At 36.4% G+C, this 72089-nt stretch overlaps 1 long non-coding RNA gene across 1 annotated transcript; it reads right to left on the bottom strand.

Annotated features, from left to right (window-relative positions):
- Nucleotides 1–41431: 41431 nt before the first annotated feature.
- LOC138338299 (uncharacterized) lies at nt 41432–48857 on the bottom strand. The gene is made up of 3 exons (XR_011211738.1): nt 48807–48857; nt 48008–48085; nt 41432–41652 (listed from the first exon to the last, which is right to left on the bottom strand). It is a non-coding gene; the product is annotated as an uncharacterized lncRNA (long non-coding RNA).
- Between the last annotated feature and the right edge of the window lie 23232 nt (nt 48858–72089).

Below are 72089 nucleotides of genomic sequence, written 5' to 3'. Positions count from 1 at the left end.
TGTAGTCCGTAAATTAGCCTAAAATAGCATCTCCTAGCTCGGCTTGATTGTTTTTACCAACACGAAGTGGGCCCCAAATGCCATCACAATTTTTCTATGTTGATCGCTTATGATTTTTTCTGCTCGAACCCTGCAAGAGTTATCAATTGCACTTCCACCTGTGTTGATTTTAATTCACTTATCTACTGTTTTTTTTTTCAATCTACCATCTTCACTTTAGTTTCATGAGTGCAAGCTTCCCCTAGTTGATATGGACCTTTCAACGTTGAAGGCCATTTTATTAGAGGAAATGTTATAGTCAACATTCGGTATGCATCCATCTAAATGGAATATTTTACTCTACTCATGTTTGGTGCTCTTCCTTCAAATTTGATTGCAAACCTATTCTTCCACAAGTTCCAACAAATATTGGTAGGTGTGTCCTGTAAGAGTAGTTTGTGTGCCCCATTATTGTGTTTTGTGTTCCAACACTGTATGAGAAGATGTTACAAGGAACTTTGATTTGGTGTAATTGCAGCTATTGCTGCCAAGCTTTTCCAAACAAAAGTTGCAAAATACCCCTTGTTAAATATGTGCTCTAATGTGTCCAATCTTACCTATTAGAATAAAAAAATCAATTAGAAAATTCTTTTGATAAATATTAAGTTTTTCATTGGTTTGGAGTTTTCCTTTCAAAGCTCTCCAAACAAGGAAAGATGCTTTGAAAGGAATGCTCTTCTGCCAAAGAAAAGAATTGAGTAGAGTTTTTTGTTTTTATCCCACATTTCATTCCATGATGATCAGAATATTAATTTTCCATCACAATTGGTTGTCCATATTGCTTGTGTAACAACCCAAAAATAACTATGTCAAATAATATCTAAACGTACCTAGAATGCCTAGATTAGATCATGTAACCCGACTTTATGCACGTGGAACGAGACCACAAAATCCATGTACCATCCAATCCAACAAACTTGGTAAGTTATTTGAGCTAAGAAAGGTTGGGTCCAGCCATGCATGGCACCGAAATATTAAGATTCACCTGGATGAGTCTTAACCAGACTTAAAGAGGGTAATCTTAGGTTTGGACGGTGTGAGGGTAAAACGGTCTTTTCTAGGATAAGTAGAGTATTGTAATTACCCTAAATATTTAATTAATTAATTAATTAATTAATTAATATGAATAATGGACAATTTGGGTAGGGTTGATCCTCATATGACCCTTTTTGCGAGTGGAGCTTCAACTGGGTTCGATCATTGGTCGAAGCAATATTAAATTGAATTAATTAGTATTAATTATATGATTATAAGTAAGGGAATGATTATTCATTTCACCTAAGCCTTATGATAATAAATTTTTTAATTAAAAAGAAACAAGCAATCCTTGTTTGACTAGATCTACAACTAAAACTCCTACACTTACTATTATTTTTCTCCACTCTCATTCTCACGACTTTCTCCACTCTCTTCTCAGGTTATTTATCAACAAAAAGAAAAGAAAAATAAAAGTCCACCACTAGAAGAACTTGCACACAAAAACTCAAAAGAAAAACAAAACTAAAAATAAAAAACGAAAGTATCTTTCAAACGGTTTGATCGTGAATTTTGTTGTTGAAGCATTTGTTTTCCAAGGGAGTTGGCAGCACTTGAGTCAGATTCAATGGTGTCAAACGACGATAAAAGATATGAGTTTTATTCCTCTTGGTCCCTTTCATAAGAGACCCCTAAGTTTTATTCTAATTCTAATCTAAAAACTAGGAATGTTACCCTTTGCATGTCCCTATCACTAGCTCCAATCGAATTTGTAGGTTGGGTATTTTTTTTAAGGTAGAATTTAGAGATGTGATGTATTTTCGTAATAATTATTTTCAATTATCTATGTTTGGTTTTATTTGAGTAATAAGCTTGCTCTACGAAAATATGTGTTAATCGTGTGTGTGCGCATTGTGTATGCCATTGCTTTGGTCATGGGTTGAAGTGTGTAATATGCATGGTAAATTCTTGTGTTTTTTATGCAATTATTGGAAGTAAATCGTTATGTTCTTAAGTGGAGTAATATTGCTGAATTGAGTGAAAATCTTGAACAAATGTAACCATGAAAATTCACAAAATAAACGTATGAAATGTCCTATGAGTTGTCAAAAAATCTAATGGTTAAAATATTGAGAAATGGACAAGAAACTGTGACCATATTTCTAGATTTGCTGGAAATTTAGTTTTGCCAAGTTACTAGAAAAAAATTTAAGTTTTAAATTTTTTTAAATTCACGAGGTCATTGGGAATTGAACCCAAGACCTCACCATATTAAAGCTATAAAAAAATACAATAATAAAAATGAGGTAAGGGGGATTTGAAATTGTGTAAGTCTCAAGTGAAGAGTTAGAAGAAAAATAAAAGAAATATAAAATGAGTGATGTGAGGATCGAACCCACAACCACTCAGATTGGTGAGAGTGAGAGGAATATAAATGAAAAACAAAAGGGGTAAGTGTGGATCGAACCCAAAATCTCTCGGAAAGGTGAGGAAATTAGGATAAAAACTAAAGGAAAATAAAATGAGGTTGTAGGGGATGTATCCCACATAATCTCGGCCTACAACAGAAAAGTCAAGAAGGGAAAAGTAAAAAAAGCAATGTAGGCGTAGGGATTCGAACTTGGGTTGCCAAGATGAAATTTTAAATCAAAATTTCACATCAGTATATTGATGCATAAGTGTTACGTGAATATATAGGTTATAAAAGCTGCCTATATGATTAAAAATCGAAGCATTGGCATATCCACAAGATGCATACGTCTTGTACCATATAATCATGGGTAAGTATGAATCACTTAGACTAGTTATGTAAAAAGTGTCATGTCTTGTACGTATGTATTACAAGTTTAGCGTAAATTTAAAAATAAGTGAACCTAAGATGTATGTGATAAAATGATGTGACCCAGGACGGTAAAGTAAGAATGTCAAAACACAGTAAAAGGCCAAGTGCATTGGCATATGATGAAATGAACAGTCACGTAATAATGTGAGTAATTATGTTATACTATGATGCTAATGAAAATAGTGACAACATGATTATAGGTTAGTGCAAGTGAGACAAGTTGCATCTACGCCTAAAAATCAATGTCACTAAATAAAATTTCTAAGAGAGTATATTTACGCTAAATGATGAACAAGAAAAGAAAGAGTTTCTACTTAAGGATATGCTACTACAAGTGAATCAAGTTGCATCTACGCCTAGAATTAATGAACCCTCAATGTTAATTCCGATAGAGCATATGTATGTTATATGATGAACAAATAATGAAAGGTTAGTAAAGATAAAAAGAAAAGATGTTAAGAAAGAACAGGGTGAAACCATAATATAGGGCTAGTGAAAGTTAGAAAAGATGTATCTACGCCAAAATAAGGTCACCAAAAGTACTCACCTAGGAGAGTGTTTAATATTAAGAGAAAAGTCTCAATCACTCTCGATATGTAAGTGTTAGCACAATTGACACATAATACATAAAGAAGAGATTATAAATCATATAATGAGATATCACTACCACAAGCTAGAACAAAGCTTTGACGATGTATGGTTAGAATATAAATAGGATCTTTAAATGGAGCAACGATAGGCTAGATATGAGTGGTGATGGCATTATTCACCAAGAGCAGAGGTTCACGTAATTCTCGTGAGATGAGACTGTCAATGAAGGTAGGTATGAGTCTCCTAAATCTCCTAGTCTTTGAACTATGCTGCCAACATAGGGAAGTAGCCAGTGGTTTTCCACCAAAGCGAGCTAGGGATGTTTTGGTTTCACCTCCGCAAGTGAGTCCAAGACTTTTCGATGTGGAGAAGACAACAGATTTCAATATGCTCACATGATCTATATCAGTTAAAGTTGAAGTTCCTCAAAGTATGAAAGATAATAAAATGAATGATGTTAAAGGTATTTGTATAGGACAATCAAGAGGTTAACTAGACTCAAGTAATAACACTAGGTCATTCTTTGTCATTGGACAGTGAACCCAATGAGAGTCTTAAACAACATCCAATGTGTAGTTGGTGTTCACACCGGCCTATGAACGAATAAAAGTGAAAAACGTATGAATGAATGATGCAGACTTTGTGTTTACTCAAGAAAGCTCCCAAGTTGAGGTTGAGACCTCATTTCGTGAAGTCCTAATGTTAAGTGTGTCATTCCAAGGTCTCACCGAATATGAATGAATGATATGTAATATATCTATGTGCTATATGAAATATGTTATGTGTTGTGTTCAATATAAAATGAATAATGATGCATGTTACTCTCATAGTATAACTTTCCTAATCTGATTTGGCAAGTCCAACTGACCTGACTTTCCATAATTAATATCATTACGAGAGAGCTCTTTTTAATCATGCATGTCCTTGATGTGTACTTGCATAAACAAATACATAGAACAAGTGTGTACTAATCATATAAATTATACTATTTTAGGTGCAGTTTCAGGAGGATGTTGAAGACATTCATTGCAGTTGTTGGGACATCAGAGATTTTCATCCTAACTTGGTAGGTCCTCATACATTCGAGGTTTCCTGTTTTTATTTTTGTAAATTATTAAAAAGTCTAGGCTATTGAAGCATGTTCCACTAGTATATCTTTCCTACTTTGTTAAGAATTATGTAATTGTGCAATTTTTGCATTTCTTACCTATGCTATTAGACTATTTATTTCAAGATTGAATGTGTCTTTATTAAACGGTTGATACACATGAGCAATTAAAATTTTAATATTCATATGAATGTTATAACTATGAAGTTTATGTACACTTCAAACAAAACAACAACGATTCAAAATTTTCCGCTAAAATTAACCTACAAATGTAATGACGACATAAGTAGGGTTGTACGTGACTTATGATAGGTCAACGACGCCAGTTTCTGATAGTGTCTAGACCCCAGTCATGAGAACCTTGGTATCAGAGCATTAGGTTAACTATCAAACATATCACACTCATATCAACCAAGTTAAGTAGTTTCTATGTCATGGTAGTGAATCGCACCATTATCATGAATTAGAGACTACATAATACTTCAGAAAATTCCATTTTTATGATCTTATCCTGCCTTCTCTAATATCTGATTACTTTGTTTTATAGGCGTATCTAACATCAATTCTTATCTTTCAGAAAATGAATACAACGAGGAACGCTAGGGGGGAGAGGAGCAGCAGCTGGGTGCAACCATGTTCAACCCGTACTAGCTACTGGAATGGAGATGCGTGTTAACCCCACTGATTAACAGATGGAGAAGTGAGGATGGCCTTGGCACACAGGGACCAAGCAGTCAGTTTAAAAGCTCAGGTTATGACAGCCTAGGCGGAGCAGCGAGGTGTTCCCAGAAGGAACCCACCTGCCAGCACCATGGGTAGCAGGTTAAGAAACATCACTAGGATTAATCCTCCCGTATATATTGGATCTAAGAATGCGGAGGATCCCCAAGAGATTAATGATGAAATCCACAAGATACTGTATGCAATAGGTTTGAGTGATGTGGAGAAGGTTGAGCTGACATCCCACCAGCAAAAGGATGTAGCTCAATTCTGGTATAAAATGTGGCAGGATAAAAGGGACTTAGGAGGACGTTCTATGACTTGGGATCTTTTCAAGATGTCTTTTGTGGAACGTTTCTTTCCCAGAGAAATGAAGGATGCTAAGGTTGCGTTGGAAAAATCCGTAGCCCAGGTGACTCACAGCCTCCGTCTCGCCCAAATAAATGAAATGGGATGAATAAGTAAGGATCGATGTCAGTCGGGGATTACTCCTTGAAGTTCGTAAAACATTCAAGGAATGCACCTTCTCTTGTGTAATACAGTAGAGACGAGATGAGTAAATTCTTGACAGGGATTGCTGGGGATCTCTAGGAAGAGTGTAGGGAAGCTATGAGCAGGAAAAGGCAGTACACTAGGGTAGGGAACATGTCATGTCAAGCTGAGGACATTTTTTCAAGGAAGAGTAGTATTGAAATCAAGTATAATCCCATGTTTTAGAAGGAAATCTCCCACTAAGAGAGCAAAGTTCATCCAAGGGTCACTACGATAGGCATTTCGAGTCTAGAGTTAAGAAAAAGAATGCAGTAGATACACCTCAGGAGAGGCCACCTTATAGAATGTGTGGAAAATTTTATGGAGGAGAGTGTATGATGGGCTCTAACGCTTTTTCCAGTTTTGGAAAAACTGGATCACATAATAAAAGATTGTTCGAATAGGAGAGGTCAATAAAAAGGGAAGGAGATATTTCATCTAAATGGTGCAAGTAAGAGGCTCCAAGGAGGCAATGGTTCATCGAATTCAAGTATAGGGGTGCCGGGAAGAAACTCCTGGGGATGTCTCAGGTGCGTAGCCTTAGTTAGTCTTTCATGTGCATTGAATGTGTATGGCTTTTTACACTACTTTGAAGTTAATATGTTTGATCATCATGTTAGTTGCTTATTTTTGTGAATTATATGTTAACTTATGTTGTATGATTTTATGAGACTAGTTAGGAAAGAGTTCCTTAGTCTATTAATGTGAAGCTTCTAGTAGGTTTCAAGGATCTGCACCATCATGTTAATATGTGAATCATATATTCACCAATGAAGAGTATTAAATATTCAATGTATGTATATGTTCTATAGATGACTTACTTGTTGCTAGTAAAGAGTAGTATCATTCGGGGATGAATGTTCCTAAGAGAGGGATAATGTTAAAACTGAAGATAGCTATACGAATTAAAGACTTAACGTACCTAGAAATCCTACATTAGACCAGGTTCACCCAGCTTGATACTCGTGGAACTAGACCTCAGAACCCATGTACCAGCCAAGACAATCAACTTGGGGTGTTTTTTGAGCTAGGAAAGGTTGGTCCATCCTTGTTTCATCGAAGGGTTCCATCAAATTGATTCAAAAGTTGTATTTTCAAGTAATATTTTCATCCAATAAGAAATTGATGTTGTGAATTGATGAATTGGTCTAGTTTGTAAAAGATGACCTTTACCCCTAACCTTAGGTTGTGATCTTGATGTGAATTGAGTAATATTGGTTCAATTGAATTGTTTTTTGTTTGAATTACTATCCTATAATGTTGGGTTATCAATCATGATTAAGTTAAGATAATTATAGTCCTATGATGCTAGTTCTTGAGTAATTGATTAGATTATGACTTTGATCTATGTCTTTTTTCTTAAGCAATGAACTAGTGTTGGATTATGATATAGTGATTTAATTATTCATGTTATCATGTTGGTTGTGCTTATATGATGATACTTCACCCTAATTGGGTTGAATTAAAGGGTTGACGGTAAGACCTTTATGATGAATTATAAAGGAGAATTGGTAAATCTTGTGATCCCTATTCTTTATTTCAATTATGGTAAATTTTGATTTAGTCATGATGTTGTATTGGAGTATGCCTTGAATTAGGATTTATGGGATTGGTATGATGTTGAATTTAAATGTCTTGACTATGGTATGTGAGGTGTTGGGTAAGATATATATGTTAAAAGGATGGTGATGATTTACCAATGTGCCTTATTATGAAGTGATATGTTAATGTGCTGACCTCACTTATATGAATTGTAATGAAAGTACTATACTCATGCAATTCTTATTGAGATATATGATGATGATGTTTATACAAGGGTCAGACCGTATGACCTACATTAAGTTATGATAATAAATAAAGGCATTTAAGGACATTTCAAAAGGGACTCTAGCTTAGCACTGAGTGAACTAGAGTGAGAAGTGTCCCTTCCAACATAGGTATGGTAGGATCACCAATGTACTCTTGAGATTGGCGATTACAATGCATGTAGCATAAAGAGGGTCCCAGCTATATCTCCTAGTTTTTGCACTATGTTGCCCCCATAGAAATACTAGCTAGTGGATCCACCTAGTTTCTATGTGCATGTTTTAGTACTACCTTGGAATGTAGTTTGCCTTCTTTCGGTGTAGGGTTATGTCAGTTAAGGAAAGATGTTCCCAAAAGGTAAAATAAATTAAAGGAATTAACTTTAACTAAGATAACATAAGGGGTTTACCTTAGTCTAGGTACGATTATGGAACTCTACCTAAACATTACACTAGTTAGCCTTGAATGAAGTCTTAGAAGGATGTTCTTACATATGAATATGTTTGTAAATGATATGTATATGATGAACTTGCGCATTGTTGATACTATTGGTGTGTTTGGTATGAAAAAAATATTTTCCATGGGAAATGTTTTCCTAAATGATATTTTCATGTAAAACAAGTAGATTTTGGACTTATTTTCTCATGTTTTGTTGGTGAGTAGAAAATATTTTTCAGAAATGATTTTTAGTGTTTGATTTATGAATGAATTTTTTTAAAAGACATCTTTTACGTTTACTAGAGTAGAAAATAATTTATGAAATTGAAAATATTTTTCAATAACAATATTTAATGGGGTGGTGGTGGGGGTGGGGTGGGGAGGGGGCAGGGGGAGTGGTAGGAATGAAAAAATAAAAATTTAAACTTAAGGGGGGAGGCTGGCCGGTGGTGGGTGGAGGTCAGTGATCGGGTAAAAAAATAAAATTTTAAAATTTATTTTTTTAAAATCATTTTTTTCCCAAAAAAATGTAATTTAAAATCGGAGGAGACTTTTGGAAAATGTTTTCCTTAATTTTTGAAGGGAAGTCATTTTTTTTTAATTTTGAGGGAAATGAGTTGATATGGAAAACATTTTCCAAAACTTTTGTCCCAACCAAACATAAGAAAATTTGAAAACATTTTCCAGAAAATATTTTCCTTCATACCAAACACACTCAATATGTTGACTAATTTCACTTATTAATATGTGTTGGTCTGCATTGTTAAAGTATGATTATATGTACTTTTAAATGCCATGCTATGTGAAGTGGGAGGTTGGACATGATTCTTGTTGAGTTACTTGATTGAGTAAGGTTATGGGGCTTTTCTTGGTCATTGCACTTATTGACTTGATAGGGGTTGTGGGTAATTGCCTTACTTTGGTTATGTTATATTATTCTCCTACTCATGCTTGTGGTTATTTATGACTTGATAATAGAATACTTGACTATGTATTCAATTGCATGATATGCATGTTGACTTGACTAGATTTGATGTTGTTGGTCTTGTGATGTACATGCTTATGAATTAATTAACATGTTCTATTAATTTGGTATGGTCGTGTTGGATGTGCATAAAGGTTTTCAAAGTAAATTGCATACTTAATTAAGTGTCCTATTTTATCATGGTTTCATGATATGTGTGCATATGATCTCATACTTAGTACAAGTGATGTACTAACCCCATTTCTTCCTTTTCCCAAACTTTTTAGGTTCCGGTCATTGAAGGGATTTTGGAGACGACTTTGAAGAAGACTTGAAATTCTTGATCATCCAAGTTGGGTAGGTCCTCACTTTTTAAGGGCAATGCCACTATCAAGCCTAATGTTGCATTAGTATGCAGACTCTTATGTTCTTCCCTTTCATAAATACTAAACATTGTATGACCTATATGTGGTCTTATATATATATATATATATATATATTTGTATATGCAGAGGTCTATGTTTTCCTCAAGTAGAAGTGGTCAAATGTTTTAAATTTTAGCTAAATTTGACCTAAGAATGTACTCAAAGAGTACAACGACGCCTGTACATCTAGAGGTATTCCTGGATGTGACAATAACCAAAAGATTGAAGTCGTGAACATTTGTCCATGACCTACAATGCCTACAGAGATTTGTAGTTTTCTTGGATTGGCTGGTTATTACAAAAGGTTTGTTGAAGGCTTCTGTTCCATTTCTACACCCTTAACAAAGCTTACACAACAAAAAAAGTTTCAGTGGAGTGATGAGTGTGAAAGAAGCTTCCATGAGCTGAAGAGTAGATTAACTTCTACACCTGCATATGTACTTCCAGAAGGCACAGAAGAATATGCTATGTACTGTGATGCTTTTGGAGTTGGCTCACATTGTTTATTGATGAAGCATGGCAAAGTAACAGCGTATGGCTCAAGGCAGCTTCAGCCACATGACAAAAAAAATAAGTTCCATGATCTAGAGCTTTGAAAACTATATAAACCAGTTGTTTTTGCTTTGAAAATTTGGTGCCACTACTTGTATGGAGTTCATGTTGACATATACACTGATCACAAGATCTTTAAGCAATAGGACCGAAATCTGAAGCAGTGAAGGTGGCTATAGCTATTAAAAGATTATGACATTGATATCTTGTATATCTTGGTAAAGCAAATGTAGTAGCTGCTACTGTAAAATACTGACAAGAACTTATGGCCAGTATGTGGAAAGACAAAGAATAACTAAGGATCAGTGCCAACTGGCGAACTTGGGCGGTCGCCTTCTTGTATCTCCAAACGAAGGGGTTATTGTGCAAAATGCGGTAGAATCGTCATTAGTGTGGAAGTGAAAGAAAAACATTACATTGATCCTATTCTTTTACAGCATAAGGATAATGTACAACATGGTATGACAAAGTTATTTGAGCTTAGCAAGCGGGAGTACTTCGCTGTCAACAGTTTGTGTGTACCCAATGTAGATGAACTAAGAAAGAGGATCATGATGGAAGAACATCATGCAAGATACTCTATACATCCGGGGTCAACTAAAATGTATCATGAATTGAAAGAGATGTATTGGTGGGAGACATGAAGAATAACATTGTAGAATTGGTGGCTCAATGTACAAATTGTCAACAAGTAAAAGTAGAATACCAGAAACCCTGAGGTTATATGCATCGTATGGAACTTCCAATTTGGAAATGCTATATGATCAACATGGATTTTGCCAGTGGTTTTCCTCGCTTATTGCGGAAGTTTGACTCTGTGTAAGTTAGTTGGCAGGCTCCCCAAAGCAGCGCACATCTTGCCGGTGACGACTACTTATACATCTGAGGGGTATGCAAGGTTGTATATTACATAGGAGGTAGTTTGACTACATGGAGTGCCAATATTGTAATATCTTATAAAGGATTTTAATTCACTCCAAATTTTTGGAAGTCATTTCAGAAGAGTTTGGAAACAGAAGAGAAGTTAAGTACATCATTTTACCCTCAAATGGATGGCCAAAAAGAATGTACAATTCAAGCACTTCAGGATATGGTGCGAGCCTGTACATTAGATTTCAAGGGTAGCAGGAATGATCACCTACGACTTATTCAATTTGCTTATGACAATAGCTACCATTCAATATGAAAATGGCACCTTATGAAGCTTTATACGGTAGAAAGTGTAGATCACGAATTGGCTGGTTCGAAACAGCTAAAACTGCCTTATTTGGGCCAGATCTTGTTCATCAAGCTATGGGAAAAGTCAAAGTGATACAACAGAAACAACTCAAAGTCGACATGAATCATATGTCAATGTTAGAATGAGAGAAATAGAATTTTCTACATGGGATTAGGTATTATTGAAGGTGTCTACAATAAAAGTTGTAATGAGGTTTGTGGCAAAAAGGGAAAGTTGAGTCAATGCTATATGGGACATATAAGATTATTTGAAAAGTCTGCCAAGTAGACTATGAGTTAGAGCTACAACAAGAGCTCTCGGCAGTTTATCTAGTGCTTTATGTCTCAATGCTTCGAAAATGTGTAGGTGACCCATCTCGTGTTGCTCCTACTGAAGATGTACAAGATACAGGAGATATCACTTATGAAGAATTACCCATTGCTATTTTTGGATCGACATGTTAGTAAGTTAAGAAATAATGAAGTAGCTTCTATAAAAATACTATCGAGAAACCAACAAGTAGAAGAAGTTACATGGGAAGCGGAAGAATAAATGAAATTTAAGTATCCTCACCTCTTCCAGTTTGAGGAGAAAGATTAAAATGTTGAGCGGAGGAGTTGACAAGTAAGTATAAGTCTATATGTTCAATATGATCAAAAGTAGACTAACTTAGTCTTGAACTTGTTTGGGCTGGATAACCTTGCTAACATTCTAGGAAGAATGTTTTAAGGGGAGAAGCATGTAACAACATGTATTATATATATGTTTGTTCTATTAAGGTGATACTTGACATAGACTTATAGTATAGGTGAAGGATCATGTTTCTTATATGATTAGTATTGGTTTAAACTAGCTCAGAAGGTGATGTAATACCTTGTACGTTTCAACATGTGTATCACAAGTTATCTCCGACATAAAGTATTTCAGATAGATATAGTAGGTGGTAACTGATCTTAAAGTTGAAAGTTAAGTGCTAAGTTGAAGAAAAAGGGATTAATATTGAGAAATGGGAATGAAATAATTGAGCTGCTTGCTTGGCTTAATTAAGCTACCAGCTGCATCACCTACTTGAGCTATATGGATATAGTTAAAGGGCCCAAGTGATGGATCAATTATCGACTTTTATATGAATCGACTCACTTGAGGCCCAAATTTGTTAAAAGAAAATAAAAATGAAAGAAATCCCAGCAGCCAACTCTTCCAATGCTCAATATAGTTAAAGCTCAAGTGAAACCATGTAGGTGAATCACCTAGTTTGACCTTTTGAGCTGCTTGATGCATATAAGCAGGTGCATCACCTGCTTGACCAATTAGCAGCTTAAAATGGACCAAAAAAGGAGAGGTTTTAGAGGATATTTTGTGGTCAATAAAGCTCCATATAAATCTAAAATGAATTGATCTTTTCACCTAGTTTAACACATAAAATGGAGAATTAACTTCAGTTCTCTCTCTTTCTCTCTCTTTTCTTTTAAAGATTAAGCTTGTAGCCTTAAAGTTCTTTTAGTATTATTAAAGAAACCCTCATATCTGAAAACCAAGATAAATGAAAACACATGGATTTAGCCTAATTCTCCAATTGATAATTAGGAAAACATGTTATTCATGCTTTAGTAGAAGAAGTACAAATGCAAAAAATTTCCAGAAGCTACTGCTCACTTCCTTAGTTATTAAGATACCCTTTTCTTCTTCTTTGGTTTAAGTGTGAAGGGAAGCTGATGTTCTAGAAGAATTCAAGTTTTAAGGAGAAGTTGCATAAATTGAGGTAAGCTGACGGCTCCATTTTTGTCTTCCTTATGTATGAGTTTCGGTGAGGAATTTAGGTGTGATGTCATGAAGAACTAAAGGGGTTGGTTAGTTCAATAGTTTATTGTATGATAAAGAATATTTGGGATGTTCTATGTGTATTATTGTTTGTGCAGCTTGATTAATCTTGGAAAAAATATATATTGTATGTTTGGACAAAGAATGGGGGTGTGGTGATAGCATTAATTTAAGGGTTGTATGGGCTCATTATCTGTCAAGGTTAGCTCGGTATGATAGCTACTAATTTTAGTTTATCATGACTTAAATCGTAGATTTAAAATTGAAAAAGGGAGGCTGAAGGTGATAGTTATATCGATGAAAGGATAAGGTATGCAAGGCTATTCGATTCCATATTCCTTTGAATGAAATCTGACACCTGCGATTAATATCGATGAAGTGAAACTCCTAAGTTATGTTTCTAGTAAAGGAAACATAGCGGCAGCGTACTATCCCCAAATAGTTAACAACATTTGCCCCCTCTCCTTAGTGCATAGAACTAGTTCACTATTCTATGCTTGTGCAATTACCCCCCCCCTTGTGCCGCTATAGAAATGGTATTTGCAAAAGAAAATTCGTTAAATCCTCCTCTTAGTTAGTTGAAGTCAATTGTGTCACTAAATTCACAAGTAATATGTTGATGCTACATAGCTCCTTATGTCATTGTTACTGCCTTGAAGTATCATTCTCATGTCTTCTACTACTGATATGTATTTCCACGTCTCCAAAATGATTGTGACCACCAAAAAACAATCTCCATAGATTTATGATTATCCAAATATCAATCTCAAAAGAGTTACAAGCTGATATATAACAATCTCAAAGATTAAAGAATCTAAGTAAAGCATTATGTATAATTACGGGTGGCAGCCCAGGGCAAATGCGTAGCATGGGGGCGATAACAACTAGTACATAAGGGTGGTAGCTTAGGGGGGAAAGCCTAGAATTGGATGATCCCTATTGATATAGAATGGTGGCAGCTCAGGGCGAAAGCATAGAATGGGCCTATCCCAAATTGTGCAATTATGAGGACCGCATCCCATTGGTTAAAATGTCTAGCATGGGTCATCCTCTTCTACCACTGATCAGCTGGTCACTTGTTTCACATGACCTACAAAGATTATAACGTATAGAAAAGTAAAGAAAAGAATGTAATATACAAGATTTCACACGTATGAGCAAAGGTGGTCTTCTCTCCTGATCAATGCACTCATATGTTGATACTTGATTTCATTTCAGACATTACATATTCATTACATTTTTTTTACAAACGTCCCTCGCGGGGGACGCTGCATTTCATGTTGCAGGCCTATGAAGTCTAGCTAGTATACCTCCCCAGTAGGAGCACATGACACTCAACTACTTTTGCTGAGCTCCAGGTTGATTCAGAGATTTACTGAGTCCTTGGTAAATTCATTTTTGCATTGAATCGTAGTTAAGGGTAAGGCAGGATCTATCCCGACCTACTCTAAGGTTTTCTATGTTTAGAGGCTTTATAGATGTATGTACATGGTTCAGTGGTGTCCTAAAAACTTGTGGCCTCAAAGGTCAAGTCTTGTATCTAGTTGTGTTGGTTCATATAGTTGCATGCTATCTGAACTTCTCACACAATTTTGATACTTATATGCATAGTAAGCATAGGTTACAAGTTGGTTCTCTCGGGCCTTTAGGACATCGGGTGTCTTCTGTCTTAATGGGATTTGGGTGTGATAGAAGTCCTAGGAGGGTGTTCTTATGCTCTTATGACTTAAACGATGTACATATGTTGACTTTACATGTTGATGATCCTATATAATGTTAGTTTCACTTACAAACATGTTAGTGGTCTATATTTCTATAAATGATGATGACTACTCATGATGCAATTTTGTATGGACTTAGACATTATTTATGATCTCTTTCGTTGTTTACTTGATTATGTGAGGTAATGGGACTTCACATAAGCATTGCACTTATAGGTACATGAATTGTTGTTATAATGCTATAATGGAATTAGTCATGCCTATATGATCGTAATCGATGTTATTCATATTAGTATGACCTGTATTGACATTATACATGATTAACTTAACTTTATCGATGATGTTGGTCTTGTGTTGCATATGGTCTTGTCTTAATGAATATGTGATCATTGGCTCATAGTATTTGTAATGCCTCGTATTTTATACGTAGTGCGCTAGTAGATGTTTGTCCGGGGAATGAGATTTTATTTTAAGTTCCAAGTGATTAAAGAAATATTAGGCAAGGATGTTAATTCAAAATGTGATATTAAGTATGATTTGGCTATTGTAAGTGCCATTAACTTTAAGTGAGGAATTAATTAGTGGCTGGATAGGATTAAATTAATCTAGTGGGCCCCACCACTCAAGGCAAATTAAAAGGAATCAGATTGGGAGTTGGCCTTAGTGGGGAACGTGTAGAGGGGGGCTGCCTCCACTTCATACTATAAATGAGGTGGTGAAATTCATTGCAAACATATCATCTTCTTCACCACTTGGCTTAGGCAGCCATGGAAATGGAGAAAACCAACCATGCAACTTTTGGGCAGCTGTTGCAAAGAATTTGGTTAGTGATTTCTTTTCTTAGTGTGTTAATTCCTTAGAATGCCTTTGTTAATTAGCCATTAATGTTAAGAAGGGGGGATGACCAGTAGCATAGGAAATTCGTTTTAGTTATTGAATATGCTATGTATGAACGAAAACCATAATCGGATTATTAGTGGTGTCGTGTTAGTGTTTGGGCTGTTTTGATTAAAGCAAACTACAGGAAATTCTTTTTTAGCGTTATGTATAAGTTAATGTGACAATGGGTATATACTCCAAAGGATGAATACAATATGGTAGATGTGTTGCGAATTATAAAATTTGTTATCGCTCGGTGTGTCGTTGCTTCGTTACTATAGTTGTCGGGACAGAACTATTTTTTTTGGGGGGGGGCTTTTTAATATGATTCGTTGGGTTATATCTGTTATTGGTATTGCTGTGGATAATTTGGGTTGTTGTCAGATTGGGACGAAGTAAGAAAAATAGGGGAAGTGCTGCCGGATTTTCATTTGATTATTAGCTAGCTTACAATAAGTAGTAAAGCGGGACGTTTATCTAATTGTGACACGATTGTTGCTTGTTATAGATTAATAGCTTGAGAAGTAAATATTGGACGTGAGGCTCGACTATACGGTATGTAACACTATCCTTTCTTTCTTTGTTTTGCATGACTTTTAAAAATGAGCGAATAACGGACATGTTTGATACTTACTTCTAGAGCATCTAGGTGACCTATATTCTTGCTTCCACAACTATTCCTGTATATATCGGCTATGTCTAAGGCTATGGTGATTTCTCATATCTATGATAGTGCTTCTTAGAGTCATTGATATTTTACGTTTCCATATCGTATTAAATGTTCATAATATTGATAAAACGTTAATCTTTGGTAATACTCCTTGCTGGTTCACGTTGATTGTTCTATAGAGTTATAAGAAATGATTTTAATTGCATATGGTTGCTCATAATATTCTGCTCGTGCATAGTCATTTATCATTTCACCGAGTCCCGAGCCGGATCATGTTCGTGTTGAGTTTTTTTCATATGTCACCGAGTCCCTCACTAGAGGGCCGGGTATGTATATTATATATATGGTTGGTGATGAGGATGGTTATGATGATGATGATGACGGAGATGATGTGATTACTATTTCCCCGAGTCCCTTACTAGAGGGTCGGGTCCGTATGATGTATATATATATGATGATTATTTTGCCGAGTCCCTTACTAGGGAAGCTGGGCACCTTATATGTTAAAGATATGCATGGTTTCTCACTTAAAAGGTACTTGTGTAGCGATATCTTGTTTCGACTTATCATGTTGGTGTCATATCATCTTTATAAGCTTTACATACTTAGTACATTGTCCGTACTGACCCCCTTTCCTCGGGGGGCTGCGTTTATGCCCGCGGGTGTAGACATACAGTTCGGTGATCCTCCCTCCTAGGATATCTACTCTACACATTGGGAGAGCTCCAATGTTGTGGAGCCCAGTCGTTTCTGTACGTAACTTTTTGTGTAGTCTTTTGCTTGTCTATGGGTATGGCGAGGCCCTATCCCGTCGAGTTTCACTACTATACACTTAGAGGTCTGTAGACATTATGTGGGTTGCATATATATGTTTTGGATAATGTTCTTGACATGGTTTGTTTAGGATGTCTGCTTGTACAGGGGCAACCTTGTCGGCTGCGTACATCATTGTGTATTGTGTAGTGGCAGCCTTGTCAGCTTGCGTATGCTATTATGCTTTGGATAGTGGCAGCCTTGTCGGCTCGCGTATGTTTTTACGGTTGAGTGGTTATGACTACTTATGAGACAGGTCCACTTTATATATATATGGTGTTGGGGTTGTCTTGATTTGATTAAATTCCATATTGTCTTAGTTTCAGTTGGTTATACTTAGAAGGTTTGTATGTGAGTGTCCAAAACGGGCACTAGTCACGACCCAGCGGGTTGGGTCGTGACAAAGAGTTGTATCAGAGCGGTTCTTCCTCGGAAGTGTCTACACACCGTGTCTAGTAGAGTCTTGTTTATCGGTGTGTTGTGCACCACATCTATAAACAGGAAGCTACATGACATTTTGGATGTCATCCTTTTTTCTTATTCTAGATCGTGCGATAGACCTATATTAACAAGATAGCCCCTCTCTAACGGATCACTGTGTTTTCAGCTATGCCTTCAAAGAAAGCGACAGCCGCCCAGAAAGGCAAATCAGTAGCAGAAGGTTAGTCAAACCCGGAGAGTTATAGGGCCCGTTCCCAGTCTATGCGTGGTATTGTGCTCCAGTCGGAGAGCTCTGCTACACCGCCACCGCTAGAGTAGCTTAGAGCAGCAGCAACTCTAGTTCGGGTGACACCACCACTAGCCCCAGAGGCCCCAGCTCCTCAGCCAGGGGCGGAGGATAGGGCCATGAGAGATGCGGTTCAATTGCTGACCAGATTAGTGGCAGGTCAGGCTCGCAGTCATGGACTAGGAGTTGGTCATGCGGACAGATCTGAGAGCTTAAGGGCTCGTGACTTCTTAAGTTGTAATACTCTAGAGTTCTTTGAATCAAGGCCCCAGATGATCCGCAAGAGTTTATTCGTCAGATGCAGCGTACATTGAGGATAATCAAGGCTTCAGAGACCGAGTCTATTGAGTTGGCTACGTATCGTTTGCGGGATGTAGCTATTAATTAATTGGTATGAGTCTTGGTAGTTATCTAGGAGTGAGGGTGCTCCTCCAGTAGTATGGGAAGAATTTGCGGAGGTTTTCCAGGGACACTTCCTGCCTCCATAGATGAAGCGAGCTAGAGTCGATAGATTCTTGCATTTGAGGCAGAATGGCAGGAGCGTTCAAGAGTATAGCCTCGAGTTTGATTCATTGGAAAGGCATGCGACTACTATTGTGGCTAATTTGGCAGACAGGGTACATCGTTATGTGATGGGATTGGATCGTTATCTGATTGACGGTTGTATGGCAGTTACTCTTGAGCTAGGTATGGACATTGGTCGGGTGCAAGCATATGGACAGGGGGTACAGGATCGGCACAAGGGACATCAGCCAGATAGAGATTATAATAGAGGCTAGTATAAGAGGGCTAGATCAGCAGGTTATCTTGACGAGTTTCGAGGTAGGCAGTCTTAGCAGCATGTTAGATTTTCTTTCCAGCTAGCACAGAGTGCACCCTCATGTTCCATGGGTAGGGGGTTCGATCGTACGGGATATTCGGAAGCTGGTCAGAGCTCTAGGGCGTCAGGGTCACATATGGGTAGGGGTTTGAGCCAGCAAGGCCACCTTTGCCTCGGTGTTCTCGCTGTGGTAGGTCCCATCCTGGGGAATGTCGTTGGGCTACAAGTGCGTGTTTTTCTTCTGACTGTCAAGGTTATACTATGAGGGAGTGTCACCTTAGAGGTAGTGCAGGTGGTATGGCACAGTCTACTGGGTCCGCTGTTGGTTCATCTTCTTCTGTGTCTATGGGCCCTACGGGGCAGTGTATTCAGGCGCCAGCAGGCCGTGGTAGAGGACGTGGTGGAGCTTTAAGTTCTAGCGGTCCCTCAAACCATATATATTCTTTGACTAGTAGGCAGGATCAGGAGGCGTCACCTAATGTGATCACATGTATATTATCACTATTCTCCCGAAGTGTGTGTGCATTGATAGACCCAGGTTCAACCTTATCATTTATATCTCCCTTCGCTGCTAGTAGGATCAGAATACAGTCTGAGTTGATAGAGACATTTTAGGCAGCTAAACCCGTAGGAGATTCTGTCATAGCTACGCGAGTATATAAGAATTGTTCAGTGGTTATACATAGTCGTCGTACCGTAGCAGATCTAATAGAGTTAAATATGATTGAGTTTGATATTATCATGGGCATGGATTGGTTGTCTGCTTGTTATGCTAAAATTTTGATTGCAGAGGAAAGATAGTTCGATTTTAATTTCCAAGGGAACCAATTATAGAGTGTAAGAGGAGTACAGTATCACCGAAAGGTAAGTTCATTTCATACCTTAAGGCCAGGAAGATGGTTAGAAAAGGCTATATTTATCATCTAGTTCGGGTGCATGACATAAAGGAAGAGGCACTGACTCTTCAATCAGTCCCGGTAGTTAATATAATTAACGATGTATTCCCAGAGGAACTTCCAGGCTACGAGAGATAGTATTTACCATAGATGTACTGCCAGATACCCAGCCTATATCTATAACTCCTTATAGAATGGCACCTGCTGAGTTTAAAGAATTGAAAGAGCAATTGATAGATTTGATACAAAAGGGCTTCATCAGACCTAGTACGTCACCTTTGGGCGCACCGGTACTGTTTGTGAGGGAGAAGGATGGGTCGCTGCGGATGTGTATTAAATATAGACAGCTGAACAAAGTAACAGTAAAGAATAGGCATCCCCTCCCAAGGATTGACGATCTATTTGACCAGTCGCAGGGTGCTAAGTGTTTTTCAAAGGTAGACTTGCGGTCAGGTTATCATTTGGTGTGGGTAAGGGAGGCAGATATTCCAAAGACGGCATTCCGGACCCGATACGGGCATTATTGTAATGACCCGAAATATAATTTTTAGAAATTTAAATTATTCGATAACTATGGGTATTTAGTTAGTGGAGATTTATTAAATAATTAAATTTTATTAGTTATTGGTTAATGGATCAAGTCATTAACTTATTTGATATTAAAATAAGTAGATAGGGTTTCTTTTAGAAAGGAAACATAATAAAAAATAAGAGAATACACATAACTCAAAAGAATTTACCTGCGGCGAACTTACAATTTGAAGAGTAATCACGGGAGCTTCAGGTAAAAAAAAATTCTTATAATCATTACCTTACTAATACTTGGATAATTTTGTTGCAATTGGTAAATTGAGGCTAACATCAAAAGCAATTATGTAAAAGTTAATAAATATATAAATAATTAGAAGATATGTTAGATGACAATGTTGGATTTGTTTTACAGATAGACACTATAGGATCTTGTGGTAGGTACTTTAATATTTAATTGTATTATAATAATTTCTATATACTAAGGGATGTAGATATTTTATAATTTTGAGAAAATGCATGGCTGATTCGTTCATCTTACTTGTGACTATTTTTTAATAATAAATTATAATATATTCCTTATTAAATGGGTTAAAGATATGATCTGGAAATCTCCATGCTTAACGTCTGTATGTTTTCAATTATATGGTCAATCAATTTGCTCATATAATTTTTGTACGTGTTATGAATTTGGGATCTTTGATATGAGTAAAATAGTTTTAATAAAAATTTCTGTTATGTCCTTGTGGGCATAGGTTCAATCTTGAAATTAACCTAGGGATCATAATAATGGGTGTTGTTAATTTTGAAATCTTATTATGATAAGTTATTTGAATAGATTGCTTTGAGTTGGGAGTTCAATGAAAGGGGAAAGATCATGTTTTGGAGTAATTCTTTACTGATTGAGGCAAGTGGATTTCTTAACTCTTTTTAAGTGTATGAAATGCGTGTATGTATTTGTGGTATATGTTGGGAGTAACGGGATTGGTGATGGGTTGACTTGTCCATACTGATTAATTCTAATGATGAAAAGAAAGGGGATAACAAAAGGCAATGTGATTAATTGTTTATGTGTGTTGTGTCGAGAAAGGGTTGAAGGCTTGTTGAATCATTGTTGATGTAACTTCATGTTTGTGTGGTTGTGAACTATGCGATGTTATGTAAATGGTCATCTCCTCATTATTTGTGTGAACTTGTCATCTACATTATTGTGAGGCATTGGTTGTGACAAGTGTTATGTGCATTGAGAAAGAATGGGTACATAAGAGGATGTACCATTTCGAGAGATGTATCGCGCGCCGCGATGAATACTGTATATCGAGGGATGTATCGCGCGCCGCGGTAGTTACTATTTTCGAGGGTCGTGTCGTGCGCCGCGACAGATGGATGGACCGATATGTCCCCCATGGGTCCCGAACTGAGAGACAGTGAGTGTGTATCACTAGATCAGACATGCATCATTATACTTGACATTGCATTCCATTGCATTGCATATACTTATCATTAGTGAACTTGATATCGTATTTTGCTGATCTTCTGATTGCCTTTCTGCGGATCATGTGATTGATCAATATTGAGCTTGTTATTACGGATATGTAATTTTTTAAAGTATTGTTTTTGAGGATATGTAATTTGTTGAAGTGTTGTTGTTGAGGATATGAAATTTGTATAAGTGTTGTGGTTGAGCTACATGCTATGAAAACTGTGAGTTGTTAGGTTGGGTTGATTTTAATGCTTGTTATAGTTGTGGAGGTTTGGTTAGGGGTAGTAGGAGTACCCGTATTTTATCCCCTTAGCTTGTGTTTAGACGTTTTACTTGCTGGGTACCGTGTGGTTTGGTACTCAACCCTTGGCACTACAAATTTTTTTGTAGGTTACTAGCCCGGACATTGTGATTTTTAACTTCTGATTGTCTGAGGTTTCTTGGAGATTTGTTAGGTAGCTGTTTCCATCCCAGAAGACTTTCTTCTCCTTAATTATGATCTTGTTCTATTCTAGAAACAAGTTCATTTGAGACTTGAGTTTTCATTTGAATCAATTGTAATATTTAGAGGCTTGTACACGTGATTTCCAGGTTTTGGTGTTTTTATTAAGTTACTTATATTTTATTTCTGCACTTTATTGTAATGGTTGAGTTTTAAGCTGACTTGTCTTGGTTGGATAAGACGAGTGCCATCACGTCTATTTTTGGGTCATGACAAAATGGTATCAAAGCCCCAGGTTCATAGGTCTTACGTGTACACAAGCCGCGTCTACGTAGAGTCTCAAGGATCAATACGGAGACGTCTGTACTCATCTCTGAGAGGCTATAAAAATTACTAGGAAACTTCCTTTTGTTCACTCTTTCTCTTCGTGCGTAGTTACCTTCGTTAGTACTGAGTTATTGTATACTCTTTTGACAGATGACGAGGACTAGAAATAATGTTACTGGTGGTAGAGGGGAGGCACTTCGGGAGGCAGTTGTTGAGGCCATAGCTAGAGGTAGGGGTAGATCTCAAGCAAGAGGTTGTGCTAGTAGTACGACAATAGCCAGAGGTCGTGGACATGGAGCAGCACCAGTAAGAGGTCGTGCTAGAGAGGTCTCTACAGAACCTCAAATTGATGGCAGAGAGGACCAGGTTTCTCAAGATCTTGTAGTCACACCTTTGCTTTAGGATACATTATTGAGGGTGTTAAGTGTGCTAAAGGTCTTTTCTCAGGGTGGTGGGCGACTACCACACCACATGACTCTCGTACTAGAGAGGGGGCTCAGACCCAAGAGAAGCAACAAGCTCCAGTTGTTCAGGATGCGGTGGGGCAACTACCAGTAGATCCCGCGGCTCAGAATAACGCTACACCAGCATTGGGGGTCAAGTTGCATCGATGGTTGTTCTGAAAGATGATGAGCAGTGCAGGTATGAGAGATTTTGGAAGATGGACCCACCAAGTTTCAGGGTGGGAAGAGCGAGGACGCTCATGAGTTTCTAACTACCTGCCGATAGTTACTAGAGGTGGTTGGATTAGCTGAGTCACATGGGGTTCGATATGCTACAATCCAGCTTCATGGACCAGCGAGAGACTGGTGGAGGACTTATTCGGGATGTTTGCCAGTTGGATCTTCTCCAGTGACTTGGGAGCAGTTTCTAGTGCATTCCAAGATCGTTTTACCCCATGGAGCGTGAGAGAGGAGAGTCGCTTGAGGTTTGAGAGTCTGAGCCAGGATGGTTTATCGGTTACAGAGTATGAGGCACATTTTTGCCAGTTGTCTAGGCATGCGTTGGCCATTATTCCCAATGAGATAGAGAGGATCCGCAGATTTGTGTGGGGATTGACTTTCTCTATCAGGTCAGCTATGTTTCGGGCATCTAGGGAGGGGGCTTCTTTCCAGTCCATTGTGAGCGCCGCCAAAGAGCTAGAATTGATGGAGATAGAGGAGTTTGGGGACCCAAAAAGGGCTCGTATATCAGGCCAGTTTCATGGTGCCTCATCTGGAGGTAGGGGATCACAGAGAGTGAGTAGTTGTTTTCAGCAGCGGGGACCTATTCATGGATCTATGCCAACATTTGAGGGTGGCCAGACATCTAGGAGTTCTTATTGCCCGTGTCAGAGCTCGTACGGTTCATAGCAGCGACCTACAGGGCGAGGTAATTATAGTGGGTTTTCAGGGTCCACACAACAGTTCCCAGGTGAGAGATTTTTTTTAACTTGTGGAGATCCTGATCATCTAATGCGGCAGTGTACTTTACAAAGGGGTCGTGGTGGGCCCCGACCTAATTCTATATTCCAGACTAGACCACCAGCACCACAGGGTAGAGGTCGTGGCAGAGTTTAGTCAGGTAGAGGTTATAGAGTTTCTAGTAGTGGTGTTGCAGCTCAGCAGACTGAGGGTAGAGATACCACCCAGGATGGAGGTGGACGAGGAGGCCACTGCTATGCTTTACCCGAAAGACCTAAGGCGGAGACCTCTGATGCTGTTATTACAAGTATCATCCCAGTATGCCATCGACCTGCGTCTGTGTTGTTTGATCCAGGTTCTACATTCTCTTATGTCTCTATGTATTTTACTACTATATCAGATATGATATGTGATAGCATGACTGTACCTATTCGTGTTTCTATACCCGTGGGTAAGCCCTTAGTGGCGGATCGAGTATATCAATCATGTCTTATTTCTTTGGCTGGGTATTACACTTGGGTAGACTTAATCATTTTTGGGATGGTGGACTTTGATGTTATCTTGGGTATGGATTGGCTTTTGTTGTTATCATGATGTCCTTGATTGTAATGCTATGATTGTGACTTTAGCAATGCCTGGTGTTCCGAGGGTTGAGTGGAAAAGTGTTAGTGCTTCTTATCCTAGCAAGGTGATCTCTTTTATCCGTGCTCAGAGACTGGTGGAAAGGGGGTTTTTGTGTTACTTAGCTTTTATCGGGATACTAGTGTTGAACCACCTCCCATGGAGTCTGTTCCTGTGGTTTAAGTGTTTCCCGATGTATTTCCTTCTATTCTTCCAAGTGTTCCTCCCGATAGGGATATCGATTTTTCTATTGATTTGGAGCCGGGCTATAAGCCTTTTTCTATCCCTCCATACCATATGGCTCCAGCAGAGTTAAAAGAATTGAAGGAGAAGTTGCAGGATTTATTGAGTAAGGGTTTTATTCACCGTAGTGTGTCACCTTGGGGTGCCCCTGTATTGTTTGTGAAGAAAAAGGATGGAACTATGAGGATGTGTATTGATTACAGACAGTTGAACAAAGTAACAGTGAATAATAAGTATCCTCTTCTACATATAGATGACTTATTTGATAAATTACAGGGAGCATCATTGTTCTCTAATATTGATTTGAGGTATGGGTATCATCAGTTGAAATTAGGGCATCAGATATCCCTAAGACAGCTTTTCGGACTCGGTATTGGCATTAAGAATTCCTAGTGATGTCTTTCAGATTGACTAATGCCCCTGCAGCATTCATGGAGTTGATGAATGGGGTGTTTAGACCACACCTTGATTCTTTTGTGATTGTTTTCATCGATGACATCTTGGTTTACTCCAAGACTGAGGAGGACCATGTTCGACACTTGAGGATTGTACTTCAGAGGTTGAGAGAAGAGAAGTTGTATGCCAAGTTCTCAAAGTGTGAGTTCTAGCTTACTTCTGTGACATTTTTAGGACACGTGGTGTCTAAGGAGGGTATTAGAGTAGATCCGGCCAAGATTGAGACAGTTAGAGGCTGGACGCGACCTACTTCACCTACTCAGATTTGAAGTTTGGTGGGATTAGCAATCTATTATCGATGATTTGTTCAGAGTTTCTCTACCATTGCAGCTCCATTAACTTGATTGACTCGACAGGATGTGCGTTTTCAGTGGTCTGATGAGTGCGAGCAGAGCTTTCAAAAGCTCAAGACATTGTTGACTTTTGCTCGTGTGTTTACTCTACCTGAGGAGGGTGTAGACTTTACTGTGTATTCTGATGCTTCAGGATTTGGATTGGGTGGTGTGTTCATGCAGAAGGGGAAAGTGATTGCTTATGCTTCTAGGCAATTGAAGTCCCATCAGAAGAACTACCCTACTCATGATCTTGAGTTGGAGGCTGTGGTACTTTTACTTAAGTTATAGCGTCATTATTTGTATGGAGTGCATTGTGAGATCTTCACTGATCATCGGAGTCTTCACTATATCTTTAGCCAGAGGGATTTGAACTTGAGGCAACAGAGATGGCTTGAGTTGCTGAAGGACTATGATGTGACCATTCTGTATCATCCGGGGAATGTCAATGTTTTGGCCGATGCTTTGGCTAGAGATATTCAATTATTAGCTAACAGTCTTGTCCGATTGCAGATCTCAGAGGAGAGTGATGGGATGATTGCTTTTATTGAGGCTCGATCTTCTTTAGTCGAGCAGATTCGTGCACACCAGTTTGATGATGAAAAATATGTCTCATTCGAGACAAAGTACTGAGAGGGGAAGCTAAGGAGGTTGTCCTTGATTCTGATTGTGTCTTGAGGATCGGACGCATGATTTGTGTGCCCAAGACAGGCGATTTGATTAGATTGATCCTTTAGGAGGCCCACTGTTCTCGATATTCCACCCATCCGAGAGCGGCGAAGATGTATCATGATTTGAGTCAGCATTACTGGTGGTGTGGGATGAAGAGAGATATTACAGACATTGTTTTGAGGTGTTTGACTTGCCAGCAGGTCAAGTGTGAGCACCAGCGGCCGGGGGGTGTATCTCAAAAAATGCCTATTCCTACTTTGAAGTGGGGGGATTACTATGGACTTTTGTTGTTGGTTTGCCTACCACGGTGGGTGGTTATGACTCTATTTTAGTTGTTGTTGATAGGCTGACCAAGTCCTCCCACTTCATTCCGGTTCGGGTGAAGTATACGGCAAAAAAGTTAGCTGAGCTATATATCAGTCACATTGTTCGACTACATGGAGTTCCTATTTCTATCATATCAGATAGAGGTTCACTATTTTATTCTCATTTCTGGAAGGCATTACAAGATGGTCTGGGTACCCAGTTAGATATAAGTACGGCATTTCACCCTCAGACAGATGGTTAATCTGAGCGGACCATTCAGGTATTGGAAGATATGCTTCGAGCGTGTGTGATCAATTTTGCTGCTAGATGGGATCAACATTTACCATTAGCGCAGTTTGCCTATAATAACAGTTATCACTCTAGCATCCAGATGGCCCCATTTGAGGCGTTGTATGGAAGACGGTGTAGGTCTCCAATTGGTTGATTTGATTTGGCGGAGATGGACTCTTTGGATACAGACTTGCTTAGAGATGCTATGGAGCAGGTCCATATGATTCAGTATAGATTATTGATAGCTCAGAGTCGATAGAAGAGTTATGCAGACCGGAGAGTTAGAGTCTTGGTGTTTATGGAGGGTGATCATGTATGGCTCCGAGTATCACCCATGATGGGTGCGATGAGGTTTGGAAAGAAAAGCAAGCTTGCCCTAGGTTCATTGGACCTTTTGAGATATTGAGCCGAGTGGGAGAGGTTGCCTATAAGTTGGCCTTTCCACCTAGTTTGTCGGCAGTATATTCTGTTTTCCATGTCTCTATTCTTCGAAAGTATATTCTAGGTGAATCTCAAGTCCTTTCACTTGACTCTGGGGAGTTAAGTCCAGACATGACATTTGAGGAGGAGCCTATAGCTATTTTTGATAGGCAGGTTCGTAAGCTTAGGATCAAGGAGATTGCTTCAGTGAAAGTGCAATGGAAGCACCGATTGAGGGAGAGGCAACTTGGGAGACTAAGTCTGACATATGGCTAGATATCCACAACTTTTTGAAGCTTCAGGTACTTTCTTTCACCTTATGTTCGAGGACGAACATGACTTTTAGTGGTGGATAATGTAATGACCCAAAATATAATTTTTAGAAATTTAAATTTTTCAATAACTACGGGTATTTAGTTAGTGGATATTTATTAAATAATTAAATTTTATTAGTTATTGGTTAATGGATCAAGTCAATAACTTATTTAATATTAAAATAAGTAGGTAGGGATTCTTTTAGAAAGGAAACATAAAATAAAATAAGAGAATAGGCGTAACTCGAAAGAATTTACCTGCGGCGGACTTACAATTTGAAGAGTAATCACGGGAGCTTCAGGTAAAAAAAATTGTTATAATTATTACCTTACTAATACTTGGATAATTTTGTTTCAATTGGTAAATTGAGGCTAACATCAAAAACAATTATGTAAAAGTTAATAAATATATAAATAATTAGAAGATATGTTAGATGACAATGTTGGATTTGTTTTAGAGCTAGACACTATAGGATCTTGTGGTAGGTACTTTAATGTTTAATTGTATTATAATAATTTCTATATACTAAGGGATGTAGATATTTTATAATTTTGAGAAAATGCATGGCAGATTCGTTCATCTTACTTGTGATTATTTTTTTCTAATATAAATTATAACACATTCCTTATTAAATGGGTTAAAGCTATGATCTAGAAATCCCCATGCTTAACGTCTGTATGTTTTCAATGCTATGGTCAAACAATTTGCTCATATAATTTTTGTACGTGTTATGAATTTGGGATCTTTGATATGAGTAAAATAGTTTTAATAAAAATTTTTGTTATGTTCTTGTGGGCATAGGTTCAATATTGAAGTTAACCTAGGGATCATAATAATGGGTGTTTTTAATTTTGAAATATTATTATGATCATTTATTTGAATAGATTGCTTTGAGTTGGGAGTTCAACGAAAGGCGAAAGATCAAGTTTTGGAGTAATTCTTGATTGATTGAGGCAAGTGGATTTCTAAACTCTTGTTAAGTGTATGAAATGCGTGTATGTCCTTGTGGTATATGTTGGGAGTATGATGGGTTAACTAGTCCATATTGATTAATTCTAATGATGAAAAGAAAGGGGATAACAAAAGGCAATGTGATTAATTGTTTATGTGTGTTGAGTTGAGAAAGGGTTGAAGGCTTGTTGAATCATTGTTGACGTAACATCATGTTTGTTTGGTTGTGAACTATGCGATGTTATGAAAATGGTCATCTCCTCATTATTTGTGTGAACATGTTATCTGCATTATTCTGAGGCATTGGTCGTGACAAGTGTTATGTGCATTGAGAAAGAATGGGTACTTAAGAGGATGTACCATTTCGAGGGACGTGTCGTGCGCCGTGATGTTTACTATTATCGAGGGTCGTGTCGTGCACCGCGATAGATGCATGGAGAGATATGTCCCCCATGGGTCCCGGACTTAGAGACAATGGGTGTGTATCACTAGGTCAGACATGCATCATTATACTTGACATTGCATTCCATTGCATTGCACATACTTATCATTAGTGAACTTGATATCGTATTTTGCTGATCTTCTTATTGCCTTTCTGCGGAACTTGTGATTGATCAATATTGATCTTGTTATTGCGGATATATAATTTGTTGAAGTATTGTTGTTGAGGATCTGTAATTTGTTTAAGTGTTGTTGTTGAGGATATGAAATTTTTCTAAGTTTTGTGTTTGAGCTACGTGCTATGTAAACTGGGTATTGTTAGGTTGGGTTGATTTTAATGCAGCTTGTAGTTGTAGAGGTTCGGTTGGGGGTGGTAGGAGTACCCGTATTTTATCCCCTTAGCTTGTGTTTAGACGTTTTACTTGCTGGGTACCGTGTGGTTTGGTATTCAACCCTTGCTACCGTGTGGTTTGGTATTCAACCCTTGCTACTTGTAGGTTACTAACCCGGACATTCTGATATTTCCCTTCTCCTTGTCTGAGGTGTCTTAGAGATTTGTCAGGTAGTTGTTTCCATCGCAGCACACTTTCTTCTCCTTAATTATGATCTTTTTATATTCTAGAAACAAGTTCATTTGAGACTTGAGTTTTCATTTGAATCAATTGTAATATTTTAGAGGCTTGTACACGTGACTAACAGGTTTTGGGGTTTTTATTAAGTTTATTTTATTTTATTTCCGCACTTTATTATAATGGTTGAGTTTTAGGCTGACTTGTCTTGGTGGTATAAGACGAGTGCCATCACGTCCATTTTTGGGTCGTGAAAATTATGAGTTTAGAGTGCTGTCTTTTGGGCTGACTATTTCTCCAGCGGTGTTAATGGATTTAATAAATCGAGTGTTTAAACCAATCCTTGATATGTTTGTTATTGTATTTATAGACAATATTCTGATCTATTCACGTTCAAAAGAGGAGCATGCAGACCATTTATGGACGGTACTTAGGGTGCTTCAGCACCAGAAGTTGTATGCTAAGTTCTGCAAGTGCGAGTTTTGGTTGCCTTTCATTCTTGGGGCATATTATTGGAGATGATGGTATTCGGGTAGACACGTAGAAGATTGAGGCAGTAAAGACATGGCCCACACCTACGACACCTACTGAGGTACACAGCTTTCTGGAGTTAGCAGGATATTACAGGAGATTCATAGAAAAGTTTGCCTCAATTTCAGCGCTTTTGACAATGCTAACTCAAAACGCAGCCAAGTTCCAGTGGACTATGCTTGTGAGTGAAGCTTCCAGCTATTGAAAGACAAATTGACTACAGCTCCACTCCTAACTCTTTCGGAGGGACCAGACGGCTATGTTATTTATTGTGATGCTTCGGGTGTTGGGCTAGGATGTGTATTGATGCAGCATGGCAAAGTTATAGCCTATTCCTCCCGACAGCTTAGGAAGCATGAAAAGCATTATCCTACTAACGATCTGGAGTTAGAAGTCGTGGTTCATGCCCATAAGATATGGAGTCATTATTTATATGGTGTCCATGTGGACATCTATATAGATCATAGTATTCTCCAATATATCTTCAAACAGAAGGAGCTGAACTTACGACAGAGGCGGTGGTTAGAGTTGCTAAAGGATTATGATGTTGATATTTTATATCAACCAGGGAAAGTGAATGTTGTAGCAGATGCTCTTAGCCGTAAGTCCATGGGTAGCTTGAAAAATGTACAACCAGAAAGGAGGGAGATGGTTCGGGAGATTCAGCGGCTATCAAGCCTTGGAGTCTGTCTGGCTAATTCAGAAGATAGTGGAGTTTCTATTCGAGAGGTTGCTGATTCCTCAATCATAGATGAGGTAAAGAAACACCAATACGATGACACTATTCTTGCACTGTATAGAGATGCAGCTCTTCAAAAGGAAACGACCCCATTTAAAGTTACACCTGACGGAGTGTTACAACATGAAGGCAGATTGTGTGTACCCGATATTGCGGGGCTACGACGGCAGGTTATGGGAGAGGCACACTCTGCCAGTTATTCTATTCACACATGGTGAACGAAAATGTATCATGACCTCAGATGCTTATACTGGTAGGATGGCATGAAAAATGACATAGCGGAGTTTGTTGCTTAGTGCCCGAATTGTCAACAAGTCAAGATCGAACATCAAAAGCCTGGTGGATTATTATAGGAGATAGAGATTCCGACTTGGAAATGGGAGATGATTAGTATGGACTTCATTATAGGCTTACGTCGCACTCAACGGAAGTATGACTATGGGTTATTATAGATAGGCTGACGAAATCGGCCCATTTTCATTCAGCTAGGACTACTTATTCGGTTGAAGATTATGCGAGGTTATAAGTAAGGGAGATAGTGAGACTTCATGGGATTCCCACGTCTATTATATCGGATAGAGGAGCTCAATTTACAGCAAACTTTTGGAGATCGTTTCAGAAGGGATTGGGGACACAGGTGAACCTTAGCACAATATTTCACCCTCAGACTAATGGGCACGCTGAGCGTACTATTAAGACATTAGAAGATATGTTGCAGGCCTGTATTATTGACTTCAAAGGTAGCTGGGATGACCACTTGCCGCTCATTGAGTTTGCCTATAATAATAGCTACCATTCTAGTATCCAGATGGCACCGTACGAGGCCTTATATGGGAGGAAGTGCAGGTCACCTATTGGTTGGTTTGATGTTGGCGAGACTAAGTTAATATGCTCGGATATGATTCAGAAAGTTGTTGACAAGCTGAAGCTTATTCAAGTATTAGCAGCCCAAAGTCGACATAAGTCATATGCAGATAATTGGCGTCGAGATTTGGAGTTTCAGATTGTTGACTGGGTATTCCTGAAGGTATCACCCATTAAGGGTGTGATGAGATTCGGCAGGAAGGGGAAGCTCAGTCGGAGTTAAATTGGGCCTGATCAGATTGTTCATAGGATAGGCAAGGTTGCATGTGAGTTGGATGTACCATCTGATTTGGAGGCGGTACATCCAGTCTTTCATGTATCGATGCTAGGTATAGCTGTTAGACAGACCTCGCTGGAATTTTTTTTGTAAGACGCTAACTTAACATTCGAGGACAAATGTTCCTAAAGGGGGAAGGATGTTATGCCTCGTATTTTTATACGTAGTGCATCTCATGAACTAGTAGATGTAAGTCCGGGGAATGAGATTTAATTTAAGTTCCAAGTGATTAAAGAAATATTAGGCAAGGATGTTAATTCCAAATGTGATATTAAGTATTATTTGGCTAGTGTAAGTGCCATTAACTTTAAGTGCGGGATTAATTAGTGGCTGGTTAGGGTTAAATTAATCTAGTGGGCCCCACAACTCAAGCCAAATTAAAAGGAATCAGATTGGGTGCTGGCCTTAGTGGGGCACGTTTAGAGGGGGGCTTCCTCCACTTTATATTATAAATGAGGTGGTGAAATGCGTTGCAAACATATCATGTTCTTCACCACTTGGCTTAGGCAGCCATGGAAATGGAGAAAACCAACCATGCAACTCTTGGCCAGTAGCTGCAAAGAATTTGGTCAGTAATCTCTTTTCTTGGTGTGTTAATTCCTCAGAATGCCTTTGTTAATTAGCATTTAATTTTAAGAAGGGGACGTGACCAGTAGCTTAGGAAAGTTGTTTTAGTTATTGAATGTGCTAAATATGAACGGAAACCATAATAGGATTATTAGTGGTGTCGTGTTAGTGTTTGGGCTATTTTGATTAATGCAAACTGCAGGAAATTCTTTTTTGGCGTTATGTATATGTTAATATGATTATGGGTATATACTCCAAAGGATGAATACGATAAGGTAGATGTGTTGCAAATTATAAAATGAGTTATCATTCGGTGTGTCGTTGCTTCGTTATTATGGTTGCCGAGACGGAACTGTTTGGAGGGGCCTGTTTAATTTGATTCATTGGGTTATATGTGTTATTGGTATTGCTGTGGATAATTAGGGTTGTTGTTTGATTGGGACGAAGTAAGGAAAATAGGGGAAGTGCTGCCGGATTTTCGTTAGATTATTAGCTAGCTTACAATAAGTAGTAAAGCGCGACATTTATCTAATTGTGGCACGATTGTTGCTTGTTATAGATTAATAGCTTGAGCAGTAAATATTGGACGTGCAGCTCGACTATACGGTATGTAACGCTATCCTTTCTTTCTTTGTTTGGCATGACTTTTAAAAATGAGCGAATAACAGACAGGTTTGATACTTACTTCTAGAGCGTCTAGGTGACGTATATTCTTTCTTCCACAACTATTCCTATATATATCAGCTATTTTTAAGGCGATGGTGATTTCTCATATCTATGGTTGTGCTTCTTAGAGTCACAAAGATTTTACGTTTCCATATCGTATTAAAGGTTCATTATCTTGATAAAACGTGAATCTTTGGTAATACTCCTTCTTAGTTCACGTTTATTGTTTTATTGAGTTATAAGAAATGATTTTAATTGCATATGGTTGCTCATAATATTCTGCTCGTGCATAGAGTCATTTATCATTTAACCGAGTCCCGGGCTGGGTAATGTTCGTGCGGAGTTTCTTGCATGTCACCGAGTCCCTCACTAGAGGGCCGGGTATGTATTATATATATGATTGGTGATGAGGATGGTTATGATGATGATGATGACAGAGATGATGTGATTACTATTTCACCGAGTCCCTCACAAGAGGGTCGGGTACATATGATGTATATATATATGATGAATATTTTGCCGAGTCCCTTACTAGGGATGGTGGGCACCTTATATGTTTAAGATATGCATGGTTTTTCACTTAAAAGGTACATGTGTAGCGATATCTTTTTTCGACTTATCTTGTTGGTATCCTGTCATCTTTACCTTATGCTTTACATACTCAGTACATTGTCCGTACTGACCCCCTTTCCTCGGGGGGCTGCGTTTCATGCCCGCAAGTGTAGACGCACAGTTTGGTGATCCTCCCACCTAGGATATCTACTCTGCTGATTTGGAGAGCTCCACTGTTCCGGAGCCCAGTCTATATGGTACATACCTTTTTGTGTATTCTTTTGCTTGTCTATGGGTATGGCGGGGCCCTGTCCCATCGAGTTTCACTACTATACTCTTAGAGGTCTGTAGACATTATGTGGGTTGCATATATATGTTATGGATAATGTTTTGGACATGGTTAGTTTGGGAAGTCCGCTTGTACAGGGTCAACCTTGTCGGCTGCGTACATCATTGTGTATTCTGTAGTGGCAGCCTTGTCGGCTTGCGTATGCTATTATGCTTTGGATAGTGGCAGCCTTGTTGTCTCGTGTATGTTATTACGGTTGAATGGGTATGGCTCCTTATGAGACAGGTCCACTTTATATATATATGGCGTTGGGGTTGTCTTGATTGGATTAAATTCCATATTGTCTTAGTTTAAGTTTGTTATACTTAGCAGGTTTGTATGTGAGTGTCCAAAATGGGCACTAGTCACGGCCCATCGGGTTGGGTCGTGACAGTGTTCTTGATTGTGCATTAAGGCTTTTCAAAGTAACTTAGCATGGTTTTTAAGGAATGTCCCTTTAAACATGATTCCAATATTTTATGTGTATATGTTTCTACACTTAGCACAATTGGTTGTACTAACCTATAGTTTTTCCCTTTTTCCCAAACAATATAGGTTCAAACCGTTGAAGTATTTGAGGCTACTTGAAGAAGAATCGGACATCTTTTTCCAAGTGTTGGTAGGTCGTCAATATCTGAGGATGTTTTCTTTTCCATTCTAGCTATGTAGTTGGTATAGTCTAAAAGACAATCATTTGTGTAAGGTCTATGTCTAATGTTTCCTGTTTAGAGGGTTCAATATGAGATAAAGTATTATACTAATTCGTACATATTTATTACGTTGTCTAAATGAGAAGACTAAGTAAGCTTCTTATGTGAGTATTCTAAGTGAACCCCATATGTAGTATGTGAGAAGTCTATGTAAACCTCATATATATATATATATATATGAAAATTTTTAATTTTTCTGCATTTTAACCTATGGTTTGCCTTTCGGAGGATGACGACACCTGTTATGTTTCGGTGCTTCCAGTTCGTTACAAACTTGGTATCAGAGCATGAGGTTAACTAAATCTTAGGATTGATGTCTCATTGAACCACGTCTACATAGAGTCTTGTTCATGGGTGTGTGAAGCGCCAAACTTATGAATGAGAAGCTATGTGACTCTTAGGAATTCTCATTTATTGGTAATATTGAAAGTCGTGCCTTAAGAGTTGAAACTCCATGTGACCTTTTCCTTCTTCTAATCCTTTTCTTGTTGATACAGGAAATGAATACTAGGAGGGCATCTACAAGGAGAGTGGAGGAAGATTTGTCTAGTGCGGGAGTTCCTCTGAAGGCAAGCAAGTCCCTCCACAAGGCAGTCTAGTGCCTCCACAAGACCAAACTACGTCATTCCTCCATATATGACGAACAAAAGGATAAGGTCAAGCAATTATAACTCAAGTAAATAGGGAGGTTGGACCCCATGTTTAATAAAATAATAGTACCACGACTTCTCGCTTGAGATACTTCACTAGGATGAACCCTCCTATGTTCTTTCGTTCAAAGTTAATGAATACCACCAATACTTCATTCATGAGGTCTGTAAGATTCTTTATGATATGGGATTGACTTTGAATGAAAGGGACAAACTAGTTTCATATCAACTCACAAATGTAGATCAACCATGGTACACCCAATAAAGAGACAATAGGGCCTTGAGAGCGGGTCCTATCACTTGGGAGGTGCTTAGAAGGGCTTTTGTAGATCGGTTCTTTCTTAGGGAGAAAGGGAGGCCCAAGTATAGGAATTCATTAACCTTTGTCACGGAGGTATGAGTGTGCAAGAGTACTCCTTGAAGTTTACTAATTTGTCCCAGTATGCACCTTACTTGGTGTCTATCGAAGGGATGAGATGAATCGCTGTGTTACAGGAGTGTCTGATTATTTGGTTGAAGAGTATCGTTTGGCGATGCTCCATGACAACTTGGATATTTTGAGGTTGATGGTGCAAGCCCAACAAGTTGAGAAGACTAGACTAAAGAGGAAGAATTGGGAGTTTAAGAGGGACAACTCTTATGAGGGAGGTACTTCCAAGGGTAGGCCTAAGATTCAAGACAAGCCTAGGTTTAAGAAGAGGGTCTCCAACCAAGTTCTTTCCAATTTCCCTAAGGAAAACAAGGATAGGGTGTCTAACCCTAAGTCTCAAAAGGCAAGAAGTGGAAATTAACCAAGTGAAAACCTATTTGTGCAAAGTTTGGTAAAAAGCATAGGGGTGAATGCTTGGTGGGAACGAGAAATTGCTTTGGTTGTGATCAAGATCAAGCAAATGTTAGGAGTCAAGATAAGGGGAGTGGTTAAGCTCAAGCAAGCGATACTAGTTCCTATGCTCCAAAGATAAAACACTTTTATTTTTTCCACTGTAGGAGTGAGCAAGAGGAGTCTCCCGATGTGGTCACTGCTGTGTTACAACTTTTATCTATTGATGTTTATGATTTACTATATCTCGATGCTACTTTATAATTTGTAACTCCTCTAGTATCTACAAATTTTAATGTTCTACTAATATTTTAATTGAACTATTTTCCGTTACAACCCCGGTGGGTGACTCCGTTGTGGGTAAAATTGTTTTTAGGAGTTGTCATATATCTTTTCCCAATAGAGTTACATAGGTAGATTTTGTAGGGCTTGAAATGGTTGATTTAGATGTTATCTTGGAAAAGGATTGGTTGCATGCATGTTTTTCTTCCATTGATTGTTGAACAAGAGCAGTCAAGTTCAATTTTCCTGATGAACCCATTTTAGAGTGGAAGTGCGGTAACTCAATTCCTAGAGGTAGTATCATTTTTATTTGAAAAACTTGTAAAATGATCTCTAAAAGGGTGTCTTTACCATATCGTAAGATTCAAAGATCTTGAGTCCGGCATCCCTCCAATTGAGTCGGTCCCTGTAGTTAAGGACATTCTGGAAATCTTTTCCATTGCCTTGCCAGAAATTCCACCTGAGGGGGAAATAGATCATATATTGACTTATTACCGGACATAAACCCCATTTGAATCCCTCCTTACGGGATGGCTTCGGCGAGAATTGTGAGAGTTAAAACTTCAACTCAGAGACTTGTTATATATAAGGGGTTTATTCAACCTAGTATTTCACCATGGGGAGTTCAATGTTCTTTGTCAAAAATAATGATGGTTCTCTTTGGATGTTCGTTGATTATCGCCAACTCAATAAGGTCACCGTTCAGAACAAGTATCTTATCCCTCATATTGATGACTTATTTGATCAACTCCACAGGCTAGCTACCTTTCTTTGATTTGCTTGAGATCGGGATATCAACAACATAGACTGATAGGTGAAGATGTACCTATAATGGAATTTCGAACTACATATGGGCACTATGAGTTCGTAGTAATGTTGTTTGGTGTCATGAATGCCTTGCAAATTTTATGGACCTTATGAATAAGGTTTCGAAAATTACCTAGATTCCTTTGTTATTGAATTCATTGATGATATCTTGGTATATTTGATGAATGAGGGTGAAACATGGACCATTTGAGGGTTGTCTCACAAGTCCTTAAGGAACACTAACTATTTTCCAAGTATAGAAAGTGTTAGTTTTGGTTGAGATCGGCGGCATTTCATGGTCATATTATCTCAAGTGAAGGTATAGAGGTTGATCCAAAGAAAACTGATGCGGTTAGGTATTGGCCTAGACCATTGACTCCAACCGACATTAGAAGTTTCTTGGGTTTAGCTTGGTATTATACAAGGTTTGTGGATGCATTTGTGTCCATTGCTTCTCCTTTGACTACCTTGACCCAAAAGAGTGTTAAGTTTGACTGGTCGGAGGCATGTGAAAAAAAGCTTGCAAATTTTTAAAGATAGGTTTACCTCCCATCTGGTGTTTACTTTATCGAAGGGTACCAATGGTTTTGTGGTATATTGTGATGTATCCCGAGTGGGTTTGGGTGTGTTCTTGTGCAACATGGGGAGGTAGTAGCGTATGCTTCTAGATAACTCAAAGTGCATGAAAAGAATTATCCAACTCACGATCTTGAATTAGTGGCCGTAGTATTTGCTTTTAAAATATGGAAGCATTACTTGCATGGTGTTCATGTGGATGTGTATACCGACCATAAGAGTCTTCAATATGTGTTTACTCAAAATGAGCTAAATCTCTTTCACAGAAGATGGTTCGAATTGTTGAAAGATTATGACATGACTGTTCTCTACACCCCCGGCAAAGCTAATATGGGGGCAGATGCTTTAAGTAGTATGGCCATGGACAGTGTGTCTCGTGTGGAAAAAGGCATGAATGACCTATTGAAGGTGCTCATAGGTTTACTAGATTGGGTGTTCAGTTGGAAGATTTCCCAAATGGTAGTTTTATGGTCCATAATAACTCTGGGTCATCCTTAGTGGTTAAGGTGAAGTCTAAACAACACCTTGATACGCTATTGATAGAGTTAAAGAAATCAATACTTGGTTAGTTCAATGAGTCATTGTCCAAAGGGGTGGACGGTGTGTTAAGGTACCAAAATAGATTGTGTGTACCAGATGTTGATGATTTGAGGAATAGGGTGTTAGAAGAGGCTCATGGTTCCCGATATCCTATTCATCCGGGTTCCACTAAAATGTATCATGATCTTAGAGAGGTATATTGGTGGGATGACCTAAAAAGAACCTAACTCTAACACAAATACTAACCTTAACCCCCACCCTAAACCTAAAATCAAATAAAAAAATACAAAAACCCAAACATTAAACACTAAATCACAGATTTTAAACCTCAAATCCTCAACCCCAAGAGCTAATACCTTAAAAAAAACCTAAACCTTATCTTTAATTCTAACCTTAACCCTTACCCTAACTCTAAATTGTAGACCTTACATCCCAACCCTTAAATAAAAAAACCCACACATTAAACACTAAACGATATATATTAAAACTCAAACCCTAAAACTTAAAAAAAACCTAGAACCTAACCCTAAATAATAAACACTAAACTTCAAGCCCAAAATACCAAAACCCAAACATTAAATACTAAATTACAACTATTAACCCACAAATCATAAGCCCCAAACCCTAAACCCTAAAAAAAACTAAACCCTACACCTAACCCTAAATCCCAATAACAAAATACCAAAATCCAAACATTAAACACTAAACCGTAGATAATGTACCATAAATCTTATTCCCTAAACCTAACACTAAACCCTATACACTAAACTCGAAGCCCAAAATACAAAAACACAAATACTAAACACTAAACCATAGATATTAAACCTCAAATTCTAAACTCCAAACCCTAAAACATATTAAAACACTAATTAATACTAACCCTAAACGCCATGAAGAAAGTACCAAAATCCAAACATTAAATTCTAAAGCATAGATATCAAAACCTCAAATGCTAAACCCTAAACCCTAAAATCCAAAATAAAACCTACACCTTAACCCTAACACTAAACCTAACCTTAAACACTAAACCCTAAGTCCAGAACACCTATTAGTGTTGTTTTGACATTATTAAAGATAACCTTTTGGTTGCAGTTCAATCTTTCTTCATTGGCCAAAATATGCCTAAATTTATTATTCATGCATGCTTTATGCTAATTCTCAAAGTTAATGCTCCTAATAAGATTATTTAGTTTTGACCAATTAGCCTTAATAATTTTTCAAAAAAATATTTCTAAGATTATTAGTAAGAGATTAGCTCCTATACCTCCTACTCCTATTTCAATCAATCAATCTGGATTTGTAAGGGTAAGGAATATTTCTAAAAACATTATGTTAGATCAAGGGATTATTCATGGTATTAAACATCCTAGTGAAGGTGATAATGTGGTAATTAAAATAGACATGATCAAAGCCTATGATAGAGTATTTTGGGCTTATACACATTTAGTATTAAGGAAGATAGGATTTGGGGAAATTTTCATGGATAGAGTTTGGATGATAATGAGTAATAATTGGTATTCCATTGTTATCAATGGCAAAAGGCATGGTTTTTAATTTTACTAGGGGTCTTAAACAAGGGGATCCCTTCTCACCATCACTTTTTATTTTAGGTGCTGATGTTTTATGAAGAAATCTTAATATGTTACACCAAGATAATCTTTATAAAGGATTCCATATGGAGAGTACGCCCATAGATTAATCATTTGAGTTTTGCAGATGATACTGTTATATTCACTTATACTACAAGATATTCCTTACAACTTATTATGAAGACAATCGCATCATATGAAACAGTTTTTGAGTAACTTCTAAACAAGAGTAAAAACATGTTCATGGTAACTACTTCTACTGCTAGTGACACTATTGAGCTTATTGAGGAAGAAACTGGTTAAAAAAGACATCCCTATTACCTACTTAGGTTTTCCATTATACATTGGGAGATAAAAAATCATTTACTATTTTGATATTGTGGATAAAGTGATAAAGAGTATCACAGGATGGCAATTTAAAATACTAATTTTTGGGGGTAAAGTCACTCTTGTGAAGCATGTATTACAATCAATTCCTATCCATACTATGGCTTCCATATCTCCACCTAAAACTACTATCAAATATTTAAAACAAGTCACTGCTGATTTATTTTGGGGTAGAGATAACGATAAGAAAAATTATCGTTGGGCCTAGCGAGAAACATTTTGATATCCCACTGATTAAGGAGGAATTGGAGTGAGGTTATTGGAGGATATCTGCACTGCATTCTAGAACAAACAGTGGTGGAAATTCAAAACTAAAAACTCTACGGGGAAAATTTTAAAGGCCAAGTATTGTCAAATATCTAACATATTAGCTAAGAAATGGGACACAGGGAAGTCATTGATGTGGACATATCTTACTACACTACTAATAAAATAGTGAATACCGACTTAAAAATTACAGACCTTAAATTGAGTCCGTAATTTCCGACCTCCAAAGGTTAGTATTGGTAAAAGAATAAAAGTAGTTTTTTTATGCAAAATAAAGAGGGGGGAAATTCCGACCTCAGAGGGTCGGTATTTTTGCGGAAAAAATAAATTACAATAAAAACCGACCTCTTAATGTAGGTATTAAATAAAATAAATGAATAAACATATTTTGTTTTTCTCAATTAATTAAAAAATACAATAATATAATATTTTTATTTAATATTATTTAAATTATCTTCCAAGAGACGGTTTTATGTAAAATAAAAAACAAAAATTATTATAATACCGAAATCCAAACATCTAATAAATTAATTGTATACATTAATTTTTAATAAAATATTTATATAATGATTTCAATAAAATAATAAATTGATATTTTTACTTGACTTTAAATAAATCGGATGACTATCTTATATAATTCTAAATGTAAATTAATATAAAATACCGACCTCATGAAGTCGGTAATTTTATTTCATCCAAATACTGACATCATAAAGGTTGTATTTTTATTTAATCCAAATACCGACCTCATGAAGTCGGTATTTTTTCTTCATCCAAATGTCAACCTATCACGACCCTAAACGAGTCGTGAGTGGCACTCAAACTTAACCTCTTAAGTGAGCAAACCAACCAATTTAACCTAACATACAAAATACAAGCATAACACGGAAACTCAAATGTTACTGAATATCATTTCCCAAAACCTGAAAGTCATCACATCAAGGACATCTAATATCCAATACTAAGTCTAAGAATATAAAATACACCAAAATAATGAATAAAATGGTATGTGTCCGAAAGTATAGGAAATCATGTCATGACTGAGAGAACCTAAAATGAGCTTGAATTGATAGCTCACCCTGGAATTTGATATACGGGAGGCTGGCTAGTGTTGAGGGAAATCAGTAGTCATAGTATACTCGCTGCATTTCATAAAAGAAAAACAAAGAAGAAAACAAGTAGGGCTCAGTACGAGGCAACATGTACTGAGTAAGTATCATCGGCCAACCCAAAGTAGTAACTAATATACAAAGAATAATATAATGAACTCAACGATAGCACTTAACATATGATAAGCAACAACAACATGAACAAGTGTCAATAACAATAAAGTAAGCATGCATTAAGTCAACAGTAGAAAGATCACACAAGAGGATTCATGCCTCCAAACCAAACCATTTTGGGAGTTGAGTTCTTTCAGATTGAGTACCGTGTTGGAATGTGACACTCTGATCCAAGAATACCGTGTCAGAACGTGACACTCCGATCCAAGAATATCGTGTCGGAACGTGACACTCCGATCCAAGAATACCATGTCGGAACGTGACACTCCGATCCTATAATATCATTATTTTATCATTTAGTATCACCACTTTTCCATTCGTTAACAATATTTCATCTAGCCTTCTTTATTCAAGGCATTACTTCGATAGAGATGGTTTAAGGTTATACATTCTACGGTCTCGGGATTTCAGACCAATCACAAAACACACAACAAATCCACACAATCACAGAATCAAGTACATAGAAAACTTCACAATATCATTCAATGCATGTCAATCACTATTAAGAGTTTACTATCAAATAGAATAAACCATAACCTTCCTCCACCGAAGAACCGATGTTAAGAAAACTATTTCTCTAATGTCTTTCCTTCCCTTAACGCCTACAAACCTCTCCAATCTATCACGTATATATGCATAACTTGTAAGTTAGCGAGTCTATAAACACTCAATTTATTCTATGTTTAATCTAGACCCAAAAATCACATAATTATATAATCGATTTCCTAAAGTTCTAATCTAAGGGTAGATCTTAATTCACCCAATTAACATAACTTTAAAGAAATTTAAATTATTCTATACACATAATATTTAATTATATTGATATACTAAACTCAATTTATAATAGGGTAATACGTAGTAAAATTCCAGATCAAGCCACTGGTTTCGAACACCAGTGGCAACACGTCTAACCCAATTTTTATCATTATACAAAATGTATAAATTTATCATCCATCTGCAGATAATTGGCCAATTATTAATCATACTTCATATTAATACTATTTAATAATCATTAAAGTTTATATTTGTTCAGTAACACATCTAATAACTATACATCTCGTACATTACATATATAAAGATATATATATTTTTAGTTTTGCCATAATCACATTATAAAACTCTATAATTGATTGACACTTGTTTTTTTAAATTAACATATCATAGCAATATACTCATCCATTCATTAATATACATTCACAACCAACTATAATGTAATAATATTATTAAAATATATGTCTATTTCTTTCATTGTAATTCACTAATACTAACAAGAATCAATACCCCTGAACCACCTAATTTTAACCAATAAAATATAATGCTAGATGAAGTTTTTTACCTCTAGCCTTTTCTGATTGTCCTGTCGACGGCGCGAAGAATTCAAGAATAAGATTTGTGAGCGGTTTTCGTATAATCTAATAATATTAACCCTACTTATTATATAATTAATTTTTAATATGCTAAAATATATCCACTATTAATTTTAATGTTATCTTCTTTATCCACCAACTAAATAAATTATTAAAACTACCCCGCTAATTTCATAATTATAATAGTTCAAAATACCAATTTAGAATCTTACGGAAAATATTTTATAAAACACAAGGTTTTAGCTCTCAAAACGTCCAAAAGGGTCGTTTCAATAGATACCAATTTACCCATCGTTCGTCCTCGAACGATCAAAGGAAGGCAAGACAAGAAAGGATAGTTGTCGCAAAAATTCATTCAAAATAGTAGTACCTGTGGTCCTATATCAAAAGAAATAAATCAATCAATTGAAGATCTACACCTCCTCCCATACAATGCTTTAAATGGGTCCATCTCATTACTCTAGGGATAATTATTGTTGTATGTAAACTCAACTAACAATAAAACTATATCTAATAATGTACTTTTCAAATGATCTATTCTCCAACTATGCCTTGAAACAACCATCTGAACAAATATCTAACATAACCACGATAAAATTTTGAATCAAAAGTGGCTACAACCAAAAGTGTATTTCAACCAACTACCACACACTCATAATGCAAAAAACATCACACATCTTATCAAGATTTTCTTTTCACAACACAATCTCATCACAAGCTTAAGTAATGAAAATATTAGCTTTAGACATCGATTAATCATCAAAGGAAAATCAACATATCTAACCCAAGGAAGAATTCTATCAGGTATACACCATCAAGGGATACACTTCAAAATGAAGAACCTCTAACATTACTCTTAGGCAATTATAACTCTTCATAGCAGCTCTGATATAGATTTTCATAAGCAAATTTGTGCGTATAGAACTACTGATATACTTTAGCTATCCCAAACAACACCAATTCTATCATAACTAAAATACAAAGTTTGCCCAATGATCCTACCCTATCAAGAGGACACAAGAGGATCTTTACATCCGATTCACCACCAGAAATCAACCCATAGATGTGAAAACACGCGTAGTATAAGTAGTGAATCATACTACCAAATAATGTCCAATATGAAGAAAGTGGTCACATAAGAATATACCTAAAGGTCAAATAACACTAGATACTCCTTTCTTGGTGACCATATAAACATTTTCATTCATCTAACTCTATCTCTTTGATTTTATTGCTACCAAGAATCACAAATTTAGTCCCTATTATGATTACACACATATATACTTGATTTATCGAACCCTATATCCACTGAAGTCAACACTTGAAGAAATTCATGATCACTTAAAATATTTTGTATACTATAATCTCATAATCTCTATTAACCGTCAAATATCTATGTAACACATCTTACATTCTATGTAGTCCCATCAATAGGGTAATATTAATCCAACTCCAAATTCTTAATAACCATGTAGAATTATATCTCACTTTTTACATCATTCTGAAGTCTTCTATCCTAAATTGAGCAATCTAACCCCATTTTAAAATACTTAATTTTTCGTACCTCATTGTTTGTCACCTAAATCGAAACTGCTTTTTCTTTTACAGAAGTGGATGATAAACTCGTAGTAAGTATTTACCGAATTAGTTCACATCTCACAATCATAGGCAGAAATTAAAACAACCATCAACTACACTCCATGGATTTATACGAGAGGTCTTATTCCTTCACTCTTCTCAAATTCTTCTCATGGTGCAAATTCTACATATCTCGATCCTTCAATATAACAAACTCTTTTTTATCTAGATTTCTTACCGATATCATCTTTTACTAATAATCCATGACATTTTACTTCACACTCTTAATCAAAACTCTTAGGGTAAACCCTTCTTTAGATACTTTTTAACAATCAAAAGTAACAAACTTTATGGTCCAAAGCAAGCATAAATTCTTTGACGTGCTCAATATCGATGCAATCATTCCTTTCTCATCTTACTAATTCATACCTTGACAAAATATACCACTACAAATTCAGATTTATGACAAAAAATTTAAATTATAAGTCCAATTGTGTAACACAATGCCCTGAATTACTACATTTGCTTATACTTTGAAGAATTCTATGAATTATTGTACCTTAACTTATCATTGATCGGCTCTCCGTCTACATTACATATCCTTCACTAAAATCCAACTCTACTCATTACTAAATTCGACACTACAATAGAACTTATCACCCCACTCAAGCTGAACCTCTGTACACTCCTCTCTTAAGTTTTATCCAATAAATTTTAGCCCATATGATTAACCTGTTACATTATTGACTTAATCAAAACAAAATAGATAAAACCACACGCTCTTGAACCCAATTATCACCTTCCTTAAGATACCTGTATGACCCTTTCAATTAGAGAGAATATTATTGTTCTCACCTTTTTCTGAAGGCTACATATCCCACAAATTTATCTTACTTTAATAATAACTCTAACTCCTTTAAGTTCTATTCTAGCGGTGCCCCACCATCTCACAAAACATTCTATACAACTATGTGACTCAGTTAGTAATAGAAAATCCCACCTTAGATACTCACAAGTCATTATTATCATATATAAAAAATTGACAAACAATTTGTATTCTATAGTTGCATCTCAATCACAATTCATCACTAACTCGTATTACCATCATGTTCAACAAACCCTTGTCATCGCCATAAATAAACCTTTTTCTTAGACCTGACAAGTTAAACTCAGGAATAACAATTAAAATTTAAGGGACTAACCGAATTTTTTTTACGCACTTTCTTACTAAAAGCTTTAATTTACTTCACCCGGAACTTCTTTTTCCCTATAAGTTTGTCATTCTAGTATCAATTTACCCTTTGAAACTTAAGATAAAATTATCAGTCCATATTCAGAACCCTCAAGATACAGTTTACAACCTAAAACATTAATACCGTATTTAAGTTCCACAACTAGAAACTTCTTTAAAACAATGTCCAATCCAAGCGCCCATAGTAATAAACTAGTGAATGTAACACCAAATGTCATTATCTAAACAAGTCATACCACAATAACTCCTTAAACGTTTAGTATTCACACTTTACACTTGACGTACTTGTTTCTACATAACACAATTACATTACCTTAAAATTTCTTTATATGCCTCACTGGAACACATCTTACCTAACGAGAATATCGTACAACCAATAGCCAACATACTTCTATTCATTGAATCGATCCCAAATACTATTAAATTAATTCTTAGATCAGCTCAACGAAAAAAATAACACACATCATAAGTTTAACTAAGTAAACATAAATATTATTGTAAAATTAATATTATAACCCCTTTTTTTTCTTGTATACACTTAATCTATAAAGCCATGATAAAGATTCTGCCCTCAATTTCCTCAAGGTAACTTCATCATTCGTTGAGAAACTCGTATATGTTATGATAACTTTATTAATTGTATATCAATATGTAATGGTGTTCATTACCTAGTCATTACAGTATCTATTTCCAAGAACAATTTTTTTTTCTCTTCGGTGTTGTCATTTCAACTTCTAATACTCTAGTACTCACCATATGTTAAATAGAGCGAAAAAATAAAGATACCAATTTGTATCACCGAGATACCAATTAGATTCAAGTAGTAGCACGAAAGAAAGAAAGAAATGAGTTCTCCTAAAGTCTTATAGACTCTTAGAGAAAGGTAAAGGCGTCCCCAAACCATTTATCAAGACTCTAAAAACAAGACTTGTCCTTGTGTGATGAGATCCATGAACCTAAGGCTCTAATACCAAGTTTTTCACGACCCAAAACGAGTCGTGAGTGGCACTCACACTTAACCTCTTAAGTGAGCGAACCAACAAATTTAACCTAACTTACAAAATACAAGCATAACGTGGAAACTCAAATGTTACTAATTATCATTTCCCAAAACCTGAAAGTCATCAAATCAAGGAATCTAATATCCAATACTAAGTCTAAGAATATCAAATACACAAAATTAATGAATAAAATGATATGTGTCTGAAAGTATAGGACATCATGTCATGATCGAGAAAACCTAACACGAGCTTGAATTGATAGCTCACCCTGGAATTTGATATACGGGAGGCTGGCTAGAGTTGAGGGAAATAAGAAGTCATAGTATACTCGCTGCATTTCATAAAAGAAAAACAAAGAAGAAAACAAGTAGGGCTCAGTACGAGGCAACATGTACTGAGTAAGTATTATCGGTCATCCCAAAATAGTAACTAATATACAAAGAATAATATTATGAACTCAAGTATAGCACTTAACATATGATAAGCAACAACAACATGAACAAGTGTCAATAACAATAAAGTAAGCACATATTAAGTCAACAGTAGCAAGATCACACATGAGGATTCATGCCTCCAAACCAAACCATTTTGGGAGTTGAGTTCTTTGAGATTGAGTATCTTCCATTTATTCAACTTGTTTCTTCTTTAATATTATCGTGTCGGAACGTGACACTCCGATCAAACAATATCGTGTCAGAACGTGACACTCCGAACCAAGAATATTCTGTCGGAATGTGACACTCCGATCCTATAATATCATTAGTTTATCATTTAGTATCACCACTTTTCCATTTGTTAATAATATTTCATCTAGCCTTCTTTATTTAAGGCATTATTTCGATAGATATGGTTTAAGATTATACATTCTACGGTCTCGGGATTTCAGACCAATCTCAAAACACATGACCAAGCCACACAATCATACAATCAAGTACATAGAAAAACTCACAATATCATTCAATGCATGTCAATCACTATTAAGAGTTTACTATCAAATAGCATAAACCATAACCTACCTCCACCGAAGAATCGAAGTTAAGCAAACTATTTCTCCAATGTCTTTCCTTCCCTTAACGCCTCCAAACCTCTCCAATCTATTAAGTATATATGCATAACTTGTAAGTTAGCGAGTCTATAAACACTCAATTTATTCTATGTTTAATCTAGACCCAAAAAGTCACATAATTATATAATCAATTTCCTAAAGTTCTAATCTAAGGGTAGATCTTAATTCCCCCAATTAACATAACTTTAATGAAATTTAAATAATTCAATAGACATAATATTTAATTACCTATATTTATATACTAAACTCAATTTATAATAGGATAATACATAGTAAAATTCCAGATCGAGCCGCTGGTTTCGATTGCTAGTGGAAACATGTCTAACCCAATTTTTTTCATTATACAAAATGTATAAATTCATCATCCATCTGCAGATAATTGGCCAATTATTAATCATACTTCATATTAATACTATTTGATAATCATTAAAGTTTATATTTGTTAAGTAAAACTTCTAATAACTATACATCTCGTACATTACATATATAAAGATATATATATTTTTTGTTTTGCCATCATCACACTGTAAAACTCTATGATTGATTGACACTTGTTTTTTTTAATTAACATATCATAGCAATATCGCCATCCATTCATTAATATACATCACAACCAACTATAATGTTATAATATTATCAAAATATATGTCTATTTCTTTCATTATAATTCACTAATACTAACAAGAATCAATACCCCTCAACCACCTAATTTTAACCAATAAAATATAATGTTGGATGAAGTTTTTTACCTCTAGCCTTTTCTGATTCTCCCATCGACGGCGCCAAGAATTCAATAATAAGATTTGTGAGCAGTTTTCGTATAATCTAATAATATTAACCCTACTTATTATATAATTAATTTTAAATATGCTAAAATATATCCACTATTAATTTTAAAGTTATCTTGTTTAACCACCAACTAAATAAATTATTAAAACTACCCCGCTAATTTTATAATTATAATAGTTCAATACCCATTTAGAATCTAAGGGAAAATATTTTATGAAATACAAGGCTTTAGCTCTCAAAACGACCAGAAGGGCCGTTACACAACCTCATGAGGTCGGTATTTTTACTTTATCTAAACATCGACTTCTTGAGATAGGTATATATATTTCATCCAAATACCGACCTAATGAGGTTGATATATTTGTCTCATCCATATATAATTACCAACATCATGAGTTCAGCATTTTTATTTCATCCAAATACTGACATCATAAAGTCAGTATTTTCAATTTATCCAATTACCGACCTCATGAAGTTGGTATTTTTTGGTATTTTTTCTTCATCCAAATATCTACCTCATGAGGTCCGTATCTTTACTTCATCTAAATACTGACTTCATGAGATCGGTATTTATCTTTCATCCAAATACCGACCTAATGAGGTTGATATTTTTATTTCATCCATATCCAAATATCGACATCACGAGGTTGATATTTTTATTTCATCCAAATACAGACATTATGAAGTCAAAATTTTTATTTTATCTAGATAATGACCTCATGAGATCAGTATTTTTTCTTCTCCAAATATCGACCTCATGAGGTCAGAATTTTTTCTTTACTAAATACTGACTTCATGAGATCGGTATTTATCTTTCATCCAAATACCGACCTCATGTGGTCAATTTTTTTACTTCATCGAAATTCATACCAACATCATGCGGTCGATATTTTTATTTTATCCAAATACTAACAGCATAAAGTCGGTATTTTAATACCATCCAAGTATCGACCTCATGAGGTATCAAAGTATTAATTGTCGAAAAAGTTTAATAATTTTGTATACTTATATCAATAAAAAGTTAGACTTCGTGAAAAAATAAAAAGATATATGTAATCCATATTTAGAGTATGAAACTATATTGAAATGATTAGGACATAATTATACCTATATTTATAGAGTAATGTACAAAACTATAAGTCCATCTTCTAATCATGAGCTTAATATCTCATTTTATGATGTAGAGGTGAAAAGCTAACATATAATTTATTTCACTATGAAATGCGAGATAGTATTATTATATACTTTCGATCTTGAATGTTTGTCAAGTCTAGTGATTACTCTATAATTATAATGACATGTAAAAAAACTTCATCTGAGTATGAAATAGGTTAAATAATTGTATATAAAATTATAAATTAAATAAATATAGATGATCAATTTAAAGAGATTTATATATTAGATTTGATATTGATAAACTTTCATTGATTGATAAAATTAAATTTATATAATTAAGAGGGGTATATATGTGTGTGTGTGTGTGTGTGTATATATATATATGTGTGTGTGTGTGTGTGTGTGTGTGTGTGTGTGTGTATTGTCACGACCCAAAACGAGCCACGAGTGGCACCCACACATTCCCTCCTATGTGAGCGAACCAACCAATCTAAACCCCAACATTTCAAACATAATAAACAGAAAATAATGCGGAAGACTTAAAAATCATTAACGAAATCAATTAATAACCTCTAAAGTTTATCAATTACTATCCCCCAAAACCTGGAAGTCATCATCACAAGAACATCTATCCTCAGATTACTAAATCTAAGAGTATCTAAGAAGCTAAAATAAGTAAACAAATGGTCCATGTCCGAACTTCAAGGACATCAAGACATGAATGAGAGAGAATCCAATCCGAGCTAGGAACAATAGGTTACCCTGAAATCTGACGTGGCGAAGACTGGCAAGAGTTGCGGTTGAGTTGAAGACGAATGTACGTTTGCTGCACTCCACAAATAACAAGGAGAAAACATGCAAGTAGGGGTCAGTACAAGCACAAGTACTGAGTAGATATCATCGGCCAACTCAAAATAGAAAGCAATATATATCAGATAATAACATAAAATCAACCATAACACTTAACAGGTGACAACAACAAGTACCATAACCATTGGGCACAACCAAAGCACATCCATGAGGACTCAAGCCTCCACACCATACTCATTTGGGAAACAGGTTCTTGAAATTGAGTATGTTAACATAATTCAAGATTCATTCTTTTTACTATCCTGGTGTCGGAATGTGACACTCCAATCCTCCTCATACTATCCTGGTGTCGGAACGTGATGCCTGATTCACAACTACTATCCTGGTGTCGAAACATGACACCCGATCCATTAATACTATCCTGGGTGCCGGAACGTGACACCCGATCCATTAATACTATCCTGGTGTCGGAACATGACACCCGATCCATTAATACTATCCTGGTGTCGGAACGTGCAACCCGATCCACTAACCTCATTCTTTTAGTTCATCAAGACTTCTTCTATACCAAGGCATCATCATTAACAAAGAGGTTTTAAGGTTTAAGATTCAACAGCCTCGTCATGTTTATTTTATCACAATTATATATAATCACATCATGCAAGCACACAATTAAGCATATAGAAGACTTTACAATACTACCCAATACATATCATTCGCTATTAAGAGTTTACTACGGAATAGCATAAACCATAACCTACCTCCACCGAAGAATCGTTATCAAGCAATCTACTTTCCCAAAGCTGAGTTCTTCTCTTTCTCTCGCTCGTTCTCTCTTCCTCTCCTGTTCTTTCTATTTTTCCTTATTCAAACCCTTTTTATTTTACCCTAATTACCATATAATTAAGTATAAAAGATGACAAAAGTAACCCACTATTTAATTCAAGGTTATCTCCTTTAACCCCCAAGTAATTGAATTATTAACATTAACCCACTAACTTTATAATTAAAAGTAGGAATAGTCCAAAATACCCCTTAAAACTTTTAACAGAAATCCGACCCAGTCAGGGTTACGCAGCCTGTGACGGATAGTCGTGCCTGTGACGGTCCGTCCTACTGCTTCCGTCACAAAGTTCAGAGACTGAATTTCACTAAAGGGCCTGTGACGGTCCGTCGTGCCCACGACGGTCGGTCCTGCGATGTCGTCGCGAAGTTCAGAGAGTTGTTCTCAGTACCCAATTTTTCAGAATTCTAAGTGTTTTGAAACGAGACCCCCTCAACGGTCCGTCGTGCCCATGACAGTCCGTCGTGGGATCCGTCGACCTAGACAGTTATTACAAGAATAAACTCTACTGCTCAAAAACGACTAAACAGGTCGTTACGAATATACATACATACACATTTCGATGTTAATATTATTTATTTCATATGATTAATTTTATTTATCTTAAAATTTAATGTGATACCGACCTCATGAGGTCGGTATTTTTTTATTATATGTTATTCATTTTTATAAAAGAGACATTTGGAGGTCGGTTTATTTAAAATATTTTTACTAATCATAATTTTTTTTAGCATAATACCAAAATTAGTTTGAAACTTACAATTAATAGTTCAAAACCTGTAACAATTTTGTATACTTTTATAAATAACAAGTTAGACTTCATGGAATAAATTAAAACAATATATACAATCCATACTTAGAGTATAAAACTACGTTTGATATGAATTAGGATAAAATTATACTTATATTTCTATAGTAATGTACAAATCGTTTAGTCCATCGCGTAATCGTGAACTTAATATCTCATGCTATGATGTAGAGGTGAAGAGCTAACATATAATCTATTCGAGTATGAAATGCGATATAGTATTATTATATACTTTCGATCTTGAACGTATGTCAAGTGTCGTGATCACTTTCTAATTGTGATGACATGTAAAGTATACTTCATTTGAGTATGAAATACGTTGATTAATTATGTATGAAATACATCATCAATTAAAGAAATATCAATAATAAATTTAAGACGATATTTATGTATTAGATTTGAATTTATATAATTCGGAGGAATATAATTTAAATTTAAAAAATTAACTTGATCGATAAATTAAATCCTAGATCGAATTCTAACCCTATATCTCTTATTAAATCAACGGTTATAATTAAATCTCCTATGCTTACCTATTTTAAACACTAAGAGACCAAAACCTAAAATTTTTGTTCTCTATACCTCCTTTCCTTTGCTATAGCCCCCCCCCCCCTCTCCCAATTCTTTCTGCCGATCAGCAGCAGCTGCGACCATTAACTCCGGCGCCACCCTCTCCTCTCTCCTCATCTTCGTCTTCTCTCCCTATCATCTCCCTCACCTTCTCATTCCTTTCTCTTTCCCTTTCTTTTTACCCTTTTTCTCTCCTCTCTTTGTAGGATCAGTCCAGCAGCGATGGACGCCGGCAAGGAGAGCAGCAAGCTTCTAGCAGCCCTGCGCAGCAGAAGCAGCAGTGAGAACAGCACATAGGCAGCAACAATTTTCTGCAATTCTTATTATCTCGGCTTTTAGAATTTTTATTCTTATCTTTTACCTGCAGTCTTATTTCAATTTTCATGGAAAATTTATGTATGTTTATGTGAAAATCGATATGCATCTTGTTTAAAGTATGTTGATATTCTGAAGCTTTATTCGATAGCTACCCTAACGATATGCAAAGTCGTTATTAGAAGTAGGTCTAATTTGACTTTTTCCATATAATTTAAATGGGGAACTTTGCGGATTTTTTTAATTAAATAATTAATATTGATTATATTTGGTGGGTAAGTCTATAATTCCTTTAATACGCCTTTACTTTTGGCCCATGTAATTAAAATATGTTAGTGGAGTCAGTTTACAGATGAAGGGAAAACAAAAGAGTTAGAAACTAATTTGTGCGGCGTAGAATACAGACAAAAAAGGACGGAAAAACATATACTTCAGGTAAAAACTGTTCTTTAGCCGACTATAATTTATGCATAAGTGCACATAAGTAATATGAATTGTTGAAAGAATATATTGATAATGTATTATTTTGTTGTCACTTGGTATTGAAAAGTTTGAGAAAATTAAGTATATTACAAGAATGAAAACAAACACAGATTCGGGGATTTCTCGTTGTGTAGTGGAGAAGGGGTTTTAAAAAAACCATTCTCTTTTATTATTAAAATAATAATTACTTATTTGTTAGGGTTTAAATTTTAATTAATTTAATTATTGGCAATGATTGGCTAATGATTACAATGGGCAGTAATTTGTAGAAAAACATGAAGCTTTACAGAATGTTATTTGGAAGAAAAAAAAGATTTGGAATTGGAAAAAATGGAATGGCAGAACTTGATTGTGTCCTAGGTTATTTAGGTTGGTGTGAGATAAGACTGGCTGCCAATAATTGGGCAATCATATTCCAACGATTGGCAATTGGTAGAAATATTTAGGAATTTGACATTTTGTAGAATGAGTTAAAGAAAAAAAATAGTAACGTTGTACTACCTCTTTCAATAGGTGAAATTTGTTCTTCTTTTATTTAATTATCCAATTAAGATATTAGTTTTTTATATATTGAGATAGGTAATTAATTATTAGGTGTATATTATTTGATTTAACATTAAATTCTAGGGTATTTGGAGATGTTAAAGTTAAAATTATTGACTTGAATTTAGCAAGTATGATAATTTGGGAATACAAATTATATCAAGATTTAGAGCTTGATTAGAAATATGAGTGAATTTTGATGTCTATTATAGACATATAATAATTTGAATGTCTACAAAATCGCTTACTTATGAATGTTGCACCATTGGTTGATTGAGAACATTCCAAAACTTTGCAAAAAGGAAAGGAAAATTCTTAAAAGATTTGTGGCACGAGTTCGGCCTCTAAGGTATGTTAAACTTGTTAAACTTGTTGAAGGACGTTTTCCTAATTAAAGATTAAAAATGAAAATAGACAAAGGGGTAAGGGCGAAAGAAAGGGGTCTCGTATCAATGGTGTGACAGTCATTGCTACGAGTATCGGTGTTATAAAATAGAAAGTTACTACTATAGAATGCGGATTGTAATTTGAGAATTTCCAAAGCCTATGGGCATTAGCTGATACGTTATTGACTTGAAATTATTATGTGATTGTGTTTTCTTTATTACACCCGTATAGTTGTGATAATTGCGGTGGTAATGTATTATGTTGATATTGATTGAGTGAGATGCATCATCATCCCCTTATATTGAAATAATATTGTGTCATTCATTGACATGAGATTGAGTATAAGTTGGGCACGTGGAGATCGTCCATGCTGGGGATGATGAGATGTTAAGATAATAATTTGGGAACATGAAGATCCTCTATGCAACAATTGTTTGATATTATGATAGAGTGCGTTGAGATCCTCCACACAAACACGTGGAGATTGTCCGTGTCGGTATATGGACCTCGCGAGTTCAACATGGGTCATGAACTCTCGATATATTTCTGAGGAGTATCATGTATATACGGTTGAGTGAGTACTGGGTATTCTGAGACATATAATTTCATGGTATTATATTGCATTGTCTTTCATCACATCATTCATTCTTGATGATTAGGTATTTTGTTTTGTGGTTGGAATGTTCTTGATACTTGATAACTGTTAATGATGAAACATGAATAGTAAGTGTAATACATATATACTTGTATAATTTAAGAATTCATTTTTCTTATATAAACTCCCATCACTACTTCTTCGTTGTCAATCGATGATACATACTGGGTACACATTGTTTTGTACTCATATACACTTGTTGCACTCTTTGTGGTGCAGATTCGATTCCGTGTAAGAGCACATCTCGGGGAGAAGTTTGAATCTGAATTTGGAGTGTCTTGGAGTTGTGGTGAGTTGCTTGTATGTTCCGTGGCCCACACCTCCCTCTATTTTTTACTTATTCTATTATTCAGTATTCAGAAAAGATATCCCTTATGCAAGATTTGTCATTTAGTTTCAGACTTGCATCGTATTTTAGAAGCTCTTGTACTTATGACACCAATTCCTTGGTAGTACATTTTTTTCAGTTTTCCGCATTCGTACTAAACTAATTACACTTAGAAAGAAAAGTTCTTCGAATAAGTAATGCGATTTATGGAATTAAGTTAAAACTAAATTAATTACACTTAGAAAGATGTTAAGTTCTTCAAATCAGTAAATGTGATTTAGTTGGTGAATATAGTGTTAGAATTAAGTTAAAACTAAACTAATTATACTTGAAAAGTTGTTAAATTCTTAAAATAAGATAATACGGTTTATTTGGTGAATATAGTGTTCAAATTAAGTTAAACTAAACCAATTACACTTAGAATAATTTTAAGTTCTTTAAATAATTAAGGTGATTTAGTCAATGAATATAGTGTTTGAATTAATTTAAACTAAACTAATTACACTAAGAAAGTTGTTGAGCTCTTTAAATAAGTTAATGCAATTTAGTTGGTCAATATTTGTCACGACCCAAAACGAGCCGCGAGTGGCACCCACACTTATTCTACTATGTGAGCGAACCAACAATTCTAAACCCCAACAATTCAACAAAAATGAACAAAAATATAAAGCGGAAGACTCAAAACTCATTAATGAAAATCAATTTAAATAACTTCTAAAACTCAATACTTATCATTCCCAAAATCTGGAAGTCATCACATCAAGAACATATATCCACAAATTTCTAAATCTAAGAGTATTAATAAGCTAAAATAAGTAAAAGGATTGTCCATGTCAAAACTTCAAGACATCAAGACGTGAAGGAGAGAATCTAGCATGAGCTAGGAGTAATAGCTCACCCTGAAATCTGATGCGATGAAGACTGCCTAGAGTTGAGGACGAGTCGAAGTTGTTGGCACGTTTGTTGCACTCAATTAAAATAACAAAAAAAAGAAACATACAAGTAGGGGTCAGTACAAGGCACAAGTAATGAGTAGGTATCATCGGCCAACTAAAAATAGAAAGCAATATATATCGAATAATAATATAAAATTAACTACAACACTTAACTGGTGACAACATCAAGTACAAGAATCATTGGCAACAACACTAAGCGCACCCATGAGGACTCAACCCTCCATACCATACTCATTTTGGAAATAGGTTCTTTGAATTTAGTTACATTTACAAAATTCCAGATTCATTCCCTCCAATGTTACCGTGTCGGAACGTGACACTCCGATCCCCTAATACTACGTGTCAGAACGTGACACTCGATCCCCTAATACTACGTGTCGGAAAGTGACACCCGATCCCCTAGTACTACGTGTCAGAACGTGACACCCCATCCCCTATTCTTATTGCTTTAGTTCATCAAGCCTCTTTTATGTCAATGCATGATCTTAATAGAGAGAGATAAGATTTAGGATTCCACAATCACAACATACAAACACACAATCAAGCATATAGAAGACTTTACAATACTACCCAATACATATCAATCGCTATTTAGAATTACTATGAAATAGCATAAACCATAACCTACCTCCACCGAAGAATCTTGATCAAGCAAGCTACCTTCTCAATGCCTTTGCTTTCCTCTTTGCTTCTCCCTTTTCTCGCTCGTTCTCCATCTCTCTGTTCTTTTTATTTTTCTTCTCCAAATTATTTTTCTTTTACCCTAATTATAATATAATAAATTATAAAAGATGATAAAAGTAATCCATTATTTATTTCAAGGTTATCTTCTTTAACCCCCCAAGTAATTAAATTATTAAACTTACCCCACTAATTTCATAATTATAATCATGAATAGTCCAAAACACCCTTTTTTAACTTTTAGCAGAAATCCGACCCAGTTAGGGTTACGCAACTCGTGACAGTCCGTCGTATCCACGACAGGTCGTCGTGCATGTCCGTCACAAAGTCCAGAGAGTCAAATTCAGTAAAGATGTTTTTGACGATCCTTCGTGTCTACGACGGTTTGTGCTACAATTCTGTTGCAAAGTTCAGAGAGTTGATCCCATAACCCACAGGAAAATTACACAAGTGTGGGACGACGGAGTCCATGACGGTCCGCCATGACCGTGACAGTCCGTCGCGTGATCCGTCGACCCTGTCAGTTTTTATCACAAATGATTCTACTGCTCGAAACGACTAAACAGGTCGTTACAATAGATACCAATTTACCAATCGTTCGTCCTCGAACGATCACAAGAAGAAAAGCAAGGTGGAGAGAGAGTATCTGAATCTGTAAAAAGATGTGGATATGTTCTTTGCATATCAGCCTCCTTCTCCCCAAGTGGACTCTACAACTGGCCTATTCTTCCATTGAACCTTGATGGATGCAGTCTCCGTTGATCTCAACTTGCGAAGTTCTCTATCTAAAATCGTAACAAGCTCTTCCTCATAAGATAAATTCTCATCAAGAAGAACTGAATCCCAACGAATAATGTAGTTTCCATGTCCATGGTATCTTTTCAACATAGACACATGAAATACCCGGTGCACTCCTGAGAGTCCTGGAGGCAATGCCAATTCATAAGCCACTCCCCCACGCGCTTCAGAACTTCAAATGGACCAATGTTCCTCGGGCTAAGCTTACCTCGCTTACCGAACCGCATCACCCCTTTCATGGGCGAAACCTTCAGCAAGACTTGCTCACCCTCCATAAAATCCAAGTCTCAAACCTTTCGGTGTGTATCTTCTTTCTGCCTGTTCTGAGCGGCTAGAAGCTTTACCTGAATGCATTTCACTTTATCTAACGATTCCCTCAGAAGGTCAGTACCCCAAGGTCTAACCTCAAATGCATCAAACCACCCAATAGGAGACCTACATCTTCTCCCATACAATGCCTCGAATGGGGCCATATCAATACTTGAGTGGTAGCTATTATTGTATGAAAACTCTGCTAAGGGTAAGAAGTTATCCCATTGACCACCAAACTCTATCACACATGCACGAAGCATATCCTCCAAAACCTGAATCGTTCGCTCAGACTAACCATCGGTCTGAGGGTGAAATACAGTACTAAGATCCAACCTAGTACCTAATTCTGCATGCAATGTTCTCCAGCTTTTAGAAGTAAATTGCGTACCTCTATCTGATATGATGGAAAGTGGAACTCCATGCAATCGAACAATTTCTGCGATATGGAGTCTGGCTAACTTCTCTGCATTGTAAGTCACCTTAACCGGAATGAAGTGAGAAGACTTAGTTAATCTGTCAACAATTACCCAAACGGAGTCATACTTTTCCAATGTCTTTGGAAGACCAACTACAAAATCCATACAGTTCTCTCCCACTTCCATTCAGGAATGGGCATTTTCTGAAGTGTTCCTCCGTGCCTCTGGTGTTCATACTTTACATGCTGACAATTCAAGCATTGGGCCATAAAATCCACAATGTCACGCTTCATCCTTCTCCACCAGAAATGTTGCTTTAGGTCGCGATACATCTTGGTTGCACCAGGATGTATAGAATACCATGAACTATGAGCCTCTGTAAGAATAGTATGAATCAAATCATCGCCGCGGGGAACACATACCCTTCCCTTAATTCTCAAAACACCTTCTTCATCAATTCTTGCTTCTTTAGCCTCTCCTCGCAATACAATATCTCGAATCCGACTAAGTTTCTCATCCGTAAATTGTTTTCCCTTAATCTTGTCAAAAAAGGAAGATCTCGCGTCCACACAGGCCAAAAATCATCCCTTCTCCAGTACTTCCAACCTCATAAAGTCATTAGCCAAAGTCTGAACCTCTCTAGCCAATGGGCGTCTAGAAACCTGCAAGTGCGCTAGACTTCCCATGCTCCCTACCTTTCTAATTAAAGCATCTGCCACAACATTAGCTTTCCCTGGGTGATACAAGATAGTAATATCACAGCCCTTCAGTAGTTCCATCCACCTCCTCTGTCTCAAATTCAAATCTTTTTGAGTAAAGACATACGGTATACTACGATGATCTGTATAGACTTCACACTTAACCCTATATAGATAATGTCTCCATTGCTTTAATGCGAACACAACTACAGCCAACTCCAAATCATGGGTCGGATAGTTACGTTGATGCACCTTTAATTGCCTCGAAGCATAAGCAATTACATTCCTTTCCTGCATTAGCACTGCACCCAAACCAGAATAAGATGCATCACAGTAAACAATAAAGTTCTGACCTTCTACTGGCAAGGTAAGAATTGGTGCAGTAATCAACAAGGTCTTGAGGTTCTGGAAGCTTTCTTCACATTCGTCCAACCATACAAATGGAACATTCTGCTTAGTCAAATTTGTCAGTTGGGATGCAATAGAAGAAAAGCCCTTGACAAATCGACGGTAGTAGCTAGCTAAACCAACAAAACTCCTTACCTCTGTAACATTAGTAGGTCTTACCCAACTCTTCACTTCTTCAATCTTAAAAGGATCCACCATCACTCCATCTTAGAAACTACGTGCCCCAAGAAGGACACTGAATCTAGCCAAAACTCACACTTGAAGAATTTGGCATAAAGCTTTTTCTCTCTCAACACTTCCAATACCATTCTCAAATGCTCCTCATGTTCTCTCCTTCTCCTTCAGAATATTAGTCAATGAATACAATGACAAAGAGATCCAGATATAGCTTAAAAATCTCGTTCATCAGGCTCATGAAAGCAGCAGGGGCATTCGTAAGCCTAAACGACATTACTAAGAATTCGTAATGCTCATACCTTGTTCGAAAAGCAGTCTTTGGCACATTTGCTGCCCGTATTTTCAATTGATGATAACCAGATCTCAAATGGATTTTTGAGATGGTACAAACATCTTGTAACTGATCGAACAAATAATCAATGCGAGGAAGAGGATACATGTTCTTAATAGTTACCTTGTTCAGTTACCTGTAGTCTATGCATATCCGAAAACTTGCATCCTTCTTCTTCACAAATAAAACCGGAGCACCCCAAGGGGATGCACTTGGCCTAATAAATCCTTTACCTCACAACTCCTGAAGTTGGGCCTTTAACTCCCTTAACTCAGCTGGAGCCATCCTATAAGGGGGTATGGAAACGGGGCGAGTACCCGGCTCCAGATCAATACAAAAATCAATCTGGTGGCATACCAGGAAGGTCTGCAGGAAACACATCCAGAAACTCACGGACTATCGAAACAGACTCAATCGAAGGTACTTGGAAAGTATCATCCCTAAGATGTGCCAAGAAAGCTAATCAACCTTTACTGACGATTCTCCTGGCACGAAGAAAGAAGATTATACGAACTGGGATGGAAGTATAGTCACCCTCTCACGCTAGCGGATCTGTCCCAGGTTTGGCCAATGTCACGGATTTAGCATTACAATCTAAGATTGCAAAATTTTGATAAAGCCAAGTCATACCCAGAATTACATCAAAATCAACCATTACTAGAATAATTAAGTCTACATGAGTATTGCTCCCCCCAAAAGTCACAAGGCAACACCTATACACCTTCTCAACTATCACAGACTCACCCATAGCAGTAGAGACACAAATAGGCATGTCAAGCAAATCACAATGTAAATCAAGACCAGTAGCAAATGAGGAAGATACATATGAAAATGTGGATCCAGGATCAAATAATACAGAATCTATGCAATCACAAACAAAAAGATTACCTGTGATAACAGCATAAGATGTCTCTGCTTCAGATCTCCCGGGGAAAGCATAACAATGGGCCCTATCACCTGTCTGTCTGTTGCCCCTACCATGTTGTGCTAAAGTAGTTTGAACTTGTCTGCCACCTCGACTGATTTGGTGACCACCATTACCTTGACCAACGCGTCCTCAAGAATGGCGGCCTCTCCCATGACCACCTCTACCTCTAATTATAGGGGGTCTGTAACTCTGTTTTTGACAATTCCTCCTAATATGTCCAGTCTCTCCACATCCATAACAATCTCTGGAGTCTAGCATAAGTCTCTGTGAGAATGACGAAGTCTGGGGATAACCTCAAAACTCAGAAAAATGCTGATTGGTCTGTGATGGACCCCCAGCTACTGCCTGTAGTGAAGACTGTATAGGTCGGGCTTGGTAACCTCATGAAATCTGCCCTCTTGAGTAAGAACCATTAAACTCACCTCCCGTGCGGAACTTCTTAGAGGTCGATGCCATGGTGAAGTTATCTGGCTTCACCCCTTCCACCTCTATGACAAAGTCAACCACTTCCTGAAAGGATTTTGCTGCAGCAGCTACCTGTAAGGCTGGGATCTGCAAATCTGACCTTAATCCTTTCACAAAATGGCAAATCCTCTCTTGTGGACTGAAGCAAAGCTGGGTGGCATACCTGGATAGTGCACAACATTTATCCCATAGGCAGTAACAGACATCCTGCCTTGCTCTAGACTCAGGAACTCATCTCTGCTCCTATCCCTTAACGTCCAGGGTATATACTTTTTCCATAAATAAGCTAGAGAATAATGCCCAAGTTATAGGTGGTTCCTGTACTGGTGGACACTCAACATACGACCGCCACAACATTTTGGCATTTCCCTAAAACTGATAGGTCACAAACTCAACCCCAAACCATTCTACTATGTCCATCTTATGTAGCAGCTCATGACAATCAACCAGAAAATCATAGGCATCCTCTAATTCAACACCCTTGAAGACTGGAGGTTTCATCTTCAAGAATTTAGTGAAAACTTCATGCTGATCACTCATCATTATACTCCCTGAGGTGCTGGTGCAGAAAACACTGGAGGTGTCTGGCCCTGATCAGATAACCCTCTAAGATAAGTAAGAACCTGGTTAATCATCTCTAGGGTAGGTTGGGGTGGTTATTCCTCAGTCTGCACTTGCTCATTTTCCCCTTCCTCACCCTCTCTTACTACCTCATCAGTCGGTGGAGGGAACACCGTCCTAGTACTAGCGGGACCAGGCGTTTGTCCTCAGCCTCTAGAGGAAGTCCTCCCGCGACCTCTACCACGGCCTCTTGCCACTGCTCCACTTCGAGCTACAGCCCTAGTGGCTGGCTCAGACGCACCCTGTCTTGCCGGTGTTGGTGTTGGCACAATTGTTGCTCTAGTTCTATGAATAGTCCAAAACACCCCTTTAAAACTTTTAGCAGAAATCCGACCCAGTCAGGGTTACGCAACTCGTGACTGTCCGTCGTATCCATGACGGGCCGTCCTGCAAGTCCGTCACAAAGTCCAGAGAGCCAAATTCAGTAAGGATGTTTGTGACGATCCGTCGTGTCTACGACAGTTCGTGCTGCAATTCTGTCGCAAAGTTCAGAGAGTTGATCCCATAACCCACAGGAAAACTACACAAGTGTGGGACGACGGAGTCCATGACGGTCCGTCATGACCGTGACGGTCTATCGCGTGATCCGTCAACCCAGTTAGTTTTTATCACAAATGATTCTACTGCTCGAAACGACTAAACATGTCGTTACAATATTGTTTGAACTAAGTTAAAATTAAACTACTTATACTCAGAAAGATATTAAGTTCTTTAAATAAGCTATTGTAATTAGTAGGTGAATATAGTGTTAAGTTAAGTTAAAACTAAACAAATTACACTTAGAAAGATGTCAAGTTATTTAAATAAATTAATGTGATTTAGTTGGTTAATATAGTGTTTGAATTAAGCTAAAACTAAACTAATTACAAAGAGAAAGTTGTTAAGTTCTTTAAATAAGTTAATGCGATTTAGTTGGTTTGTACAGTGTCGGAAATAAGTTAAAATTAAATTAATTACACTTGGAAAGATGTTATGTTCTTTGAATAAGTTAATGTGATTTAGTTGGTGAAAATAGTGATGGAATTTATTTAAAACTAAACAAATTACACTTAGAAAGATGTCAAGTTCTTTAAATAAATAAATGTGATTTTGTTGGGTTAACATAGTGTTTGAATTAAGCTAAAACTAAACTAATTACACTGAGAAATTTGTTATGTTCTTTAAATAAGTTAATGTGATTTAGTAGCTCGGTTTATTGTCAGAACTAAGTTAAAATAAAACTAATTACACATGGAAAGATGTTATGTTCTTTAAATAAGTTAATGTAATTTAGTTAGTGAATATAGTATTGGAATTAAGTTAAAACTAAACTAAATACACTTAGAAAGATGTTAAGGTCGTTAAATAAGTGATTTAGTTGGTGAATGTAGTGTTAGAATAATGTTATAACTAAACTAATTAGACTTAGAAAGTTTTTAAATTTATTAAAAAGTTAATGTGAATTTAGTGTTGGAATTAAGTTAAAACTAAACTAATAACACTTAAAAAGATTTTAAGTTCTTCAAATAAGTTATGCAATTTATTTGGTGAATATAATGCTGGAATAAAGCTAAAAGTAAACTAGTTACACTTAGAAAGATGTTAAGTTCTTTAAATAAGTAAATGTGATGTAGTTGGTGAATATAGTATTTGAATTAAGTTAAAACAAAACTAGTTACACGTAGACAGTTGTTAAGTTCTTTGAATAAGTCATTATAATTTAGTTGGTTAATATAGTTTTGGAACTAAGTTAAAATTGAATTAATTACACTTAGAAAGATGTTATGTTCTTTAAATAAGTTAAAGTTATTTAGTGTGTGAATATAGTGTTGGAATTAAGTTAAAACTAAACTAATTATACTTAGAAAGTTGTTAAACTCTTAAAATAAGTTCATGCGATTTATTTGATGAATATAGTTTGGAATAAAGTTAAAACTAAACCAGTTACACCTAGAAAGATATTAAATTATTTATATAAGTAATTTGATTTATGGAATTAAGTCAAAACTAAATTAATTACACTTAGAAAATGGTAAGTTCTTTAAATCAATAAATGTGATTAAGTTGGTGAATATAAGTTTGAATTAGTTTAAAACTAAACTAATTATACTTAGAAAGTTCTTAAATTCATTAAATAAGTTAATGGGATTTAGATGGTGAATATAGTGTTGGATCTAAGGTAAAACTTGACTAACTAGATTTAGAATGTTGTTACGCTCTTTAAATAAGTTAATGTGATTTAGTTGCATAATATTGTATTTGAATTAAGTTAAAACTAACATAATTACACTTAGAATGATGGTAAGTTCTTCAAATAAGTATATGTGATTTAGTTAATGAATATAGTGTTGGAATTAATTTAAAACTAAACTAATTAGACCTAGAAAGTTGTTAAATTCTTTAAATAAGTAAACCTGATTTAGCTGGTGCATGTAGTGTTAGAATTAAGTTAAAACAAAACTAATTTATCTTAGAAAGTTGTTAAAATCATTAAATAAGTTAATGTGATTTATTTGTTGAATATGGTGTTGGAATTAAGTTATAATTAAACTAATTAGACTAGGAAAAATGTTAAGTTTTTAAATGAGTTAATGTGATTTAGTTGGTGATTATAGTGTTTGAATTAAATTAGATCAAAATTAATTATACTTATAAAGATGTTACGTTCTGCAAATATGTATGTGATTTAGTTTTTGTATATAGTGTTGGAATTAAGTTAAAAGTAAACTAATCACACTTAGAAAGATGTGAAGTTCTTCGAATAAGTAATGCGATTTATGGAATTGAGTCAAAAATAAATTAATTACACTTATAAAGATGTTATGTTCTTCAAATCAGTAAATATGATTTAGTTGGTGAATATAGTGTTTGAATTAATTTAAAACTAAACTAATTATACTTAGAAAGTTGATAAATTCATTAAATAAGTTAATGTAATTTAGTTGGTGAATATTGTGTTGGAATTAACTTAAAACTAAACTAATTAGACTTGGAAAGTTTTTAAATCCATTAAATAACTAAACCTGATTTAGTTTGTGAATATAATGTTGAAATTAAGTTAAAACTAAACTAATTAGACTTAAAAGATGTTAAGTTCTTCAAATATGTAAATCTGATTTAGTTGGTGAATATAGTGTTCGAATTAAGTTAAAACTAAAAAAATTAGACTTAGAAAGATATTAAGGTCTTTAAATAAGTTATTGTGATTTAGTTGGTGAATATATTGTTGAGTTAAGTTAAAACTCAACTAATTACACTTAGAAAGATGTCAAGTTGTTTAAACCAATAAATGTTATTTTGTTGTTTAATATAGTGTTTAAATTAAGTTAAAAATAAACTAATACACTGAGAAAGTTATTGAGCTCTTTAAATAAGTAAATGCGATTTAGTTGGTCAGTATAGAGTTGTAACTAAGTTAAAATTAAACTAACTACACTTGGAAAGATGTTATTTCTTTGAATAAGTTAATGTGATTTAGTTGGTGAATATAGTGTTGGAATTAAGTTAAAACTAAACTAATTACACTGAGGACGATGATAAGGTCTTCAAATAAGTAAATGTGATTTAGTTGGTGAATATAGTGTTTAAATTAAGTTAAAACTAAACTAGTTAGACTTAGAAAGTTGTTAAATTCATTAAATAAGTTAATGTGATTTAGTTGGTAAATATAGTGTAGGAATTAAGCTAAAACTAAACTAATTAGACTTGAAAAGTTGTAAATTCTTTGAATCAGTAAATGTAATTTTGTTGGTGAATTTAGTGTTGTTGGAATTAAGTTAAAGCTAAACTAATTACACTTAAAGTTGTTAAATTCATTAAATAAGTTAATGTGATTTAGTTGGTGAATATAGTGTTGGTATTAAGTTAAGACTAAACTTATAAGACTTGGAAAGTTTTTAATTTTTCTAAATAAGTAAACGTGATTTAGATGGTGAATATAGTGTTGGTATTAAGTTAAAACTAAACTAATTAGACTTAGAAAGATGTAAAGGTCTTCAAATAAGTAAATGTGATTTAGTTGGCGAATATAGTGTTTTAATTAACTTAAAACTGAACTAATTATATTTAGAAAGTTGTTAAATTCATTAAATAAGTTAATGCGATATAGTTGGTGAATATAGTGTTGGAATTAAGTTAAAACTAAACTAATTAGACTTGAAAAGTTGTTAAATTCTTTAAAGAAGTAAACGTGATAGAGTCGGTGAATTTAGAGTTGGAATTAAGTTAAAACTAAACTAATTACACTTAGAAAGTTGTTACGTTCTTTAAATAATTTAATCTTATTTAGTTGTTGAATATAATGTTTGAATTAAGTTAAAACTAAACTAATTAGACTTACAAAGATATCAAATTCTTTAAATAAATAAATGTGATTTAGTTGTTTAATATAGTGTTTGGATTAACTTAAAACTTAACGAATTACACTGAGAAAGTTGTAAAGTTCTTCAAATAAGTTAATGCAATTTTGTTGGTCAGTATAGTATTCGAACTAAGTTAAAATTAAACTAATTACACTTTGAAATATGTTATGTTCTTTAAATAAGTTAATGTGATTTAGTTGGTGAATATAGCTTTGGAATTAAGTTAAAACTAAATTTATTACACTTAGAAAGATGTTAAGGTCTTCAAAAAAGTAAATGTGATTTAGATGGTGGGTATAGTGTTTGAATTAAGTTATAACTAAACTAATTAGACTTAGAAAGATGTTAAGTTCTTTGAATAAGTAATGTGATTTATGGAATCAAGTTAAAACTAAATAAAATACACTTAGTGTCACGACCCAAAACGAGCCGTGAGTGGCACCCACACTTATCCTATTATTTGAGCGAACCAACCAATCTAAACCCCAACATTTCAACCATAAGAAACAGAATATAATGCGGAAGACTTAAAACTGTCACGACCCAAATCGAGCCGCGACTGGCACCCACACTTACCCTCCTATGTGAGCGAACCAATAAATACAGAACCCAACATTTCGAATATAATAACATAATATAAAGCGGAAGACTTAAACTCATTAATGAAAATCAATTAAATAACTTCTAAAAACTCAACAACTATTTTTATCCCAAAATCTGGAAGTCATCATCACAAGAACATCTATCCTCAAATTACTAATCTAAGAGTATCTAAGAAGCTAAAATACATAAAAAGCTAGTCCATGCCGGAACTTCAAGGTATCAAGACATGGAGAGGAAGACCCAGTCGAAGCTAGAAGCATTAGCTCACCCTGAAATCCGGAGTAATGAAGACTGGCTACAGTTGCGGTTGAGTTAAAGACGACGGCACTTTTGCTGCACACCACAAATGACAAGGAAAGAAACATACAAGAAGGGGTCAGTGCAAAACACGGGTACTGAGTAGATATCATCGGCCAACTCAAAATAGAAAACAACATTTATTAGATCATATCATAAATCAACTACAATACTCAATCTGTAGCAACAACATGTACAAGAATCTTTGATAAATAACGTCAAGTACACTCATGAGGATTCAAGCCTCCATATAATACCCTTTTGGGAAATAGGTTGTTTCATTCGAATTTATTAACATAATTCCAAGATTCATTATCTTTATTCCTCTTGTGTCGGCACGTGACACTCCGCTCCCCTACTACTATGTGTCGGAACATGACACTCTGATTCCCTAATTCTACGTGTCGGTTCGTGACACCCGATCTCTGATTCTACGTGTCGATTCGTGACACCCTATCCCCTACTTCTACGTGTCGGTTAGTGACACCCGATCCCCTAATTCGACGTGTCGGTTCTTGACAGCCGATCCCCTAATGCTACGTGTCGATTCGTGACACCCGATCCCCTAATTCTACGTGTCGGTTCGTGACACCCGCTCCACTAATCTTATTCTGTTAATCCAACAATCCTTCTTTTATACCAAGGCATCATCACTAACAAGGGGTTTTCAAGATTTGGGATTCAATAGCTTTATCATGCTTATTTCATCACAATTATATAATCATATTCATACAAGCATACAATTAGCATATAGAAGACTTTACAATACAACCCAACACATATCATTCGGTATTAAGAGTTAACTACGAATAGTATAAAAACCATAACCTACCTCCACCAAAGATTCGTGATCAAGCAAGCTATTCCTCAAAGTCTTTGCTTTCTTCTTTCTCTTGATCGTACGTTTCACCTCACTCTTTGTTCTTTCTATTTTTCTTTTCCAAACCCTCTTTCTTTTATCCTAATTAGCATATAATTAAGTATAAAAGATGAGGACTTAACCCACTAATTAACTCAAGGTTACCTCTTTTAACCCCCAAGTAATTGAGTGATTAATATTAAACCACTAACTTTATAATTATAAGACGGAATAGTCCAAAATGTGCCTTAAAAAATTTAAAGAAATCCGACCCTGCCTAGGATTACGCAGCCTGTGACGGGCCGTCGTGCCTGTGACGGGCCATCGTGCCTGCGACGGTCCGTCCTGTTACTCCGTCACAGAGTTCAGAGACTCCATTCCATTAAAGGGTCTGTGACGGTCCGTCGTGCCCACGACGGTCCGTCCTGCCATTCCGTTACGAAGTTCAGAGAGTCGATTTCAGTACCCAATTTTCAGAATTCTAAGTATTTTGGAACGAGACACCCTTGACGGTCCGTGGTGCCATGACGGTCCGTCGTGGGTTCCGTCGTCTCAGCCAGTTTGTCCAGAAATAAAATCTGCTGCTCAAAACGACTAAACAGGTCATTACAATAGATACCAATTTACCCATCGTTCATCCCCGAATGATCACAAGAAGAAAAACAAGGGCGAACAATAGTATCTGAATCTGTAAACAGATGAGAGTATCTTTCTTGCATGTCAGCCTCTTTCTCCCAAGAGGCTTCTTCGACTGGTCGATTCTTCCATTGAACTTTGATGGATGCAATCTCCTTTGACCTCAGCTTGCGACTTCTCTATCTAAAATATCAAGAGGCTCCTCCTCATAAGACAAATTCTCATCAAGCAAAACTGAATCCCAACGGATAATGTAGTTTCCGTCCCCATGGTATCTTTTCAACATAGACACATGGAATACCGGATGCACTCCGGACAGCCCTGGAGGCAAGGCTAACTCATAAGCCACCTCCCCTACTCGCTTAAGTACTTCAAAGGGACCAATATACCTTGGGCTTAATTTACCTCTTTTACCAAACCGCATCACCCCTTTCATGGGCGAAGCCTTCAGTAAGACTTGTTCACCCTCCATAAACTCCAAGTCTCTAACCTTTCGATCTGCATATTCCTTTTGCCTACTTTGCGCCTCTAAAAGTTTTTCTTGAATAGATTTCACTTTCTCTACTGAATCCCTCAAAAGGTCAGTACCCCAAGGTCTAACCTCAAATGCATCAAACCAACAAATGGGAGACATACATCTCCTCCCATACAATGCTTCAAATGGGGCCATATCAATACTTGTGTGATAGCTATTGTTCTAGGAGAACTCTGCTAAGGGTAAGAAGCTATCCCAATGACCACCGAATTCAATCACACATGCGGGAAGCATATCCTCCAAAAATTGAATCGTTCTCTCAGACTGACCATCGGTCTGAGGATGGAACGCAGTACTAAGGTCCAACCTAGTACCCAATTCCGCATGCCATGTTTTCCAAAACATAGAAGTAAATTGCGTACCTCTATCTGATATAATGGAGAGTGGAACCCCATGCAATCGCACCACTTCCGAGATGTAAAGTTTGACTAACTTCTCTGCATTGTAAGTCACCTTGACTGGAATGAAATGAGCCGACTTAGTTAACCTATCAACACTTACCAAATGGAGTCATACTTACCCATTGTCTTGGGAAGACCAAACACGAAGTCCATTGCAATCCTTTCCCACTTCCATTCAGGAATGGGCATTCTCTGAAGTGTTCCTCCGGGCCTCTGGTGTTCATTCTTTACTTGCTGACAATTTTGACATTTGGCAACAAAATCAACAATGTCGCGCTTCATTCTACTCCACCACAAGTGTTGCTTTAGGTCACAGTACATCTTGGTTGCACCAGGATGTATAGAGTACCTTGAATTATGAGCCTTTGTCAGGATAGTGTTGATCAAATCATCAACGCGGGGTACACTTACCCTTCCCTTGATTCTCAAAACACCTTCTTCATCGATTTGGCTTCCTTAGCATCTCCTCGCAATACTTTATCTTGGATGCTGCTTAGTTTCTCATCATCAAACTGTTTTCCCTTAATCTTGTCAAGAAAATAAGATCATGCCTCCACACAAGCCAACAATCCTCCCTTCTCATTTACTTCTAACCTCATAAAGTCGTTAGCCACAGTCTGAACCTCTCTAGCCAATGGACGTCTAGAAACTTGCAAGTGGGCTAGACTTCCCATGCTCCCTACCTTTCTACATAAGGCATCTGCCACAACATTAGCCTTTCCCAGATGATACAAGATAGTGACATAGTAGTCCTTCAGTAGTTCCATCCATCTCCTCTGTCTCAAATTCAAATCTTTTTGACAAAAGATATATTGTAGGCTACGATGATCCGTTTATACTTCACACTTAACTCCATATAGATAGTGTCTCCATTGCTTTAAGGCAAACACTACCGCAGCCAATTCCAAATCATGGGTCGGATAATTACGTTCGTTCACCTTTGATTGCCTTGAAGCATAAGCAATTACGTTCTTCTCTTGCATTAGCACTGCACCCAAACCCGAATAGGATGCATCACAATAGACAATGAAATTCTTACCTTCCACTGGCAGGGTTAGGATCGGTACAGTAGTCAACAAGGTCTTGAGCATCTGAAAGCTTTCTTCACATTCATCCGACCATACAAATGGAACATTCTGCTTAGTCAAGTTCGTCAATTGGGAACCAATGGAAGAGAATCCCTTGACAAATCAACGGTAATAGCTAGCTAAACCAATAAAGCTTCTTATTTCTGACACATTAGTAGGTCTAACCCAATTCTTCACTGTCTCAATCTTAGAAGGATCCACCATCATCCCATCCTTAGAAATCACATGCCCCAAGAAGGACACTTCATCTAGCAAAAACTCACACTTGGAGAATTTGGCATAAAGCTTTTTCTCCCTGAACATTTCCAATACCACTCTCAAGTGCTCCTCATGTTCCTTCTTGCTCTTTGAGTATACCAATATATCATCAATAAATATGATCACAAAGAGATCCAGATATTGCCTAAAAATCCCATTCATCAATCTCATGAAAGCAGCAGGGGCATTCGTATGACCAAAAGACATCACTACAAATTCGTATTGCCCATACCTTGTCCGCAAAGCAGTCTTTGGCACATCCGTTGCCCGTATTTTCAATTGATGATAACCGGATCTCAAGTCAATCTTAGAGAAGACACAAGCACCTTGTAACTGATCAAACAAGTCATCAATGCGAGGAATGTGATACTTGTTCTTAATAGTTACCTTGTTCAACTGCCGGTAGTCTATGCACATCCGAAAACTCCCATCCTTCTTCTTCACAAATAACACCGGAGCACCCCAAGGAGATGCACTTGGTCTAATGAAGCCTTTGCTCAACAACTCTTGAAGTTGGGCCTTTAACTCTCTTAACTCTGCGGGAGCCATTCTATAAGGGGGTATAGAAATGGGGCG

Source organism: Solanum lycopersicum, chromosome 9, assembly GCF_036512215.1.
Source record: "Solanum lycopersicum chromosome 9, SLM_r2.1".
Lineage (NCBI taxonomy): Eukaryota > Viridiplantae > Streptophyta > Magnoliopsida > Solanales > Solanaceae > Solanum > Solanum lycopersicum.
Note: the sequence above shows the minus strand (reverse complement) of the source record. Positions and strands in the feature narration are given on the sequence as shown.